At 39.4% G+C, this 70,762-nt stretch overlaps 6 protein-coding genes across 7 annotated transcripts in view; 2 read left to right on the top strand and 4 right to left on the bottom strand.

Moving 5' to 3' along the window:
* The window catches only part of LOC110043119 (monocarboxylate transporter 3-like), a 40,571-nt gene extending 25,096 nt beyond the window's left edge, over positions 1-15,475 (bottom strand). The window contains exon 1 of the mRNA XM_089292284.1: positions 15,280-15,475. Within this exon, the coding sequence (XP_089148410.1) occupies positions 15,280-15,475 (196 nt within the window). The remainder of the gene's footprint in view (positions 1-15,279) is intronic.
* A 12,698-nt stretch (positions 15,476-28,173) lies between these two features.
* LOC110043185 (monocarboxylate transporter 4-like) lies at positions 28,174-35,164 on the bottom strand. Its single transcript, XM_089291373.1, has 4 exons — positions 34,799-35,164; positions 32,611-33,233; positions 30,751-31,120; positions 28,174-28,817 (listed from the first exon to the last, which is right to left on the bottom strand). The coding sequence occupies exons 1-4, from the start codon at positions 34,998-35,000 to the stop codon at positions 28,621-28,623; spliced, it is 1,392 nt and encodes a 463-aa protein (XP_089147499.1). The 5' UTR covers positions 35,001-35,164; the 3' UTR covers positions 28,174-28,620.
* Positions 35,165-35,349: 185 nt separating this feature from the next.
* LOC110043186 (E3 ubiquitin-protein ligase RNF8-like) lies at positions 35,350-48,181 on the top strand. Its single transcript, XM_089291372.1, has 4 exons — positions 35,350-35,702; positions 38,132-39,278; positions 44,176-44,544; positions 46,468-48,181. Exons 1-4 carry the CDS (start codon positions 35,484-35,486, stop codon positions 46,512-46,514), a joined length of 1,782 nt encoding a protein of 593 aa, XP_089147498.1. The 5' UTR covers positions 35,350-35,483; the 3' UTR covers positions 46,515-48,181.
* A 1,517-nt stretch (positions 48,182-49,698) lies between these two features.
* Positions 49,699-57,999, bottom strand: LOC110043187 (coiled-coil domain-containing protein 42 homolog). The gene is made up of 10 exons (XM_020748623.2): positions 57,782-57,999; positions 57,618-57,669; positions 56,587-56,763; positions 54,953-55,110; positions 53,682-53,764; positions 53,016-53,125; positions 52,419-52,478; positions 51,637-51,747; positions 51,056-51,172; positions 49,699-50,412 (listed from the first exon to the last, which is right to left on the bottom strand). Exons 1-10 carry the CDS (start codon positions 57,850-57,852, stop codon positions 50,191-50,193), a joined length of 1,161 nt encoding a protein of 386 aa, XP_020604282.2. The 5' UTR covers positions 57,853-57,999; the 3' UTR covers positions 49,699-50,190.
* A 597-nt stretch (positions 58,000-58,596) lies between these two features.
* Positions 58,597-63,041, bottom strand: LOC149110396 (uncharacterized). Its single transcript, XM_089291546.1, has 3 exons — positions 62,905-63,041; positions 61,038-61,117; positions 58,597-59,788 (listed from the first exon to the last, which is right to left on the bottom strand). Exons 1-3 carry the CDS (start codon positions 63,035-63,037, stop codon positions 59,738-59,740), a joined length of 264 nt encoding a protein of 87 aa, XP_089147672.1. The 5' UTR covers positions 63,038-63,041; the 3' UTR covers positions 58,597-59,737.
* A 70-nt stretch (positions 63,042-63,111) lies between these two features.
* On the top strand, positions 63,112-67,726 carry LOC110043188 (uncharacterized). 2 transcript variants are annotated; one of them, XM_020748624.2, is made up of 4 exons: positions 63,112-63,415; positions 64,280-64,683; positions 65,449-65,614; positions 66,152-67,726. In XM_020748624.2, the coding sequence occupies exons 1-3, from the start codon at positions 63,350-63,352 to the stop codon at positions 65,516-65,518; spliced, it is 540 nt and encodes a 179-aa protein (XP_020604283.1). In that variant the 5' UTR covers positions 63,112-63,349; the 3' UTR covers positions 65,519-65,614; positions 66,152-67,726. The 2 variants fall into 2 exon arrangements, with proteins under 2 accessions (XP_020604283.1, XP_089147670.1); XM_089291544.1 differs by lacking the exon at positions 65,449-65,614.
* Positions 67,727-70,762: the final 3,036 nt, after the last annotated feature.

The raw sequence follows: 70,762 nt of genomic DNA, 5'->3' as shown, positions 1-70,762 counted from the left end.
CACGATTTGTACGTAACAACAAACGCGTTTCTGTTAGCAGGTGTTTTCGAAAACTTTAGAAAGGTATGTATGGAAAAATACGGGCAGCATTCTGCGCATTGTTACAGTTCGCCGGGCTTGAGCTGGAACGCTCTTCTGAAAAAGACGGGCATGGAGCTTGAGCTCTTGGCAGATCAAGAAATGCACCTTTTCATCGAGCGAGGAATCAGAGGAGGCATCTCAATGGTGAGCAAGAGTTATATTTTAGTCTCCCCAATTAGTAGAGCACTTGTGCTCAGCTATTAAGACTGAAACTTAAGTACAGTTGTCATTCATTCATTCATTCATGCAAAGGCGAACAACCCGCTGGTGTAATGATATGACCCGGGCAAACCAATAAATTATACAACTTACTTAGACACGAATAATTTTTACGGCTGGGCTATGAGCTTGCCACTGCCAAAAAGCTGTTTCAAGTGGAAGCGTGTAATGTCCAAAGAAGAAGAAATAATGAAAATGAGAGGAAATTCAAGGAAGTGATGGATACTGTAGGTGGACCTGGAGTACCCTGAAGAACTGCACGAAGAACATAACAGCTACCCACTTGCGCCGGAAAAAAGATCATCGAAAAGGAGTTGGTGTCGGTTTACCAAAAGAGTTTAATGGAAGACTTGAATTTAGACCCGCCGAAAAGCGAGAAGATAGAGCTGACGCTGGAGGACAAAGCAAATTACGTGGTCCACTAGAAGAACTTGCAGTTTTATCTCAAACAAGGGATGTGTTTGAAAAAGGTGCACAGAGCGATCGAGTTTGAACAAGAACGCTTGATGGAGCCATACATTCGGATGAACACTAAATTCAGGAAGAAAGAACAAAGCGATTTCGAGAGTAACTTTTACAAACTGATGAACAATTTCGTGTTCGGCAAAACGATGGAGAACTTGAGAAACCGCGCGTGAGCATGTGAAGATTGTTCGAAGCTGGGAGACAGACAAGATACGTAGTTTGGTGGCTATCCCTTCATCTGCATGACATGAGATATTTGGAAATAACTTGAGAGGCATACCCATGTACAAAAAGCAAGCTCCTCCTGAACAAGCCTGTTTACACAGGTATGACAATTCTCGAGGACAGCAAGATCTTGATGTATGACTTTTCCCATAATTACTTGAAGGGCCGAAGGGCGAGCGTATTTACACAGACACAAACAGCCTTCTCTTAGATATCCAGACGGAAGACGTTACAAAGACATGGTGGAAGACATTGGTTTGTATGACACAAGCAACTATCTAAAAGACAACATGCTTTACAGTGACAGAAATAAAAAGGTTCTGGGCAAGATAAAAGATGAGTGCCAGGGAAGGACGATTAAGGAAGCAGTTGCCATAAGGCCAAAAATGTATTCAGTCTTGGAAGAAAACCAAAAACATAGCAGGAAAGCCAAGGGGGTAAAAACGAATATGGTGGGAAAAGAGGTTAGGCACGAGTACTACAAAGAATCGCTTTTCGCGAGAAATCAATTCTGGCACGAAATGAACATTCTTTGCAGCGAGGACCACGAGATATATGGCATGCATGTGAATAAGGTTTCACTTTCACCCTTTGATACAAAGCGTTGGATAGAGGATGACGGAGTGCACACACTGGCATACGGGCACAAAGATATCAAAGAACGGCATTAGCAGGGGAAAGCTGTGTATTTGGAGGCACAAAGTGCTTAGGCCCGGCATACAAATAATAGACAACAGGCTCATTCGGTTTAGTTAAAGCTCTTTCAAGATGGTAGACTTTCAAAGACCAGATTGGGTCTGTAGCTCTTTTACTCCCACCTTAAAGTTCACCGGGTTGATAGAAGTATCTTACATTAATGAGAGGGGAGGAGCTTTTTTTCTTTCAATACAACAGGTCTGGAATACTTCGTAGAGGGTTTGGAGGTGACAGCCTTGTCTTTGATTGCGACAACTGGTTTTTTTCCGATGAGACTAGTCACCCGGCTCATTGTTAAGAGCGCTAACAACGTCGGGAAGTCTTTTGACCCACGCAGTCGACCGCTGGCCAGAAGTTAGGAGCATTTCCACGGCACACTGATGACCAAAATAGTGCTGGGCGAGCGTGCGGTTGAAACGTTCAACGATAGTTTTATCTCAGTGAATTTCAGTGCGCCCACGGCGAATACATGTTTTGTAGCTTTCCATTTCTTTGGTCACACTTCCCATGAACTCGCAGCCAGGGTCAACTTGCAACATCTGTGGCCAGTTTAAAGGGCTGTGCTTGTAAATCGACTGAAAAGCCTTAGCAACTTCTGCAGAGTCTTTCGAGGTCAGGAGCTCAGCTTCTTTGTAACGGCTGGCCACGTCGACAACAGGAAGCGCGTATTTGTAAACTTTGCAGCCGCTGGGAAGTTTGTCGTTTGGCAGAAAAAGAAGGTCCGCTGGGCGGAAAGTGTAAGGCCACCATACGTCGAATTTTGGGCGACGAACGTAGCGCGGAGCCGGGAGGGAAATCCGCCAAAGAGCTTGTTTGAAGAGCTACTGCTTGGCAGTTTCTTCAGGTACTTTCGCAGCTTCTGCTAATTTTTTGATGGCAGCGATGCCTTTCCAGTAGCCCATGGGACTGTAGTAGACTTTTGTGAACTTGGTGTCCATTATGTTACCCCGCGAAAAGTTCAAAGAAAACCACAAGCTGCATAGCCGAGAGCGAGCGCGCTGCCGCCCACAAAAATCAACTAGCCTTGTTTTTGCTGCTCTCTGGGTTGATAAAAGTCAGAGAATGAGGGTTCTTTGGGGGGGGGGGGGGCGGGGGGGCGGGGAGGGGATCAGTGGCTGATCTGGGTGTGCCTGGTTATAGAGTTTGAACGCGTAATCGGTGTTCGTGAAGTTCTGCTTTTCTTGTTCTTTGATTTCCCTGTTGGTTGCGATCCAATCAAAAAGCTTGGTGCGGTCGCGCGTACATTTGGCCCTAGCGGCATTATATGCTTCAAGGGATTTGTTATGCCGCTTTTTCTCTTTCCAATGCGGCCTTTTCGTCGTCGCCAGACAAATACTTTGCCAGATAGTTTCCGCCGATGAAAGCCGCGTTAGGAACTGTGGCTCCGATCATCATCTGAATACTAACCATCGTGTATAGCAATATGTTTTTAACTGGTTGGAAGTATCTTCTGGTCCTCTAGATACTGTTTCAGCGCGACGCTGCTAGCCATGACAGCTTTGAACTTTGCATAGCGCATGACGTTGCTGCTGGGGTCAGAGGTGAAGTTTTTAAATTAGAAAATTATTTACCGGTGTGTTTTACAATGTCCGTGCCAGAAACCTTTGCCCAACGCACAATGAAAAAATATTAAGCCCCATGAAGGCCGAGCACGCGGTCAAGCGCATCACCTTTGGCCGCACTGAAGCCAACCCCGGCGAGACGCTGCATGTTTCAGTGCCCAAGCGTCCTCGACCGTTTTGCTAACTACACGCAAATACGGGATTGCTTCAACGCAAAACTTCCAACTTCCGATTGCAAAAAATCAATGAGATTTCAACCGCCCTAAACAACGAGGTCCTGTTCGTAGAGCCGTTCACCGTTCGCACAGGGGATTCAGAAAAATACGTCTTCCCAGACCTGACGAAAGTGCGCCCAACATGATGTACAACAATGGGATAGAAAGTAAGGACATTTGGAAGGAGGTCAACGACCATCGATTGGTTGCAAAAAATATAAACGAGCAAAAAAGGTGGTTAACTGGAAAGCTGGCGGCTCTAGTATTCTCTCAGCAGCGTTTTCAAGTGCGAGCTTAGGATCGGCTCTGTCTGTGGTTGGCTTACCGGCCACAATTCCATTAGGTGGTGAAGGTGGCTGTCTCGCTTTCGTTTCGTCAGGTCTGATAATCGCCAGCAGTAAACTTGATTCAAAGATTGAAAAAACATCAGAAAATTGTTACTCTTGCTATCGCAAAACGTGAAACTAATGAACATCTGCTTTCCAAAGCACTAGCTAATAACCAGGTCTCTGACACAGAGTTTCAGTCAATTATGACTGAATTTTCACAGAATAATGTGCTAAAAGAAGCTGTGAGGGCTAAACTGACACGCCAGCCGTCTCGTCCTGATGTTGAATCAAAGGGCTCTATCAGCCCACTCATTCATGCTTTCAGCCATGAAATGATGTAAGTGTTTCTTGTGCACCAATAAGTTTTATATTTTAATGAATACGAGACAGTCATAATGACTATGTCATTATCTAGGGTGAGTTGTTGAAGCTGTGATGGTGAGCTACAGTTACATCAGTTATCTGTTAATGAAGTTGAAAGTGTACAAGCTTGGTTTTCGAAGGAAAGCTTCTTATTTGATGAAGTTAGTTTGCCAAGACAATCCACCTTGTACTCAAAGGAAAAACAGGGTTTATTTGACGTGTGGGATGTACCTCCGTAAAAACAAACGGCGACGACATGGCATTTTCAGATGGCCAGCGGTAACACCCCAACTATATAGAGCATTTCCTATTGGCACCAGTCAACGCGGGAAAGTTGAGATGGCCAAGTGGATAACGAGTTCGCCTTGATATCCAGCGACCGAAGTCAGGCCGAGGTTCGAGCCCTAGTCAGGCTTTCTTCTCGCACCGTTATTTCCGGTTAACATCAGCATAAATTAATCAACATTTAAAATCCGTTTACTCCGATTAAAAATTCTACGCCGATTAAAAAGCCTACGGGGATTAAAAGTCCAGGCAGAGCCCCGGATGAAGGCCAACATCGCTAAAACTCATTCATTGCGCATGCTTTGTTTTAAGAGTCACTCCTCTGATTCCCTCTTATAAGGACGGATTCCTGTTTGGTTTCTTCGCCTTTCGCTTCTCAAGTCGGCTTTTGCTGTCAAGGCATCAATTTCCCCCAGAAGCTTCTTTCTTTTCTTTTCATCTTTGAGGATCTTGTTCTAATCTGACATAACACTCTTCCACTGTTCTACCTTTGTCTCCACTGTGTTAAGTTCCACCACTTCCAACGATTCGAGTATGGAAGTCATGTTAAAGTACATCTTTTGATGCCTCCCCATGAAGGCTTCCATCATTTTGACAGAGTCTTGCAATCTTCTACGAACAACCGCGTACCTTCGTGTTAATTCATCCAAACTTGGCATGATATTTTGACAAAAGACCGTAAACCACAACCAAAACCAACTATTTGCCAACTTTTCTGCCAAGAAAATAATTTCCGGGTTAATTCGTGATTGGTTGGCGAAATCATGTGATATAAACGTGGTTAAATTTGCTCTGTTTTTATTCAGGTTTCCATTGCTGTTTAAAGCTCTATTCACGCAGCCACGCGCGTCTCGTTTTTACGACAGCCCGGCTAAACAACTTCGAATTTGTATATCCACGCTGAGCCGAGATTCCAACCCCACACACATGTATAATGAGGGTTTCTGTTACATTTTGTTAGAGCTTTCATTGCCCCCGCAGGGTTTTGGCCCAGCAAGAGGCCAAAACCCGAGGAGGCACCCTAGCATTCCCCGCGTGTACACATACAAGGAATTTCAAAAAAGTAAGAAATGTGTTGGTAGTTGCCCCCGCAGGGTTTTAGCCCAGAGGCCAAAACTCGAGGAGGCACCCTAGCATTCCCCGGGTGTATACATACAAGGACAAAGAATTTTTGTTGAAAAAGTAAGAAATGCGTTTGTAATAGGGGAAGCATTCTCGATTTGACGAAACTAGGCACGCTCGGTGGTCTCTGGTAATATTTTAGCAAGGGCGCGCGGTGGTGTCGGGTACTTGCAACCACGAGGTCGCGTTTTGTCTGGCAGGTCTTTTTTGTAGGGTGCAGGTTGCAGGTTGCAGGTTGAAATTTATAACTGGAAAACCGCTGGCACTAAAAATAATTAATAACAGGAGTCATAATCGGGGACGGAGACCGTAAGCGCGCGCCATTTCTAGTATTGGGGTTGTCCCCATGATATGGGACAATAATTCTATTTTTAGAACAAATTGCGCCATCGCCTGCGGCACACGCGCGTACATGCTGCGAGGATTTTTGCGGATGTCGCGCGGGGGAAATGGCGTCCGAAATTCCCGATATTTTTTATGTTTTTGGCCCACAACTCAACGCGTTTACGTCTGTTGGAATTTTGCTTAAGTATTTTCGTCGTAAGCTGCTCCAGTTTGAGTGAAGTAAGACAGTGTCGAATTTGGGTATGTTCTGCTTTAAGCTTAGATATATATCGCTGACCAAGTTGTGTTCTGACGGATGCTTCTTTTACATGAGCTGTACATTACTCCACTTTAAATTTCACATATGTTAAAGATTAACAGCTTTTCCATTACACAACAAAAAACTAGCTCGATATATTTAGATATAGCAGAGCTTCAGGACCTCATAGTTTCCTAGCTCCTCTTGCCACACGCTTCCGAGGAATTTGCCAGTCTATCGCGACCGAAAAGTAAAACAAAATAATTGCTAGTTTGAGTTTCGCCTGAATTGTAAGCAACGCTTGATGTTTCCTTAAGGCCCAATAACTTTACGTCCGTAGATACCGCTCAGTTTTATTCGTGTAAAAATCCAGTAAATTCTCTGTTGTCGATGAATGAGAGCGCCCGCCGATGCGTGTTTTGTACAGTCAGTAAACATGACAAATTGTACTTCCGCCGCACTTTCGTGTGAAAGCGTACATCGGACTCAAACAATAACTCTATAGTTTTTAAATATGTTTAAGCTTGATAAATGTTTGAGAACATATTAAAAGCTTAGCTGAAAATATGCCAATAAAGCAGAAATAATCAGCAAAGTTACGATGACGCTTTCTTTAATCAACTTCGAATAACATTTCGATTTTGTTGATCGAGTTATCAAACTCCTTGTCTATTTCCATTTTCGCAGTGTAAAACTTCACTATGCTTATGTTGAAGAAACACACATGATGTTAGTAGCCTTTTTTGCGTTCGTGAAATTTGTTGCAGCATCTCAGCAGAAAAGATAACGAAAGAAATCTTTGTCAAGATTTGCTGACAATTGAAAACAACGACTCGGACTTGAAAGTGCACGAGCCGCACTATGCAAATGAGCTGATTGTACGCGTCAGACTTTCCTTTCAAAAACTTTTGCAAACTCACCAAACAAGCAGAAACAATAAGAAACCATCAAAACAGGTTTTGGATATGATTAACCATTGTCCGAGAAACTCACAAATTAACTCGATACCAGAGTAGAGAGTTTTCTTGCTATATTCTTAAGTCAGAACAAACACAAAAACATATGCGTAAGCTTACAACTAGCGCGAGCAGATCTTATTATTCATTCCCAGCGCGAGATTGAAGTCTTGTTTTCGACCCTGAAAAACCCACCTTTTCCGTTAGCTCAGAGCATAAAACTACATATAAGCGCCCTGGTTCTTAGTCCCTGTCTTATTCCCTGCCATCGCTGTGAAAGATACGCAAGAGAATCTCTCAACTCTCACCATTTGATCATGCAACGTGACAACATCCACACGAGAACCCCCGACATGTGCGTGGATCCGCGCGGATATATGACGTCAGGATCGCGCAATTTGTTCTAAAAATAGAAAAATTGTCCCATATCATAGGAGCGCGCGGATCCCAAGACTTACGGTCTCCGTCCCGGATTATGGCTCCTGTTAATAGCCTATAAACTCGTCAGGGGTTCTTACATAAGGTAGTTCGCCTCTTTCACATAGTGATAACACGCTATTATTAATTTTCAGGCCTTCTTTGGCAATCTTCTAACTTGTTACGCCGTGTACAGAAACCAGAGACTTCGTACGCTTCCCTACATGTTTGTGATCGCACTTGGTGTGAGCGATGTTCTCGTGTCCATCGAAAACACGATCGATCCGCTATAAGTACTTATCGATCGACACGCTGAGACCAGTGAAATCTCTTCAGAGCCATCTGGATGGCCGCTCCGCAGACGTTTCCATCGATTCCAGATTTGGCTCGGGTCTTCCCTTAAGGTCATTCCTCAGATTTGCATTGCGCATCCTTACTGCGCATAATTTATGGCGTCATTAGCGCGGGCTCGTGCACGCGCACATTGAAAACATGACGGATTTGCCTTGATATTGAGCTCTGTCAGTTGAAAAATGGCTGTAGCTCACCAACGAGCACGGGCACCCCAATTTTTTTTCCAGTCATTGTAATCAACTAATCATAAGCTTTGCGTGAGAAAAGACTGATTTAATTTCTATTGCTGAAAATTGAATAAATAAGAAAAATAGCAGATACACTGTGGTCTTTTCTATTTTGCAGTCGGTAACCACGTCAAGAAATTTGGTTCAAATTTTTAATCAAGGATTTAGCTTTCCGTCTGAATCAAACTTAAAACGTTTATTTCTGTCCGACACATTGTACTGACTGTAGTTTAATGCGTGTTCTTATGAGTCCGGGCTCACAAAGATGTTACAATTACTGGGAATGCGTTCTTATGATAAGCATTAAATAATGCCAAAATGGGACATTTTCAATGCCTCATTGCTCCTTAATGAGCGTGGGCATCCCCCTTTTTTATTTCAAAATTGAAGTTATCATACGACAAATATTCAGTGGACAAAGTTTGAACAAAAATCTATTGTCACTTTTATTTCAGAGGAATTACCTTAACAACAGAAGATTACCATCACAAAGGAAGCAAATAAGTAAAGAAATGAACTAATAAAAAATCGATTTCAAAGATCCTGAAAATTGATAAGTTAATAAAGATGGTGAATTTTATGCTCGGTAATGAAATGTGAAGGTGAATTAATCAACATGACACGAGCGTGGGACAAAGAAAAATTCTGAGTCCCCGACAGGAATCGAACCCATGACCTCCCGAACACCGGGCGGGCGCTCTATCCACTGAGCTACGAGAACTCATGGAGAGCAAGGTCATTTCACTGAGTTCATATATGATAGGTGTCCTGCATACTGCTAGGATCAACGCTATCGAATTCATCGTGAGTAGTGATAAGTTAATAAAGACGGTGAATTTTAAGACCATTGATTTTGGGAGAAAAACAACTCGGAAGGTATCGTAACAAATTCTGAAGTATATTAGAAATTCGAGGTCAGTGTGGTTCTTAGGTTCTTATTGCGCATTTAGAATTCTCAATGCGCTTACAATTGCATATGATTAAAAAGAATTAAAATCTAACTACAAGATGTAATTATTAAAATCTATGACTAGGTTAAAACTATTACAAAAAAGAAATATTTTAAGGTTCTTTTTAAAAACGCTATGGTCTCAGACTGTTTGATATAAAAAGGTAGGTCATTCCAAAGTTTCGTAGCGTACAAAGAAAAGGATCTTTGACCGTATGTACTTTTTTTCACGTCCGGAAATTGTAAGAGTGATTGGCCAGATGATCGAAGAGAACGAGCTCGTTTATAGGCGTTAAAAAGAGAAGTTAAGTAGGTTGGTGAAAGACCATTAAGGGCTTTGTAGGTTAACAGTAGGATCTTAAAAACGATGCGTGATTTGACAGGAAGCCAGTGAAGGTCCTTGAGGGCGGGAGTAATATGTTCTTTCCGCTTAGTTCCAGTAATCAGTCGCGCCGCAATGTTCTGAATTCGCTGCAGTTTATCATGCTCAAGCTTAGGGAGGCCGTAAAGTGTACTGTTGCAGTAATCCAGGCGTAAAATGACAAAAGCGTTCACGATACATTTGAGATTGTCATGTGAGAGATACTTTCTCATCCGGCTTATTGATCGTATTACCAGGATAGCCTTCTTACAAATGTCATTAACGCGTTGTTTTAGGCTCAGTTCCTTGTCTAATATGACACCCAAATTGCGTACTTTGTCAGAGAGTTCGATTGTAGTATTGCCAAATGAAAAACAATTAAGAACAGGATGCTGTGCAAAACGGGAAGTAAATTGGATGACCTCTGTTTTACCAGGGTTGCATAAGAGCATGTTTAGAGTGTTCCAATTTATAACATCGTCAATGCAGTTTCGAAGAGTGTCTAGGGCAGGAGAATAATCATTGGGATTTATAGCGATATAAAGTTGAGAGTCGTCAGCATAGAACATGGAGTCAAGTTTTTGTGCAGCTACAGTATCTTGGAGAGGTGCCACGTACAAACTAAACAGAAGAGGTAAAAAAAAAAGCTCGACTTCCGTTCCGTTCCGTTCCGACTTCCGTTCTGCTTTCGAGATACGTTTGCTCGGATATCAAGACAAACGGTTTGTTTCGGAACAGCAGAATAGTTTGACTTATTTTTTGTTTCGCTATTATTTTTTAACCTTTTTTACCCTATAAAGTTCTACTGAGTGAAATTTTTGTAAAAGAAATATTAGTTTCCATCAAGGCAACCAATTTTTTTCAAGAAAGTACTCTTCGCATCCTTTCTAACGAGATATGGTAGACTGCTCTGCTGTAAATGGTATCGTGAAAGTGTTATGCAAAGAATATCATGTGATAGAATGAGTTAAACAGAATGTGTTGGTTTAGTTAACTTAGTTGATTGTTTGGATCATATTCATGGTAAGATGCCTAAGTTACCGGAAGAGTATGAGTGATATAGTTTACAAAAAAAAAAATAAAATTTTTAGTTCATACAAAAATGTTCAATACTTACTGTTTTCAAGCAGCAGAAATAAAAGAAAGCGGGGGCAGATTTAGTGATAACTATAACTAGTTTTACGAAATAGGACTCTCAGTTATGAAATAACTCAAGAAAATTGTCTCATACCTAAGAATATTATTTCGTAAAATTAAAGCTCTCACAAAATGTCGCAGAACCCTCATTATATGTGTGTGTCTTGTTGTTGAATAAAAGGAAGAAGAGAGCCCAATTTTTATATCTCAACCACATTTGCTTTCTATGAGAGCCAATAAAAAAGCTTAAATTAAAATTAGAGTTGTGATAAAAAATCTGTGTAACATAAAGCTCGGCGAAGCTCGCTGAATCATTCATCAGGCGGAAAATCAGTGAGCTTCGTTCTAATTTTCAGCCTTACTTCTTTTAATTTAATGTCGAAATTTAGAATAGCCTCTATTCGCATGGGCTAATAAAGTAAGTTTGGCTAGGGGAAAATTCTAGAAAAGAGGAAAGCCATAAACTAAGAAAAGAAGCGAAAGCGGAGATTGATTATCTTAATAAATTCTGCCGAATGAGAAAAACAACGTTTTGAAGAACAAGCAAGGTCGACAGTAAACGAAACTTTAACAATATTCTGATTATAATACTCGCCTTTATCAAGCCAAAAAAGCTTTTAATTCAACCACCGATCTTTCCTTTAACATTACAGCGGTTAGTAAGCGACGATTTCTACCTCTGAGAACGGAAATGTTGAAATTTCTCACGATTTGTTGCTTCGCCCTCGTTGTGTAAAACATATATTTTGCTGATCGCCGGACACCGGCCTTCTGTGTTGTGAAAAATCGCGGGAAAACCGGACGCGGGATGGCTTGTCCGTGAGAGAATAGTAACATCCATTTTGGAAAGTCTTAAATCAACAAACTGTAAGTCCGCCAATTTGATTTCCTTGTCCGCTTGGAAAGATTTCCGTATAACCCCATACATTTATTATGCATGCAGAATTATTAATTATGTATGCGCTCTATTGTTTTTGAAAACAATAGCAACTCCCTAAGGTATTGAATATATACATTGATAATTACTACTTACTGTATGAATAAAAGATTTGATTGCGCGCTGTGGCGCGCTATCGCGCGTTGTCTTTTCGCCGATTCTCTTCTTCCCCTAGCTCCTCTCTCCCCTCTTTTTCTTCTCCATATTACCCAGGCTCCTTACGGATTTTTTTCCTTTTTTTTCTTGTATCCCATCAGGTCTCGAACCACTTACCTTTCGCACACTTCTCGCTTACCAGTCTCTCTTCTACACCACTATACTACGAGGTTCAGTTGAGAATTACCCGTCCAAAAGTAATTTTTATTTTACTTGACTAGTTCGCATTCCAAAAACTTAACATTACAATTTGCTTATTCATGTGTTCAACGCATGTTGTACGCTGCACGAAAACATGCATCGCATGTGTGGGTCCCTGATGAATAAAGGGGGAGGGGTGATTTCTTTCTTTCTCCCAATCGCTTCTTACAGTCAACCACAGCCTAAACTTCGTAGACCCAGACACGGGCGCGCACACCCAGCGCATTGAAAATACATGATGGGAAGTCAAACGAAGTATGCCTCGTAAAGGAACATCCAAAGATCTCTTCGAAAGCTGCCTACAGGAATGGTTGTGGCGTCAGCACTATGGAGATGATCCTTTTGGAAACATTATCAAGCATATCGCCCACTTATACGAAGTGCGCAAAGATGCGTAAATTGTTCCTCGTACCACTGTATGTACAGTTCGCGATCTGATCGCCACTTCATGGAGGAAAGAAACAAAATACACAGCTTCATCGCATGGGTCTGAATTTTAGGAAGGAAATCAAGGGGAAAAAACGCGGAGAGACGCGGCAGGTAAGCTAAAATTTTATTTCACTTTGTTTACATTTACAAAATTCGTATAATAGTCGCTAACCCGCGCAACAGATTACAGCTAACCGCAAGCAGCCGGTTTTGCTTAGGCCTAAAACAGTATTTTTAAGCTTTTTTAAACTAGCGAACAGGTCTAAATCACTATTATTTTAAGCAGTTTTACGCCTGTGCTCAGTTTAAAAATACGGTAAATGCACCCAAAATTATGATATCTCGTTTCGGTTCTCCAAGAAATCGTTCCGTTTTTGTCTAAAAGTATGCGACACTTAAAAAAAAAATGGTAAAATTTAGAGTTATTCAAATCAGATAAGTCTCAAAGGAGCGCTATTGCTTTCGCTATTGTTTAGTTAAACAAAGAACTGTATGCATAATAAATGTATGGGGTTATACGGAAATCTTGCCGACCAGTTTTCAACTCAAGATAAAGGAGGCTATCCATATTCAAAAAGAACTACCTTGCCTCAATCAGCAATTACACCATGTAAATCTAAAATTATCCTTTTAATTTACACCTTTTCACGTTCTGTTGTTACTATTTGTCTTAATTAGCATTTTTGCCTACTTATTATTCAACTTGCTTTGTAATCATTTATTCAACTGAAGATGACAGAAGTTCTGTCGAAACATATCTTTTAAACTTAAAAAATTGGTCGTTTTCCTTAAAATCTTTACATGTCTACTGCTATCTAGACCTTTTGGAAACTAGCTAATTGGATGAAAAAGCGGACGGCAAGATTTCCGTATAACCCCATACATTTATTATGCATACAGTTCTTTGTTTAACTAAACAATAGCGAAAACAATAGCGCTCCTTTGAGACTTATCTGATTTGAATAACTCTAAATTTTACCATTTTTTTTTTAAGTGTCGCATACTTTTAGACAAAAACGGAACGATTTCTTGGAGAACCGAAACGAGATATCATAATTTTGGGTGCATTTACCGTATTTTTAAACTGAGCACAGGCGTAAAACTGCTTAAAATAATAGTGATTTAGACCTGTTCGCTAGTTTAAAAAAGCTTAAAAATACTGTTTTAGGCCTAAGCAAAACCGGCTGCTTGCGGTTAGCTGTAATCTGTTGCGCGGGTTAGCGACTATTATACGAATTTTGTAAATGTAAACAAAGTGAAATAAAATTTTAGCTTACCTGCCGCGTCTCTCCGCGTTTTTTCCCCTTGATTTCCTTCCTAAAATTCAGACCCATGCGATGAAGCTGTGTATTTTGTTTCTTTCCTCCATGAAGTGGCGATCAGATCGCGAACTGTACATACAGTGGTACGAGGAACAATTTACGCATCTTTGCGCACTTCGTATAAGTGGGCGATATGCTTGATAATGTTTCCAAAAGGATCATCTCCATAGTGCTGACGCCACAACCATTCCTGTAGGCAGCTTTCGAAGAGATCTTTGGATGTTCCTTTACGAGGCATACTTCGTTTGACTTCCCATCATGTATTTTCAATGCGCTGGGTGTGCGCGCCCGTGTCTGGGTCTACGAAGTTTAGGCTGTGGTTGACTGTAAGAAGCGATTGGGAGAAAGAAAGAAATCACCCCTCCCCCTTTATTCATCAGGGACCCACACATGCGATGCATGTTTTCGTGCAGCGTACAACATGCGTTGAACACATGAATAAGCAAATTGTAATGTTAAGTTTTTGGAATGCGAACTAGTCAAGTAAAATAAAAATTACTTTTGGACGGGTAATTCTCAACTGAACCTCGTAGTATAGTGGTGTAGAAGAGAGACTGGTAAGCGAGAAGTGTGCGAAAGGTAAGTGGTTCGAGACCTGATGGGATACAAGAAAAAAAAGGAAAAAAATCCGTAAGGAGCCTGGGTAATATGGAGAAGAAAAAGAGGGGAGAGAGGAGCTAGGGGAAGAAGAGAATCGGCGAAAAGACAACGCGCGATAGCGCGCCACAGCGCGCAATCAAATCTTTTATTCATACAGTAAGTAGTGATTATCAATGTATATATTCAATACCTTAGGGAGTTGCTATTGTTTTCAAAAACAATAGAGCGCATACATAATTAATAATTCTGCATGCATAATAAATGTATGGGGTTATACGGAAATCTTTCCGCTGGTAGTGGCGTGATCTAAAATATGAAAGCAGTCTATTGAACACAATGAGCGACGCCACTACCAGCTTTCAAGTCAAGATAAAGGAGGCTATCCATATTCAAAAAGAACTACCTTGCCTCAATCAGCAATTACACCATGTAAATCTAAAATTATCCTTTTAATTTACACCTTTTCACGTTCTGTTGTTACTATTTGTCTTAATTAGCATTTTTGCCTACTTATTATTCAACTTGCTTTGTAATCATTTATTCAACTGAAGATGACAGAAGTTCTGTCGAAACATGTCTTTTAAACTTAAAAAATTGGTCGTTTTCCTTAAAATTAGCTAGTTATTTTAAGTGTCCCCTATTAGTAGAGGGTTTTTACCCTCGGCTAGACTTCTTTGACACGTTAATAAAGTTTTCATTCATTCATTCATTCATTCATTCATTCATTCATTCATTCATTCATTCATTCATTCATTCATTCATTCATTGATCCACCTCGCCAGGTGTGTTAAATTTAACCCTTAGTATAATCCTGGGATAGTACTAATCGAACTTCGAGGGACAGAATTTAATCGAAGGATAAATTTATTCCGTGGATTAGGACGATTTAAGCGTGGGTTAGGGCTAATTCGCTTTCGAACAACCTGTTCGTTAATTCTTGCCCGTCCCTGATTAAATAATGACGCTCCGCCATACTGACAAAAACTAGTTCCCCTGTGTTCGTTTTAAGCTTATGTTTATAGCCGAATACGTCAAAACATATGTCGAATTATCAATAGACTATATATAGCTATCAACTATAAACTTACCTATACGTTCCCGTGATTCTTGAAAATAGTCCACCAACACTGGAAACAGAACTCCAAAGTTGAGCGAGATGCCGAGCGTTAGACCAAGGGTGAAAGTGGCAGAGAAACAAACCAGCCACGACCAGGCACTGTCAGGATCTCTTCTGCATCTACATTTTGCAGCTACATTCGACGAGAAAGGATTACCGCAAGCCATTCTAAGCAGAGAACAATTTCACGTTGTTGTAGACGCTCTTAGGGTTCGTCAAGCGTTCTGTCTTCTCAACGGACCGGTTAGCCTTGCGGATAGCCTTTGTTTTGAAAGAACAAATCCGCTGTTATCTGCATGTCACTTTACAGAACTTGACACCTGTGTCGTTTGCCAAGTGCTTATAAATGCATCGTTCAATGGCCCATTTCTATTGCAAGATATGTTTTTAAGCTTCTAAGTATTGACCTTCGAGGGCCAAAATAAGAAATTTTCTGTGACATGTTGCTTACTTGCATTCTATATTGTGGCCCCGAGCCCGGCTGTTTGATTAGAACTATTTCGCAAGTACATTATGTTGCTTCTTATCAGGGATATCAGTAACGAACAAGTTTAGATTTCATTGTTTTGTACCGGACATTTGTTTGGCTGGATTTGAAAATGTTGGAATCTATTGTTTCAGTTTTGCCATCTGATTGGTTTTCATTGTCTGGGTGGCCCCGGTTTCAGTAAACGCACCGTAATGATCTTCAATTTATCCTCGTCCGGTTTTTCTTCTGAGACACCGTAGTATTACTTCGAGAAAGCTATATGTAGTGGTCAGCTTCTCTTGGCCAGACAAATAACTTTTATTCATCCAGGTAGACAAACATTTAATGCGCAAAAACTTGAACAGCTCAGAAACATCTGAATCTCTGAATGGTCTGAATGATTCGTTGCAATAAAATAATACGTTCGCTGTAAACTGTGTACAATACTGAAACACGAGCAAAGAGAACTGCGTTAATACTTGGAAGTTATTATATCCTATTCCACAATGTGGTGAAAATTGCGCCTGTGTAACCTCTAGGCTGCGGCAATAACTTTTTTATGTATCGAACACGAACTGAAACCTACACGCGCCCTACCCCCCTCCCCCCCCCCCTCGAAAGACAACGTGGGAGTCTTTCGAAACTTAAACAACAGTCACTAAATACGTGAAAATGAAACCAATGTCGGTTATTTTCAGTGTCTCTTAACTATGTATTAATGTCTTAATACTGTTCCTCGATCTAGTCATATGTCATTGCCGGAGTACAACTCACACCGGTCTCTCTTGTTCCTCAATGCGGCTCAGTGACTTCTCATTCAACAAACAGAGCTTTCGCACATCTCGGCGGTAGACTCCATCCGCCGTTCTAATGACTACTTGACGTACCAATCCTCCATTGTCTTCAATGTCTGCCCAACCAGTGTTTTAGGCCAGCGTGTTCCGATCTGCCATTAGAACCAAATCTCCTACTTCAAAGTTGTGCTGTGGACATAACCTGTTTTGGCGCCGTGTGTTGGCAAAAAGGAGACGAATGCACTTCCATCTTGCTTTGAACTTATCTGATTCTCTAAACTCCTCTGGAGTAGACGAGGGGTTTCTGCGTGACAGAAGGATGTGGTTTGGCGTCAGCGCTTCTAAATCTTGCGGATCACTTGACACAAGTGTAATCAGCCTATCATTCAAAATCGTCTCTTCTTCTACCAGAAATGTCTGCTATGCTTCATCGTTTAAAAGGCGTTCTCCAACTAATGAGTACAAAATTCTTGTGATGAAACGCATGAGTCTTCCCCAAACTCCGCCTTGGTGACTCACCGCTGGTGGGTTGAACTTCCAGTCGATGCCTCTTCGGGTTAAGGTGGTCTTAATATTCTCTTGTTCTCACACTTGCAAAGCTTTGACGACATCTAACTCTGCCCCTCTGAAGTTGGTACTGCTATCACTCTAGATGACCCTTGGAGGACCTCGTCTACTAACGAAGCACAAAACGGCAATGATGAAACTATCCGTAGTGAGGTCTTCGGCCACTTCTATGTGGACTGCTCGGTGCCTTAGGGAAGTGAAGATGCATCCATAACGCTTTGCATTCTTCTTTGATCTGGTGTTGGACCCGGTCTTTACATAAGGGGGTCCAAAATAGTCTAGCCCTAATGCTGCAAATGGAGAACGCGCCTAACTGAAGACGCTCCCTTGACAATCCAGAAGCGTTGTTTAATTTCAGCAAGAACTTGATAGGTTCCCGCGTGTCCAGTCAAATGATGACAACGAAGAACTATCAAACCTGTAACTTTGTGCTCTCCTGGCAGTATCATGGGGTTCTTAGCATCATACTGTAGCTCTGAATGTTTCGATCTTCCTCCAACACGTAATATTCCTTCATCTTCAAATGGTTTAAGTCGAGCAAGTTGAACTGTTATCACTGTCTTATCGGTCTCAACAGGGAACGACTGTGCCTGTGCGGCCTGCACAATCTTCTTCTCTGCCTCAATAACATCGAAGACTGTCAAAGGTGTAGGACTGGACTTCAAGCTTGTCTTTGAATTTCGGTACACTTCAATTTGTGATTGTGGATGTGCGGGTATACGAAAGGCACGAATGAGGCAAGCAACTATTCTTCGTAGCCGGTCCCAGTTTGATTTTTGTCCTTCCACAAGAAATCTGCACCATTCTTCCATTTCTTAAGTTTCCTGGTCTCTGAGGCTTTGATTCCTCGAGAGGCATAGTCTGCTGGATTGAGTTCTGATCGGACATGACGCCACTGACTTGGCTCTGACTCCTGTCGTATAATGGCAACTCGATTGGCGACAAACGTGACAAATCTTCTCTTCTCATTAGCCATATACTTCAGAACTATCATTGGGTCAGTCCAAAAAGTAACACTGTCAATCCTCAGCCTTCCTTCTAGTTCCTTTGTAACGACTTTGCCGATCCGGGTTGCCAAGGTGGCTGCAGCTAATTCCAACTTTGGCACAGTTTTTGCACCGTTCAGGGGCCTCACACGGGATTTACCCATGACAAATCTGCAATGGATGTTTCCTTGATCATTGATGAGACGTAAATACGAGGCTGTCCCATAGCCAAGCTCTTGTGATGCATCAGCAAATTGATGATGCTCAGCTCGTGCGCCTTTACCAAGGTCTTCTGGTTTAAAACATCGAGGAATGGTGAAGCCCTGCAAACTCATAAGGTCTTATCTCCACTTTCTCCAACGAAGACACAGTTTGTCGGGGGGAGTATCATTCCAAGTAAACTTCATTTTGAAGAGTTCCTGGTTAATTGTTTTTCCAGGTAGGAGTAACGGACTGGCAAATCCTAGTGGGTCATACATGGTTGCGATCGAGGACAGCACTCCTTTGCGGTTCTCTGGCTGTTCTCCCTTACCAAACACAAAGTTGATCCTATCACGCTCAACGTCCCAATGGATCCCAGTGCTCTATCCAAAGGCAAGCTATCGGATTTCAAATCTAGATCCTTAATGTGTGGAGCTCGTTCTTTCACTGAGGATGCTGACAACACGTCACGGTGGTTAGAAATCATTTTGGTGAGTTGGAAACCTCCTCTAGCAAACAAATCTCAAAGTTGTGAATTTAGGTTTACGGCACGTTCTGCATCAGCAAATGACTTGAGTAAGCCGTCCACATAGAAATCTTTAAGAAATCCCGACCTCTGCCGAGAAATTTTTCTCGTTGTCCTTAGCTGTCTTTCTAAGGGAATACCTTGCGACTCTTGGCTCCAAAAATATGTACAAACATCTGATAAGTCTTCGGCTCTCTTGATATATCACCGTTAGACTACCACAATTAACACAAAGCTCCACGATCCTCTGGTGCCACGTACACTCGATGGAAAGTTCTCTTTATGTCTGCTGTGACTGCCACCTCATCCACTCCGAATCTAAGGATTACTCCTATTAGGGTGCTAGTATTTTCTGGTCCACGCAATAGCTCCTTATTTAGTGATGTTCCACCACTCTTAGAAGCACAATCAAAAACTACCCTAGGTTCTTCTGGTTTTCTGGAACGGCATACTGGGCGTGGTGAAGAAGATACCATATTGTTTTAAGCTTAACAAGCGCATCATCAGGCACCTGCATTGACGGACCCTTCGGTTCTGTACTTCTCCGCAACACTGCTGTGTTTGGCATGGAAGACAGGATCTCTCTGCATCTACGTCAGTCTCTTTTTGGCTGTTGGTAGGCTGTCAGGGAGGCTGGGAAACTCCTGACGAAATTGGAGTCTAATATGATAGTGCCCATTTACTAGGGTTGCTCACTGATCCATGATTTCCTTGGTTTTGCAGTCTTCAATTGACATGCCTTCCTCTAAAGTTGTGTTTGTGTCGCCAAACTCTATTATACATGCACTCTAACTGTGTATTCAGATTTTCACGCTCAGTATGGGTGACGTTCACGTGGACTCGATCATTTGCAAGTTCATTTGGTTTTATCAAATGGGTTGATAATGTAAATTGGCCACCGTAAAGAGATTCGAAAGCTGACGTTTCGAGCGTTAGCCCTTCGTCGGAGCGAATCGAGGAATTGTGGTTTGTGTGTGGTTTATATACAGAAAGATGGAACTACGCTATTTGTTGGTGCATGGTAACGTAAAAAACAACCATATCCCGGAACGTAATCAGACAAACTTGGTTACTTGCATGAACAACTCTTCCATACGGTTTTCAACTTGAATACGAATAACTTCAAATGATGTAGTGGCCAGCTACTCTTGGCTGGGCAAATAACTTGTATTCATCTAGGTAGACAAACATTTAATTCGCAATAACTTGAAAATCTCAGAAACATCTGAATCTCTGAATGGTCTGAATGATTCGCTGCTATAAAATAATACGTTCGCTGCAAACTGTGTACAATATTGAAACACGAGCAAAAAAAACCTGATTGAATACTAACAAGTTATTTTGCCCTATTTCACAATGGCAAATGCCTGTGTAATCTCTAGGCTGCGGCAATAGTTGCTTTATGTATTGAACACGAACTGAGACCTACACTATACGTTTGTCTAGAGACTTTCTTATATTTCTACCATCAATTTGATCGAACTTATGTCTCGCGCGGCGTCGACAAAATCTGGATCGGACCGGATCGGATCACGGATCGGATCACGGACCGGATCACGGATCGGATCACGGATCGGATCACGGATCGGATCACGGATCGGATCACGGATCGGATCACGGATCGGATCACAGAAAAAAAAACAAAGTTTTAATGAAAAAAAAAATCAAAAACAAAAATCAAACCGTTTATAAGATAATAATAAATAAAAAATAAAAGAGGAAAACTAAAATATGTTAAGTGAAAATAAGAATCCCGAATTTGACACAATGACATGTTAATTACAGAGAATGACAAGAGGTCATTTAAAAAGCGACATAAGCGCCTAATTTACGACGAATTTAAATTGTAATGAACAGGCAGATGTAGTTATATTTGAACGTTAGTTGGCTCGAAGCTTGCGTGAGCCTCCCATTCTCGTTTTTGAAATTGTTATCAGTGGCTAATTCTCGGCTACATTTTCGTGTCAGATGTGAGAGTTACAGTTGGCGTTACGGTTAATGAGAAAACTTACTAACGAAAGCTTAAGGACATGACTTGCTTTGAAGGAGCTACGTCACGATTTGCACATCTTGAAAAAACTAGCCTAGTTTTTCAAGCTCGTCATTTGCAAACCCCGTTAATCGTTGCCATCCTTAACGGTCCTCATTTCGTTTTGATTTGTTCTTGCCTCTTAAGTGTTTTCTATCCTAGAACACGATCATTTTAAGGTTTTATTCTATTTAAAGACAACTCTTTAAGACCCTAAAAATAACTCTAAAAATCGTGACGTAACTCCTAAAATGTTGTTTATTCTCGGGTTGCGTTATCGTTCACACTATCGATGTCATTCCTAGAATTTTTTGTAAAACAGCTATATTTCCTTGAAATACAAATGGTTTGTTTCGTTTTATTCCAGTGTGAAATATCGTATTCCAGACTCACATCTTTTAAAAGTATAGACTTGTCTCAAAAACGGAAATTGTTTGAAATCATCAGGTGTTTAATTTTTTAGTGTTTTTAGTTTTTGTGTTTCTATTCATACGTTCGTCCTATTATTACCATACTGACTCGTTTTATGACAGTTTACCTTTGATGCAAGTGAATACAAGAAATATCATTTATCTGAACTGCGGAGAAAGATATGAAGACATGATTGATCATCGCAATCAAAACCCAACAGCCTGAAAAAAATTCATCTGTGACCAGCTCCCAGTTGGCTTGATATTATAAAAGAATAAAGGAATATCACACCTGAATTAAAGAAAACTTTCTGCTCACAGTAGTCACTCTAGTGCAATTTGCTCAACAAAATTTTGAATTTTTTTCCTTGATCCAGTCCGTGATCCGATCCGTGATCCGATCCGTGATCCGGTCCGGTCCGATCCAGATTTTGTCGACGCCGTGTCTCGCGAGCTGATCGATGTATAGGTTTATTCCTCCTTTGTCCGTTCTGGTACCACATGATTCAAATTTAGCCGTTTACACGCAAGTCTGTTGACTGTTTTGCGTGTTGTATTTGCCATTAGTTCAGAGAAGACCATGGTTTCGACCTCCATGTGGATCTTATCAGTTGCCGGTATTTCTAACATAATTTGTAGTCGCTAGTGCACCTCGTACATACCCGAGAATAAGGAGTTTAAGAAAACCACGACGGCAACGGCAAAGGGGACGTCGCTAAAGAAACGGTTTGATGAGCAACACAATGGCTGTGCACGTGCGTTATAATTCCTGCTGGTTCATTTCTTTGCCGTCCTCTGGAAAACAACAAAGTGAAATGACCAAACATGTTGTCCAGAGAACGTGAGCCACAGTGACTAATTTTTCTATTTACTGGGTTGTCGTAGGCGAACCCAGTTATAAAATGCGAACGGGGCTGTCTCCTGCGTCGAGAAATGGCTAAATTGCGCAATCGCTACCCAGAAGACATTGCGTGTGCGCTTTGTTTCCCTCGCGTCTTTCAAACGATAGAAGAATCTATTCTTGGTCGATCACAGAAGACTGTTTGTGCTGCCAGTTTTTAGAGTGGAAACTTCAGGTTGACTTCACAGTGAAGCAAGTGCATTCAGATGTGAACTTGTTTCGACTGTTATTCAGTACTGTTGGTCGACTGGAAGAGTTTATATTGGAAACCTTTAGAGTAAAACCTTCCGAGTGACTTCAGTTAGTGCTTTTTATCTGAGGCTATTTAGCTACCCAGATGAATTCAAGAAATGTGGAATCGGAAAGGTAAACCGATTATTTCAATCCAATGCCTTATATAAGCAACGATACCTTCCGGAAGAAACTGAAACCAGATAACATGAAGGAAATCATTGGAGCCATGATGCAGGAACACTGGTTTGAAGTGAGATTTTAAATGTTTTTCCTGATAATTTGTCAGTGGCGAGGACAGTGCGAAGAAAGGTACACAGTTGTCTCTTACTGAAGAAAGTTATATTAATAAAGCATCAGGAAAACAATTGAGATCTCGATATGATAAGTTTATTTCTTCTAAATATGTTGCTGTTACCCGGCTTAAGTGCAAAATTTACCGCTGGGGGTAACACTGCGATGGACCAGCATCCCATCCAGAGGGGAAGGAGTAGAAATACTCGTGGTTGCTCCATGCTACAGAAGTAAACCAGATATAAATACAGTTCTGATGGGCTGCTTGACTCGTATGCCGACTCTTTTATGTAAAATCGTTATACCTTGAAATTCCACATTTACAATGGAGGCCGTCATTTAGCCTAAACAACAAGTACATCAATGAGAAAGGTAACTGCTTGAGTTTAACACATCAACATTGACAAAACCTTCAGCTCTTCCTTGATTCTTTCATATTTTTTCTATCCTCTATTTTGCAGAAATTTCAGTGTGTATAACATTATTAAACTGAGTTTAAGATATACCTTGTAATATCTAGGTTTCCATGCTGCATATACAATTCACCATTTCCTTTTTCCAATTCTGAAATATTTACTATCATAAATGCAACCCAGTTACGCTTCCTAAAGCGTCTTGTTTTATTTCAAATGTTTCGCCCTGTCTCAGATACAGTTTCGTGATAATTGTGACACTACCAAACAAAGTAACTGACTTTAGAGTATTGCGAGATTCGTAGGTGAAACGTAAAATCATTTAATTTTTTAATCGACGTTGTCCTCGGCGTCGCGTCCTGATTTCTTAAACCTCCTAATGTTAGACATTTTGCGGCTTGGCGCAAACTTCTTTAGTCGAAGCGTGGGGTCAAAGTCCATCTTTCCACGGATAGCAAGAGAAGCTATGATTGGTTAACCGTCAGCGAACGGAACTGACCGGTCCGTTGAGCAGACGTTCTTGGGGAAGGAACGCGTGAGGAGCCCTAAAAGCGTCTGCGTGGGAGGCTAACGGCGTTAAGCATCACAATACGTTCTCCTAGTTTACACTGTTATTTCACACCATGGATAATCTCTTTACTATCCATGTTCACATATACCGGAAATGAAACTTATCCTATGAAAAATACCGTAATATTTCTCGGTTATTTGGCGCGCTGTGATTGGTCAATTTAACATGCCGTATTCTACTGTAAGACTCGCTAAAATTTAAAGTTGGTTTTGTTGCCAAAATGTTTCGGGAATTATCGCCAAGTGTTCTTAACTTTTATAGCAAGTCAATGCTTAAAACTTTATTTTACTGTAAATTGTGCATAAAGCGTGCTAACGACTTTAAAATTTTTGTAGATTTTTTTTTAAAAATAGATATCGTTATTTCCCAGGGCCACTATGGATACCTCGTTGTTGACCGGGCAACCCTGGTAAACTTACCTTACCTTAATTAATAGTTCACGTGAAAATTTAAACCTCTGCCAGCTCTGTAAACACTGGATATGTTTGTGCGACTTTGTGGATATACCTGTGAATTTGCTGCTAGATTAGTTCTGTGAATCACGACGGAAAAAGAAGACAACAGAATACAAGAACCTTGGGTCCACCTACCTGTAAGAGCTACGCCATTCTTTACCATGTAAACTTAAAATCACAATCACACTAGTTTTTTCTCCATTCCGTGAGAATGAAAAGAAGTGACCCGGTATCATTTATATTAACTTGACATGAAAAAAGCAATCTTGATGACTCTCTTACCTTTATAAACCAGCAACAGACCAGCGACAACGAGTCGACTGCAAATCAGAATCACGGAAGTCGCCATTACAGAGATTACTCTACTGAACTCCCAGCCGACCTGACTGAACTCAGTCTCACTGAACTAGTTGGCAATGCGAGGCGGTCTGCAACGACTGGCACTTTTTGTGTGTATGAATCATCTTACCAACACGACGTAACATGAAGCCAAAAAGCGGATTTTTTTCGATAGCTAGTCGGAAAAGTAAAACGTGAATGCCCCATTTGTGTTCTCTCGTGAGTGAGAAGGCAAGATTTCGTCATCAGCTGGACATTTTATAACGTTTCCTGGTGTAACACAGGAGCATATGCTCGAAGAATGTTACCCATTACCTCAGTGAATTATGGCTCTGTCAGTTCCAAGCCCGCCCAATTCCCGGGAATTAGACAGGCATTTGACATTTTCTTTTCCTAAGGTGGCAAATCAGCTTCACCGTGGGGCAGCTGATCCGCACAAAAATCGGCACACACCTTCTAGTTCCAAAGGACGAAAACGTCGCCAGCCGTGGCTGAAAAAGTACACTTGACTTGTGGACGGTAGAGATGACAATTTCATGTACTCTTAAATCTAGGGAACTAATTCTAAGGCAGCTAGGTCTGAAACAGGGTATTGATTTAAGGGTCAGGTCATAAATAGGGTATGGAAAATCATAGAGTTTAGTCATAACGGAATCCTGAGTCCTAGGGCAGAATTTTCAAAATATTGCACTCTTTCAACAGGCTGGTCTTTAAGACACCGAATGGCCAACCCGTGTCTACTTGCTATTTGTCCCCAAGTGTACGGAACACATGTTCATAGATCTGGGACTCACATTGTTGGGCCTGAGACTCGTAGTTTACTGGTTGTATGGGTCCCAGGACTCACTACAGCCTTTATCTAGATGGATCGATGTTCTCCGCATAGCGATGCTGGAGGCCAGGTGTGAAAGGAGTTTACGGACATGACTTAAAGTTGCAAGAGTGACGGAAAGTAACATTAATTTTAGATGATTTAGCATTGTAGCAAAGAAATAAATCTAAAACGTAAATATTATACAGCAATAGACCCCTTCACGCTCCAAGGGCCATTATGGGTAATCGAGGCAAGACTGCAAAGAAACAAAGCGGCAAACGATACGTTTTTCTTCATATTTCCGTTATGAGTTTAATTTTCGAGAAGAAACTTTAACTGTAAATAGAGAAACCCCTTTTCTACGTTAACTACCGTTTTTGAGTCGATTGAGTTAGGCATTAGCCTGCTTATCAGAGCATCGGAGAAGTTCTTTTTTTGGCTTGAGCGGCTAGGACTTGATCAATTTATTCGGTTTAACCGTAAAAATTTTCCTACGCCCACAACAATCAGTCGATCGGCTCAAACACGCTGTTAAACCTAGATAAGGAACTTTTTCCATCTACAGTACGTTTCGTCTCCGAATGTGTTATCAAAACGGAAATATAAAGAAATGGTACGTTTTACAGCTTTACTTCTTTGTAAATTTGCCCTGATTACCCAACTGGCCCAACACGCCAACCCCCCCCCCCCCCCCCCCTCCGCTTGTACTTTTGACCAACATATTGCCGTGTACTCGTGGATGACCGCTTATGTGAAAAAACATCTTCTGTTAACTGGTATTAAAATCTTGTTATGGTTTGATTGACTGTTATTCATGCGTAATCAATCTTTTTCATATAAAACGTTTTAAAAGCGTATATATTGATTAAAACATGGTCAAATGTAGTGCACACACACATCGATCTCCATAAGGACAAAGACAAACTCGCCAAGACGACGTCAACCTCTTTCCCAGAGTTTCTCATCTTCCCGTCCACGAGAAAACTCATTGAAAGAAGACTTAACCCTATTAGTTTTATAAATAAGCTTATAATAATAATAATAACAATAATAATAATAATAATAATAATAATAATCACTCTATTTAAGTGTCGGTGTATTTAGCACTAATGTGCTAATTGGGGATACTGTAAATAAGTAAACAAATATTTCAAATATGTCTTATGAACGTCGTCTATCGTGCTCCCTATCGCTTCTCGCCTCGATATTCTCGCACGTGGAAGACAAAACTGAATTTTTGGGGGTTGTAGTAGGACCCTGGGGGTACTCCGATATAAATTTGACGGGGTTGCTCGTCGTACAGCCTTAAAAGGTCCTCAACGGCAGCTTTTGCGGTACCTTTTAGGGTATAGAGCCGAAGTTAATACGTAGTTTTAGAATTGGTACCTTTTAGGGGTGGAAGAAATTTCAAGCCACGCCCACAAACATTATCTTGGTTCATCTTAGGGGTTCATTTCGAAATTTCCGACGAGCACCCCCGTAAGAAGGGTACGAGTTGTACGTTCTTTAATCAAGCTAAAACAAAGAAAATCACAACCGTGAAGGAGGTTTGGACACACGGTGTTAATTAGCATAGATTTTGACGATTTTACTTCTCCGTTTACTCCTTAGTTTTGGTTTCGATTGAGAAGATATATCAAAAACTCGACAGTGTTTCATCGGCTATCCAAACACCACGAATCTCGTCAAAAATACTACGTTTCGCGTCGTATTTTCAACTCTCTTCTCGGTGTTTGGATATCCCGGTGAAACAGTCTCTCGCGTTTGATTAGATAACTGCATAAATTCTCGCGCGCTCATTGGCTAATTTTCGTCGTCAATAGGCGGACAGGCATGCAAATTTATAATTTATGCGATGCGTCAAGGAGTGAGAGCATAATCGTAAAAAACAAACTGATGTCAGCTTTTCATACGTCTGTCCTGTTCTTGAGAACGAAATTCATCATAACATTGTCAAAGTAGTCTGCAGATCCACAGCTACTTCGACAATGTTATGACGAAATTCATGATCAATAACAGGTATTGCTGAATAGGTTGTGGTATCGCTGGGTGGGGGGTACTCCCTTATATGGGCTATATAGCTATGTGCAGCCCCAAAGGCTCTGGTTTCCTAGCCGTTTCGGTCAGAAATTGTACGGATTTTGGCCGTGCGTACATGTTGGTCTCAAATAGGGTACGGTTTTTGCACTTGAGTCTTCAATTGGGTATGATTTTTTAGAGAAGCTACTTTTTCATCATTATGGATATTAAAGGCAATTGAAGGGGTGCATGGAATAAAGCCCTAAGTGACTTTTGAGGCAAATTTTGAGGCAGCCAGGATTGAAATACCTTAAGCAGCAATTTTCACAGTTTACTCTGATTTTAGTTGTCTTTAAAGAACTAATAATAATTACTTGTAATTATTACTATTAGTACTATTATTACTACTAGTTCTTTTTGGCCAATAATGAAGACAAGAATAAATTGTTGTACTTGTTGGGGGGTACTTCAAAGTTGGTCAAACCAACCTTTTCCAAAAGTCACTTAGGGCTTTATTCCACTACCCCTGAGCCCCTCACAATGCCTACAACATTAGTTTGAACTACAAGGCGGGTCTGAAACAGGGTATGTATTGATTTAAGGGTCAGGTATTAAAGAGGGTAGGGAAAATTGCAGGTTTTGGTCTTAAATAGAGTCAGGTTTTTCAGAAGTGGGACGCACACCCCCACCTAATTTTTCTGGCAGCAACCCCCCTCGGGGTGTTGTAGCTTGTAGACTGTCCTATTGAGGGCCCCAAGCTCTGATAAAAGCAAAGCAAACAAATAAGGTTTTGAGCAAAATTCCTGAGACATTTTTTCTTGTGCGTTCAGGAAAAAAACCATAAGAGAATGCAAAAATATATTTACTTCACTGTATCACATTATACTCAGTGATAAATAGCTTCTAAAGAAATCAAAATAACCCTCTTTTTGATGACATAGAAAATTAAAATTTTCAGTAATGTCAATGTAGTGAGATCAATTATGTGGTTCTCTGGTGTTTTTCTCACTTTTTTTTGGTTAGTAAATTACGTTTAATAATTGTACTACTCCTTGCTAACCTCAGTTTCAAATGGCATGTAAGCTTTGCTTGCAAGTCTTATAACCTTGGAGTATGAATGAACAAGCAGCCAATTTTATTGTCTTAATGTAATTCAGGCACGGTAAATTTTATGGAAACAAGAATAAATTTGTCTTAAAAATTATGACTGCTTGTCAGAGCCCTCAATTCGTTTGGCAAGCTAAGGCATTTGAACTGCTGATTAAAAGTTTTGAGGCTCCTTTTTAGTGAGATTTACACCTGGGTCTGCCACAGCATTACACCTGTATGGTCATTGTGCATTGTGCTTTCTGAAGAGTCTGACGGTTTGTAATTCTGCGTCTTCTTTTTGTTGCAGATGAGGATTAGAAGCAATGCTGCTGCTGTATATTCTGTTGCAGCAGCCATGATAAAAGATGGAACATATGTATGGAGACGATCTGTTATAAAACCTACGGAAGAAAAAGAAGTCACGATTATTGAGAAGCTTACCTTGTATCTTCACTCGCCTCTGATAACCAACCAGAGATACTTTGAATAAAATACACCAATTTCAATATAGTAAAATTCAGCTTAAAACAATAGACCTCAGTACGAGGCTCCGGGGAATAACTACAGAGTTTGTGGGGTTTATTCCCCAGAGCCTCGTACTGAGGTCTATTGTGTTAGACTGAATTTTAATATATCGAAATTGGTCCATTGTTGAAACCTGCTAGATGATGAACCTCTCAATTAGGAGTCTAGCAAACCATAGGCGATATTTATAGCAAAGAATTGATTAAGAGGAATAAACTGATAGATTTGATAAAATTATCATCTTAAATTAGTATGATCGTAACAATGTATCCTCAACTAACGAGACACCCCAAGGTTCCAGGTAAGTTTTCAAAGCAGGGTGACAACAAGGAATTCCCACTGCTCCCACCAAATATTATTTGTTGGGTCATGTGGCTGACCTTGTAGGTTTTTTCACCTGAGACCTCCCTACTTATCAGGAACACTGTACCCTCTGGATCCCTGTTAGTATCTGCTGGGAAGAAACGTTTGCAATTATTGAGGGCAGTGTCTACTTAATATAAGGTTCACTGTAATAAGAGCTGGGTCTGGATAATTTAACTGGCTAAGCAGTGTGGACATCAGCCACAAAATTAGCAAGACTTATTTCATCTACATGTGCTTTCCTACTGTAGTTGTATGAAACAGTTATGCACTTGTTGGATGTGAGATGGTAAGTCTTACTCTGTGTCAAATGCCTTGGTTATCCACCAAACATTCTCCATGTGTATGTGTGGAGCAACTGTTAGATTTTTAATTTGATAACTTGGATGCAGTCAGTCCATCAATGTTTGGTTCATTATAAAATGCTCTGATTATCCCAAATCAAAGTTAGCTGCTTCTTTAAACTTTCCCACTTGAGTATGAGAATTAAGCTCCATATTCTCTGTATTGGGAATCCGTATTCCATATTCTCCGTATATGGGAATCTCCGTATTCTTTGTGCAGTAAAAACCCACATAAGAACACGCAGGCTGAAATTTGGTCAAAAAAGTACCATATACATAACAACACATTCAGCCTGAAAGATGAAAATTGTTCTTATATAAAAAAACTGGCTGCCAGTTAGATTAGAATAACCTGTTAGGGTTCAATACTAAGTACAGTACTGAGTAGATCAATGTATGTGCTATCCATTAATTGATAACAATGTTGTGCTTGCACATTGATTTCATCTGTTGGTAGTCTATGCAGTATTTAATTTTTAGAAACAATTTTAAGAACACCTTAAGAACATTTTCAGGCTGATTTTGCAGAAAACACCCGATATATAAAAACAAAATCAGCCTAAAACCCCAAAACATGTTCTTTTATGCAGGTTTTTACTGTATTCTCCATATTCTATCCAGTTCATAAATTTTTTAACTTATCTCTTTCACCTGAAATTTCTGACTCTTCATTACTGGCATCTTTTAGCAAAAAACTTAAAGCATATATTATCGGTAACTATTAACTCTGTCAAAAAATAAGGCTTGTCATCAATTACTTTATCTAAATTAGTCATCTGGTGTTTCTTGAGAGACAACCTAAGCTTACAAGCCCCATGGTTTTTATTATGCTCCCTCACTGTAGTTTTGCATCTTAATTGTAATCTTGTATATTAATTTTTGTTATTTATTAATCATTGTACTCTAATTCTATTTTTGTTTGTGTGGCAAATCCAAAAAAAAAAAAAAAAAAAAAGAAATAAAAATAATAAATAAAATCTAATCCGATGATTGAAAGTGGCAAAACTTATCTAAACATCAGTTCACAGACGCACTGCTGAGGATGCTGTAGAAAATGATACAACATTATCTAGTCTGCAGATATTTACAGTGATACTTTTACCTGCCAAAGGAGGGCCAGTGGCAGTTGTTGTTCCATAGAAAAGAGCAGATAAACCAAATCCTGATGCCCTCTTACTTGGCTCCACACAGTAGAGTATGGTAATATTAAAAGTTCCTATTACAAGACCATCTGCTAATCCATAGGAAAAGGCAAATGCAATAAGCTGTCCATAGTGTTTAGCTTGAGAAAGAAAGACTGCAGACGAGCCATCTAGAATGAGACCAACCATAAACACATAGAAGGGATTTACACAACGTATGTTACACAAGAAACCGCTGAGCAATCGGCCAATAAATGTGCTGATACCGATGTAAATGAAAAGCCTTGAAGCTGCATCAGCTGACACCTGGAGGCCTTCTGCAAATTTTACCTGCCGTGCCAAAAAAAATGAGAGAATCAAATTGATATATTGTTAGTAATACCATGATATCTTAGTGGCCGATAGTAGTTAGACACTTAATACTTCTAGAACCTTGTTGTACTTTGGCACGCCCATAGGATAAGTCAAAATACAAATGTACTGCAGTTCTGAGTAATTACAGTTATATTCAGTATCAAAACTGTCTTCATATAAGAAATTTATTTTTCCATCTTTTGTCACTTTTTTTCCTGTTTATCATCATCAGTCCTTCTGGCATGGAACTCAGAAGGCCCAACCCTATCCCTATGGGGTGACATTCATTAGCAGCGCAAGTTAATGCCTTAATAAAAATGCAAATGTGCGAATAGAAAAATGAAAAATGTAACTACATTACAGTCAAAACAATGTGATTTTCACATCTGTATTAATGTGATTCACATTGTACAAGCTTGGTGTGATTGTTGTTTCCTTGACAGACATTTTGAGGTCAGTCAGACGAGTATGGAATGAGATTAACTGTAATTAGGTTATGCCAGCCCTGTGAATTGAGGGGGAATAACAGTGATGGATCCAGGGTGTCTTCATATGAGCCCGGTTGACTGGGATGGCGCGGTTACTGAGATCTTGCCTCATGTTATCACTCCTGTTTTCTTTGCTAATATTTTGATATGTTTATGAACGTATCAGAAGGCAGGCCAGCCCAGTTACCGAGATCATGGTTTTTATAACTGAGAACTCAGCAACGGTGAACCAGGATGAAAATTTTTCCCATATAAACACTCAAGCTCGGGTAACCGGCTGGGTGAACCCTGTTTCAATTCAATAGACAAAATGACTTTGCTTTGGCAATGGATTAGCCAAAATGGCATAATTTTTGCCTCGTACATGTATGTACTTCAGAAGTATGCAAATTAGCTTTATTAGAAAAGACTACGTCACAAGTCAAGAGAGCCAACAGCTACAAGGCTATGATAGGCTAGCTGCGAACAATGCAACTTTATATGACACCATTTTGGTTTTGTGTCTTGAATTTCATCCCAGTTGACCAGGCCGGAATTTCCCATATATCTCAAACAGACAACAAAATTCATCTTGGAAACCTGCAAGCCAGTCCGGTTATTAGGCTCATATGAAGAGGCCCCTGAGACTTCTTAATAACATGGGGACCCCTTCTTTTAGTCAGGATTTGAAAAGTAGGCATCTAAAATGTGCTATAGGGCTAGGGCTGCTCAAATGAACAATTCATAAGGCACCATATGAAAAATGAAACAATTCTGTTTAAAATGTGGTTGTCCACAAGACACTTGGACACCCATCTGGCTAAAAGCCTGGACCCCTTGGAAAGTGTTTTCCAAAAGTGGGGTTCGAAATTTTGTTATTTTTATTATAAGCGCTTTGCCAAAAAGAAGAGGCCCAAGTACCCTGGGCCCATCCCAGGCTAGATCCGCCACTGGATAATGCTAGTGTGAACAGCTTACATCTACATAGCAGAATCTTACCAAGTGCAACCTTGGAACATGATGTCCTAACAAGGCCAACGCAAATGAAAGGGTTAAAATGACAAACACCTTCTCCTTAAACACAGAGAAGTCTATCCACTTGTTTGCTTTTTCTGTAGTTCCTTCTTCCGGCTCATCTTGACTTTCTAATTCTTTTTCTTCTCCATTGTGGGCTTGGTTTTTCCCTTTCTTAGAATTTGTTACAGTGGGATCAAACGTCAAGCACAAAACACAAACAACTGCAATGATCCCAGCAGTTATGCGGTAAGTCTTTCTCCAATCAAAGGAGTCCAGCAAGGATTGTAGGATTGGCGCAACAATAAAAACACCCAGTCCCGTTCCAGACGCTAAAATGCCAGTTGCTATAAAACGGTTCTTTTCAAAGTACTGTGATATTATGATATAGGATGAAACAAAAAGGCAGCTGTTACCAAACCCAAACAAAACACTGTAAGTTAGATACATGATGTAGATACTTGAAGCAAGAGATGAGAGTAAGAGGCCACTGACACACGATAATCCACCTGTAATTGCAGTTAAGCGGGAACCAAGTCGATTCACCAACGCACTGGTCAAAGGGCCAAGGGCAAATGTCAATGCTATTCCAACTGACCCAACCCAGGCTGTGGAAGATATAAAGAAAATAGCATAACTGTCATTTGACACACTTCAAATAATAAATCTACAAACTTAACACTAACATGAGACATTCAGTGTGAAAAGCTTATTAAGGATGTGTCAGTCAGTCATCTGATGCAGATTGTATTCTAATGTATTGTAGAGACATTGCCTTATGTTATTCTGCACGTGCCCTAGCCTGTGTTATTTTGATCACCAGTTTGATTTCAGCCAATCAGATGCTTTGTATGATTTATTTGATTTTGTAACAATTTAAGCACAAGGACTGTCTGTATTTTGGGGGCCTGCATTGTGTGCAACACTGGGCGAATAAATCACTTAAAGCTGTTTCTTTGTTGCATGTTATTACACATCGATTTCGCTACATGTATCCTCACACATTACAACTAGTCATGGTTCTTAAGAATTAAAACCTATGCTATGACAGACACGAAAAACCACTAAAAAAACCCACCCTTTTAAATCAAGATAGGGCAAAAAAAAAAAGAAAACATGTGGAAATGTACTCCTCACCTAATGTAGCAGTACAAGACCTCCAGGAAAAGTTATTCTACAATCCCTTCTTTAGGTTGTTTTTAAAATCAAAAAACATAAAATATCACAAGACTGATGAACATAGAATGACCTGAGTATATGTAAATCTCCTGTCAAAAACCTTTAAATTATAGTCCCTAAGGATCCTGTGATGTGCCATGAACTTCTCCATCATGCATAATTTCAGAAAACTAATTTCCAACTCAGAAATCACATTTATTAAGACTTAGCGCCCTTGGTCATTCAATTTGTTTTCAAAAAAAAAACAAAAAATTAAACATGCTCTAGTATCCTCTGATCTGCACGTAAGGAAAGAGAATTCTCATAGCTCAGCTGGTAGAGCATCGCACTGGTATCGCGGAGGTCACGGGTTCGAATCCCGTTGAAGCCCTGATTTTTTCAGGCTTCTTCTTTCCAATTGCTTAAATTGGAATATTAACTGCGATGATCATTCTTCACTCTCATAATTACTACCACATCATCTTTGTAATACTGAATTTCTTTTTGAAGTTAGTACGCTGTTAAACAGGGTGGCAAATCCAGGAGCTCAAAAAGGGTGGAGTAGGGTAGAAATGGGGGAGGGGGGAGGGGGGAGGGATGAAATAAAAGTGAGCCTTTTTTTCAGCTGCCACTGACTGCGTTAGCTGGGGTGGGGTTTGGGGGGTTTCTAATTTGTTATTCAGGCTAACCTGAGTATTATTTCAGGCTAACCAGAGTGCTATTTCAGACTAACCGGAGTGACTTGTGACCTGAGGCCTGGAACCTGTATTTTTTGCCTGCCCCAATTTTTTGCTCTATTGGCAAAAATGTTGCAATAAATTTACTTTCGATTTTTCGAACCTCAATAATGTTTCGAATCGATTTCCGTCGGTGAATCATTAATGACATTTGGCTTTCTTGTGCAATCTCTGAATGGAACACCAACGTTTTCTTGACTTTTCTATGGCGCAATGAGCAATACCAGAAAATCGACCAGAGAACTTGGCCATAAGAAGACCTAACAACATCAACCCACCTGTTCGTTCCCGTGTTTCTTGAAAATAGTCCATCAGTACGGGAAACAGGACTCCAAAGTTGAGCGAGACGCCAAACGACAGAACAATCAAGGACGTGGCACAGAAACAAACTAGCCATGACCAGGGACTGTCAAGTTCTTTCCTGCAAATGCTGCCGCATTGAGGTGAATTTGCCGAGAAAAGTCCAAAGCATTTCATCATTCTTGTTCTAAAGTTCCAACGAGAGAGATCAAAGAATTTGATCAGCCTTTATCTGTAAAATCCGTTTTACTCAACTACAACATAAACTGGTAGACTGACTGGACGAAATGTAGCAAGACTGGTAAACCTTGGTAAACCTGCTGAACTGCCGCTGTACTGTGTTACGCGCGTGACAATCTAGGATTTTTTCCTAATTGCATGTAAAATGATGTGAGGGAGGGATAGCTAGAGACGAGATGGTTTACCTTTTCTGTACTTTAAAGAGCATCTACCCTCTTATAATCCTGCCACTTTCTTATTCCTTTTCGTTTTGATCACGACCTTTTAAATTTTTATTTATTTATTTTTTTTAATAAACTTCACTTGAAGTAGCCACCCCTAGTTGCCGAATAACTTATTTCCTCTCTACCCTCCCCCTAAAATACCCTTGTTGTTCATGCATGCGGACATGCGCACTGTTACGTCATCTGGTAAACACTGCAAATGGCGCACCTTCGGAAAACGGTTCCAGTTTGCGGGAAGAACGATTCCTTTTGTCCAAACAGCATCCTACTTTTGCCTGACAGACCAACTACCTTTGGAAGAATAATATCTCCCGATACAAATGTCCGGTTATTGTCGAAAGCGACGCCTTTGATGATTTCTCGTAGACATGCCACGGTTTCTCTTTCGGCGGGCAAATGGACGATAACCGACCATGAGGTACAATAAATAGCTAGGCTTTATTTTTATCCGGGACGTTGATAACGCTTTGATATTTTTATTTAAAAACGTTGCTCAGTGTGGTTTTTTTTCATGTGGTTTGTATTTGGGTTTTATTCGGGGTGCTCAACCGAAATTTCTAAGCTTACATGCACTGTGTTTGCAGTGGTCAAGCGAGAGAGCTTTTCGCGTTTGTTGTTGTTTTTTTTCGTTGATGAATAATCAATGAGTTTGGATGGTTCGCAGCTGGTTGGATAACACACAAAAGACCACCTTAAATCATGGTTATTAAAATCTGACTTCAAAACAAAGGTTTCTTACGTAGTTTAGATTGCGCTTTAAACAGCTGGCTCGAAAGCACTCTTGATAATATAAGCTCTGCGCAGTGAACAAATATAGACTCCTTTATTTCTTCGTGTTCCTTCTTGTGTAGCTGATATCTTGTAAGAATGCGTACGTTCAAAATAGATTTGTTTGCAAAGAAAGTATATATATTTTTTGTTTTTAAACTGTATTTCAGATTTAAGCTTATATAGATGTATTTATTTAAGGGGAAAACTTTTTGAGTTGAGTTTTTGAGTTGGGCTTTTAAGTCTTGCTTTAATGATATTTGTTACTCGTTCCCATTAATAAATTAAAAGCTTGTTACTTATGTTCCTTTCAGTACACTGGTGGAAAATGTGATATGGTATAGATCCTGCCACAAAAGTTATAAATTGCCCGCTTGGTCGAATCATAGATTTCTATGATAAATTGATTATCTGCTTGATCTAAACGGAATACTGTATTTCTCAATAATTACATGTATAGTTGCATTGATCTTCTGCCAAAAATTTTAATCCTAGCCATGCCACATAATTTTAAATTCCAAATCACTCTTGATTCTCATCTCCAATATTTTTGGTGAAGAAGGTGCATATTTTGCGTAATGAGTATTTTGAAGTTACCATAGTAAGGTATCTCAGTGTATGAAATTGAAATATACTTTTGGTCAAATTCTAAATTCAATTTTTATTGTGGCTCATGAGTGCATTCTTTTCATGTGATTAGTGAATCATTACAGTGATCCATCTAGAAAAAGGCAGCAGTGAGTCTAGGGACTCACACAGCCAAAAACCTGTGAGTCCCACACACAGGAGTGTGAGTCCCACACTCATCATTATATGAGTTGTACCTTTGAATAACACATTCAATTAATAAAATGAGCTTTGTATTTTATTAGTTACTTTTTTTTTTTACTTTGGAGGGCCATCTTGTGTTCGAGGAGACCAGCATGCCAATTTAGAGTGGTGTTTGAAATCTTCTTTACTCATTCCGTTCGATTTCCTAGCCTCTGAGCAGACTGTACAATACATATAATTTCCATTTTTCTTGTAGACCAGCCATGCATATGTTTTGGGCCACGGCTCAAAAAATCTTCGTTCCTTAGATTTTGCAGATTTTGCTTGGGCTGATTCTTCATTGTCTTCATTCGCTTTTGCATCATCCTTCTCTATTGCAGTTGCTGCTTCTTGTTCTTGATGTTTACTCGCTTCGGGCGGTTTTGCAAATGAGAGCTTTTGTTGCCCCTCCAGGGGCTTAAGTTTTTTCTTCGGTTGCATATAATTGGAATAACAATGTCTGCCCTACAAAAGCAAGCAGGAAGAGACAGAAAGCATGTGTATGGAATTGGAAACCATACACTTCTGTAACATACTGCTGATCATGAAAATTGAGCCTGCAATGACCAGAACGTAATGGCGTTCGCTTTACGATCATCCGCTGCTTACTTTGATACGTATTTTGAAATTTTTCATAAATAGAGAAGAAAAGTCATCAAGTCATGATCAAAATAGAGAGAAGGTAATTTTTTTGCGTCCAATTGAACGCATCTGGGACTAAATTTGGGCATCTTAAGAGTTTGAGACACGGGACGTGCAGGCAGATGGATCACTGCATTATCAGAGTGTAATGCTGACTTGAAACATAGACCTTTTAGTACTTTGGCATAAATTTGGCATTTGCATGAATAAGGCAAATGGGAGTCATTTTGCTAGGACATTTGTACAGTATTAGTATAGGCAAGAATATAAATGCGTGTGCAATTAAGGATTTAAATTATGAGTGATATTTAAAAATTCTCTTAAATTATTTCACTAGCCTTTAGGCGAGCACAATTTGAAAGAATTTTCAAATATCACAAGTAGTGTAAATCCTTAATTGCTCGAGCTTTCAAACGATTACTCATTTATTAAATGACAGAAAATTGCGAACATGCGCATGAAATAATTTGCAATGTAGTGCAAATTAAAATTAACGATAAATTGGGCTGCTCTCAGGTAATCACAATGAAGTAATTTACTCAGTTATATAACAACATATAAGACATCATCTCGGTGTTTTTTTTGTGCAAAGCAATACTTTTGCATTTTTTTAAATTTTTGTTTCAGAGTCTAAATGGAGTCTTCATAAATGGCAACAGAATTCAGCCCAATACCCGTCATGTTCTGGAATTTGGTGACAAAGTTGCTTTTGGTGTTGGGATAGACTCTAGTCCACCAGAGTTTGAATATGAGTTTGAACCTGTAGGAAAAGGTTGTAAAAGACGTGCAGATACATCTCTGTCAAGAAGCAAAGGAAATTCTGTTAAACATAGAAAGATTGTGGCAGAAAGTGGCAGCTATGTACAGGTAACTTCCCCATTAAGTGCAGACCATCCTGCTGTACATGAAGTGATCAGCATGGCCGAGGAAAAGATTAAGAAATTGAAATTATCTTTAGAGGAAAAGGAGAAATGTCATGCAGATGTGGTCCTGCAATTGGAACAAACAGAGAAAGAGTTGCAAGCCAAGCTGCTGGATCAGAAGGCTACCTTAGAACAGGAAAAAGAAGAGCTTGAAAGTGCACTTAAAACTCTGTTCGCAGAAAAGTTAGTAGAGAAGGAAGAACAGTTGAATCAGGAATTAAAAAGCCAAAAGGAAAGTTTGATTGCGGAAAAGGAGCAGGTTGAAGTACAGCTGCAAGAGGAATTGAATAGAAAGCTAGAAGAAAAAGACAAAGAGCTAGAAAATCAGTTGACTCGGCAGAAGCAAGTGCTGGAGCAAGTGATTGCTGAAAAGGAGGCTCAGCAGAATATGCTGCATATGGAATTAGAAAACTACAAAGCCTCCCAAGCTCGAATGCAAGACTTGGAAGCCAATGAAAGAAGGATGGAATCGACTTTACAGGAGCTACGGCAGATTGTGGAGTCCAAAAACGAAGAGCTTCTTAAACAGCAAGAAGAGACAAAGAGAGTCGAGGAGGCCACAAGGAAAACAGTCATAGAGCAGATGGAGGATGAGTTTACTTGCATCATATGCCAAGACCTTTTTATTAATTCTACTACTTTACCATGTGCCCATTCCTTCTGTGAGTACTGCTTGAAATCCTGGCTTCAGAAGAAGAGCAACTGTCCAATCTGTCGTCAACCCATAATGGGAAGGCCCGTCAGGTCCCTTGTTCTTGATAACGCCATTGCCAAAATGGTGGAATCTATGGATGAGGAGACCAAGACAAGACGGCAGACAGTCAGCCAGGAAAGGGAAGAGTTGAAAAGAGGTAATATGGTACAAAATGCAGTGATCATCATTGATGGCTAAATGAGGCAGTGTTGCTGTTCAAACCCCCTATCTACGACTATTCCACCTTGTCTTTTGACTAGGTGACTAGGTGTAACTAAGATCTGTGCCAATATATGAGAGAAAAGTAATGGTGTGTTCCTGATGTGAAAATGATGGCTTACCCAGTAAAGTGATTTCTCTTTGCATGGCTCATGTACCTTCAAATCTAAGACCATTGTTAGTCCAAAGTAGTCTTGTAATGTACGCGAAGAACAAAGAGATTGAGAAGTCTCCTCTACAATTGAATTTACAGTGTCAGAATATGCAGAAATAGAGAGTCACCGTAACTTACAGATTAAAGTACAACAAGAACTGCAAAGTCTATCAGTGGCAAATTTCTGCGGTACGGAAGTTTACCGGATTACAATCCTATAAAAATACCTGCCAAAAACAGAGTACTATGTAACAAGTTTGTTGAAGACAGATTGAATTACGAGTATCAATTTCAAGCTCTTACTCACCAATTTCTTCAATATGCAAATATTACTTCTAGTCTCGGTGATGCAGTCCGAACCCGTTTGAAAGAGAGTAATTGGTGATGTGCATATCTATTTTGCCGTTTATTGTGATAATGTGATTACAACTATCTGAGATAGACGAAGGAGACAAATATTCTACAGTGGTTTTATCCCGTACTGTCCGTCCGAGATGTAGCTGAAGATTCGATTCAAGGCCAAAAGTATTTACGCCGAAACCGTGACCATTGAATTAAGTTTCTGTAGTCGGTAAGTAAGGCATGATAGACGTCCAGACTTAAGGGTTGGTAACACACCATAGGATTCACTGCATTTGTTCCTTTAGTCATGTCAGCATGTGCATTCATTTACAAAATATGTTCTGTTTCTAACCCTTTCACCATATTCACCACACAGACTATTTTAAAATGGACATCATTGGGAGCAAGTTAGTACAGTTTTATAGTAGTTATTTTTGATAAAAGTTAACTAGTGTGCGTGATCAAGTCATACAATACTTGTAAGTCAAGACGTGTATGACAACAGAGAATTTTACAAATCAAGGTTGTGCTGAACAGTTTGTGCACTACAAATGATGCAAAATTGCTCAATCAGTAACATCAAAATTGCTCTTTTGGAAATGTGTGCAATATGTCATGGCTTGTTTTAGATCTGACAGCTTTTCTACGCTATGTGTATTTCAACAGATGTCTTGTAGAGAACTATGAAGGTATAGGGACCTACCTATTTTCAATGGGTTAGTTTGCTAACCAAACCATGCAGAATGTTGGAGAATAAGAAGCACAAAATACAAAATGGATCAGTTTCAATTTTTTCCACCATCTTGAATGTTCATTGTTTTGTTAATGGAATTCTCTTGCTATTAATCTGGTAGAAAAATAGTGTAAGAAACATGTTTGTTGTAAACAAACTATTAAATTCAGTGGCTACAAATCTCTGCTATTTTGGGTTTTGAAACACTGGCACACCACTATTTTGGATTAGGTGAGGTTACATGGTGACACAGTGAAGGAACTGTTGTTTTCTGATCATAATACTGGTAGCCTTTCGACATCGTATTGTTCCAAAGGCTGCAAGTGGTGCAATAAAATCCCAATAAATGGCTGATATTGGTATCCAGTGGTGAAATGTTTTTTTTTTAAAATTTTATTTCAATAAATTTTCAGTTTTGGCGATATTGCCAATAATTTAATTGCAATTTGTTCCAATCAACAGGAGAGGTCTCCTTTAATGGTGGCCTACTGGTTTTAGGAAATGATTTCATGACATTTACAAGAGGAAAAGGACTCGGCTTTTTTAATTCTTACATTGGCAAAGAAAACAATCTGTTTTTTTAAAGGTTCGGTCAATTTTTTAGTAGGAATAAAAACATACAGCCAATTTTACTTTCAGTATGTACTTATTAATTAATGTATGAAATGTTGAGCACAGTGCAATGTAGGTCAAGCAAAGTAGGTAGTTCGTGGTGTGAGACCTGTGCAGAATGTCCTGAAGCCAAAAGTAGCCGCGCTAACCCTATAGTACAACTGTTGTGAACACTAATTTATACCAGGATTACTAACTTTTTGTAAATCTATCCCTGTAACTAACCATAACCTGTTAGGGCTTTAATAGTGTACCAACCAGGAAAGCAATACAGTGGAACCCAGTTAATCGGTCACCAACGGGCCAGAAAATCTGGTATTAACAGGGTGGCCATATTAAAGGGGTTCTTTAAATAAGAAAATGGCTGACTAAGCTTTTGTTCGGTCCAGAATAAAGTGTCTGTAATATTTAGTTGGCTGTATGAATGAGATTTTTCCAGTGCATTGTGTTGTGTCTTCTTTGGTTGCTGCAGCCCTATTGAATTGTGGTGAAAGGGTTAAATATCTGTCATTTGCAAGGGTTATCAACATTAATTTTAATTTCTCCATAAAACATCAGTACATTGTCAAGCAGACAAGTCATGAGATTAAAGAAAATCATCAACTAGGGGTGCCTTCTTTATGTACTTGTACTGCCAAATTCTCAGGGCTGGATTACAGGGGATGTGCCAGTCAAAAGAAAGTTTCAATCTTGCATATTTAGTCTCAAAGGTTTACTCTATGAAAGTACTGTTAAGAAATTTGGAGAATGTTATTTTATAAAAGAACTAGGACTGGAATGACTTGTGTTCAGACAACGTTTTGTCCATTTTCATAAATGCAGTGAAAAAAATGAACAAGCAAAAAGGAAAAATAGAAACTTAACAAATCCCTGCAACATTTGTTTAGACCAACCTCTGGTATTTATAGTAAAAATAATAGGCTTTGAAAATGTGTAATATCTTTTAACAATTTAGGTATTTTTCAAATAGTTAATAAAATAAATTCAACCTTTAAGGAACATATGTCAGTGTTGTTTTTGGGATTGTAACAACAAAAAATGTCAGTGTTAGTTTTGCAAGTATGGGTAAGACTTGGTGACCTACATTGCGGCCAGGATGTTGTTCTGTAAATATGGTTGGTCAGGTCCTACTACTTTGAAGTATATCCATCATTTAGAGAGGTGTACTAAATGTGGAATGTTAATTTACTGGTAGTAAATATTTAAGGTTTAAAACTCAACTGTTTGTGTTAATTGCTTCTGGGCTACTCCATTGCCCGAGTAATTCACTTTTGCACAAACCTTGATTATGTTTCAAAGAATATGAATAAAATCTTGCTTTGGATTTAGATATCTTTGTAAACTACAGTAGTATACTAACTATACTGTTAGTGTCTGGAGCCTTGCAGTTTTGAATGCCTTGATATGCAATTATTGAGTACACTGGGAATAGTTGTAGCTGCTGTGTTGGTTATACAATTATAAACAATTATTGGATGAGGTTTTTGTGATATCCAGAATAATCAAGGTCGAGGTAGGGGTTATAGGCTTTGGCTGATAACCCTTACCAAGACCTTGATTATTCTGGATATCAGAAAAACTCTAAATGTTTTTGCTTCTTCACTAATGGCAATAAACACAAAGCGTGCAAACTTGACATGATTACCCTTAGAAATCATGCATCGCGGTAATACATGACATGATTACCCATGACTTTGAGTGCCTTTGACATGATAATTGTATAATCTGCAGCTAGATGACGTCACAGCTGCTGATTTCGAAAATTCACTGTACACTTTTGGCCAATCAGAAAAGAGATAGTGAGTTCAATGTATAATAATAATGCTACAGACCAGGAAAAAGTTTGTCGTAGCTCTATGGAATGAGGACATTATTGGTAGGGAGGGTTGGGGAGTAGAGTCTAGTTCCTGTTACCTCAGTTTAAATTTTGCTCCCTCCTGATAGGGTACCACTTATCAATGTTTGTTCTTGTGTAGTCAGCACTACTATAAAAAAAGTAGTACAGTTTGAATTGTCTTGATTTTTCCCAGCAAGGGCTATTTAAATATTAGTTTTGATCATGGTTCTTTTTTTCTGGCTTTCTACTTTTACTGATGAAGAAACAATAGGAAAAGAAATAAAACAAACTACTAACTAAAAATAAAGTTTACTCGGCGATTAATGGTCTGATAAGTTGCTTTCATTCACGAAGTCTCACATTTTAAGTATGATGTTAAAGGTTAATTCCTTGGACTGTTGGCAGATATTACATTAGATAAGACACCCAAATTTTAAGCTTTTGTTCCCCCATGTTCTGTCCCTTTCCCTGGCTCTCCTTCCATTGACTATTAAAATTAAGTATTCTATAACTACAGTGTGTCGGTCATCATCTGGACTTCATTAAGTTTTGTCTCCTTATGGGAACAATTTTGACCTTGCCTAAACAGTTCTGTTATAAGAAGAAAAAGAAACTGGAATTATTTAACACTGTATTCACTTGTGCAGTTGTCGTTACCCCTGTCTGATGGTGAAAACAAAACTAGTGTAGCTTAAATGGACCTTGAGAGAAACTTGAATTCACTAGATGGAACCAGTTTGCTTGGGTAATAAATATTTAGCTCGTTATGATGCAAATTTTCTTTTTTGTGTCTGCTTGCAATGTACTGAAACAAAGTTGCACTTACATAGAAGAACACAATACTGCATACAACCACTGATTTTAGTTACAGCTACATGACTTCAGTTTTCATTTGAATAGAGTTGTCAGTGTTGTAACTTTATGTTTGTGACTGTTAGTTACTTGTTAATGTTATGCCCTGCCCGCCTTCCCACTCGGCCATTCATTGGGAAGGAGTTGGGCATAAATTATTGTTGTTGCATTTGAGGTCCATATTTCAACTAAACTTGTGACAGTTTGTTGTGGCATCACTTTGGTACTCCAAAACGTTTTTGAAATCATGAAAAGACCTTCAAGAATATGCTTTTGCCTAACTTTCCCATTGATTTACTGTTCAGCTGCTTCTGGAGTTACACCTGGTTCACAGGACTATCCAATCACCGTGAATGATGGTGAACAAGGCAACCACAGTCAGGGTAACATGGTTACAGCAGCAACAACACAAAACACAGCTCGGCATGCAAGAGCTAGGGCACCTTATGTCCGAGGAATTCAAATTCAAGAGCAACGCCCTGCTGCCCATCAGAGAAACTACTATCACAGGAATTACGTCAACAGGTATTATGGTAACCATGGTAACCATAGTGGTGGTGGTGGTGGTGGATATCGTTATGGTGGTGATTATGAGAGGCAACCATATCAGGAAAATTATATGCATGGTCCACCAGCAACATTCCATCCAGGTTATGGCCATTGCCATTTGTGTGGTAAGTATTATTGACCATTTAGCCTTGTAGGGCACGGTGGCCTCATGGTTAGATGTAATTTGTGATAATCGGTATTGACATAAATTAATATTTTGCCAACACGGAACAGAGAACTGGGTGGGAGAGTAGTATGTAAAGGCTCATGGGTAGTACATTTATAAAAGAGACGGTTGAGAAACTTGTGACATTCTACGGTCAGCCTTGCCACTAGCACTTTCCCATAAGGTTTATTTTTATTGTGTGATTAGCGTCATGATTTGTTTTTTCATTTTGTTTATAGATCAATCTTTAAACCCCAAAGGTAGTGCCACTGCATTTGGTTGGGGGTACACAGTCCCTATTTTTCCAAACGAGGCTTTTGGGGTTTACGTGTCTGGCTTTGGCGCATGTAGGACCTTACTTGATGTATCACTTGTCCGCTTTGTTGTAAGCTTATTGTCGCAAATAAAACATATCCTGGGCCTGGCTGACCAATGTGCCCATGCCTCAACCTCAGAGTGTCTTCGGTTGTGTAGTGAAGGCAAAATTGCACTTGTCTCTGGGTCGAGGGGTCTGGGTTTGAACCCTGACTGGGTGAACCCTGACCGGGGACATTGTGTCGTGTTCTTGGGGAACACACTTTACTTTCGCAGTGCCTCTCCACCCAGGTGTACAAATGAATACTGGCAAATTTAATGCTGGACTAGCATCCCAACCAGGGGAGAGTAGAAATATTCCGAGTTGCTTCATGATAGAGAGACCTGAATAAGCTTCAACCTGATGGGCCATTTGGCTCGTATTTACATGTATACTTAATCTTTACCCAACCTTGATCTCCTATAAGACAGATTTTGCCCAGAGTTCAAGCAATAAGTGCAAAAATTATTTAGTGAATATACTAAAAATCTGGTCAAGGCATGGTTGCATTTTGAGTACTATTTGGCACATCTTAATTTAAGTCATTTCTCTTTAGTTAGTAGCCACACAATTACATTCCTAAGCATTCCCCAGAAAATGTATGTCAAACCCCATAAGAATGCTTTAAGGGTGTGTTGTTTTGAACCGACATGAAATGTCCCTTTAATTAAAATATGGATAACTTCAAATTCAATTTTCTCTTTTGAGGTCAGCTTGAGAGCTGAAGTCTCAATAGGTTCCGGTTAGTCGTGTGCAAAATGTTACCATGGTATGAGATTTTTTGGTAACTTATTTTTGCCTTTATTGCTTGAATCTTCAGCATAAACCTTCCTAACTTTTATTCATTACTTATAGTGCACAATTCTGTTCAGATATCTTGAAGGCTCTTATGAGAAAGATGATCAGAAATGCTGAGACACTATGACAGAAAATACTACAAGTGATGTAAATTCATCTTAAATAGAATCACATCAGTGCCTATGTGGCACTCTGAGGGTTTCAGAGATTCTTTGCTGTTCACCCTAGTGGACAGCCACTTGCTTGCATGGGCCTCCTCCCAACTCTTCCATTCCAGCTCCATTTCTTTCCTTTTCCACCCTTTCTTCAGCGAATTGATCTTGGTCTTGCAACACTTGTCGCACCCATTGGAGGCTAGGTCAATATTTTTTTAGGATCGTTAGCAGGTTACATCATTAAAAAAGAAAAAACCATTCCAATGCCGATGCCTCTTCTTTACTTTGTCACTGAGTGAGGGACATCCAGACCTCCTATATAGCTGTGATGTTATTTGCTTAATAACAAAAAATATTGTGAAACATCAAAGCTGTACCAAAGCGATTACAAAACTATTCTTAGAAGTATACCTTGTCCTAATCATTTCTGGCGGCAATTTTCCCACAAATACCAGACTACTGATCCTTAAGTCTCGCGCTTGTAAATCATTATAATTTGTATATGCTCGTTGTTGTTAAAACAGTTAATCTGATAATGTGCGTTAAATAATGGGGTTTAATATTTTATCTACAGGGATGAGAGGTCACTGGGCAAGGGGATGTCCTCTAAATAATCATTAGAATTGGAATGCTGGGCAAGTAGTGGCTGTGGGCCACGAGCAGTGCAGCTGCATAAGATGATGTGGAGCTAAATGCGTTAAATGTGTATCACATCGTTCTGATGCTTACACTGAAAGATTGAAATGTATTGTTAGCTGGTTTGTTGCTGTCAAAGGTCAATAAAGCTTGTTAAATATTAATTTATTATTCCCAAACATTGAAAGAAGCAGACACAGAAATTTATTTGCTATAATCTGATAAGAATATGCATATTACTACAATTTAAAGAGATACATAAGGGAGTTTGTAGGAACTGACAGAATTAAAAAAAACTAAGCCATGGTCTTAAATTTAATCATATGGTAACACTATTTTTCATACAAGACTGAACTGTTGTATGGCATAAAGAATCACTTGACACCAAGGTTATTCAGTGAAAAAAGTATCAAATCGTGGTAATCCAGAGATGCCTACTGGAAGCATGGTTAGGTACAGTAATTTATACAGGGCTGAGAGGAGCAATTATGAAAGTGCTACACTTTCTTGATAAGCACAGTATTAGTGTGGTGAGGTGGAAAGGTGTTCAACCTGTTTGTTTCCCTAACCCCCTTTTAGAGACCACGCCCTTTAAAGGAGGGTAGACAGGTATACATCACTAGTCTTGTGGGAAACTATTGTTAAGGGTGGATGAGGTTTTGCCCTAAGGTAACAAATTATGTTAAAGAAAGATCACATCATGGCATTATTAAGGCAGGTATATTATTTCATGTAAGTACAATGACGTATCAGTTGTGATAATTGATTTCTAGTTGAGGAATGATTCAATTAAGGATAAGTATCGGATATTTTGCTGTTACCGGCGTATTTTGTCTTGTTTCTAACTTGCTGTGAGTCGACAGTAACTGCCAGAAAGTTTGATTTCTGATCTCATTAAGTAATTATGATATTTTTGGCTGGTTGCTTATTAGGTCATGCTATTTTGGCAGTTAAGGTATGCCAAGTTGGCAAGTCTAAACAACCAAATGACTACGTGATTAAATCTTTGTTGAACGGGGCACGACAATTAAGTTGTCTACGAGTCGTCTAAAGCGATTAATCTCCTAAGGTTCAACGGACACGAGGACTTTCCATTTACAAGGTGCTAGTAAATTATGTTGGCACATTTCATCTCGTCCGTTCGAAACTACCTGCTGAGAAATTTGGTATTTTCCGTGAAAATATGCCGTAGTGGTTTAAAACAGCGAAGTTTAAAACAACAGATTCCATTTACCACTCGTGACTCACTATATATGTCTAAGATATGGGTTGTTGACATGCATGATAACCCTTACGAATCCATCGTTCATCAGGTGACAGGCCGCGATTTTTTTAAGAAAAATGAACAAAAGTGAATTCTGTGCCCCAGAGGGCCACATTATCCGGTATGAATGAATTTTTTCCTACAGAATTGTTTTCGAGGATTTCTATCCCATTTGACTGCTCTTTCAAACCGGAATTCCAATACCAGTTTAATTGCCAAAGTAGCATGACCAAGTTACTTCTTAAGTATTAAACTTGACAAGAGGATTACAAAACTTGAAATACGGCACTGAATATCACTGAGATCGGATTGTGACAAACGCTACATTTAACTTATTTCTCTGTAAATATTTGTAACGTTGGGATAAAATTAAAACTTGAGGATTTAAGTGTTCTTGGTCATTTTACCTCTTTTCGGTATGTCTCACAAGAGGAAGATTTCATTGCAAATTCTACGTATTGTGTTTCAGAGGTGAGCAAGCGCTCTGAGTAAGCGCTCACTTGAAGTTTACGAACCTGCGATCAAGTGTTCCTTTTTGCGGCGAACTTGTGATCGCACGTTGGAAGTTTACGGAATCTATCCGGTCCGTGAACTTGGGATTTTTCAGTCTTGCAATAAATCTCTAGTTTATTAAGCAAGCTTGCTGGGGACTGTTCTTCGTGAATATCGGACCTTGGTAGCGGTCTTTTTGTAGACCTCGACGCGCTCGGTCGGTTTATTGTCCAGAAATCAGGCCGACAATCTCCTGGTACGGCCCTTGCACTTGGTTAATAAACACGGATATATATTTTAAGAGTGTTGAGGTATTTTGGCGAGTTCATAGCGCAAGTCAAAACACTAATGAAGATTGACGAGTGAACACGTACAGCGATAATATACATCAAAATGATTAATGAAAGATTTATCATGCAACGCTTTTCTTTCCCGAAAACCAAACTTTGACTGTGTTTTACGTTGCGTTGCGTTGCTCGAACTCAGGAGAACCACGAGGACTTCAATTAATTTCGTGAAGTACAAATATAAGAAATACCAAACTTTTTCCGTGTTTCTAACTATTCGAGTTATAAAAAACACGAGTTGAAAGTCGGTAAAATCGAGTAATGCTGCGCGAACACGAACTGTAGGCGATTGTTTTTTATCTTTTTCTGCCAAATTCCCCTCCGAAGTTTGCTAAACTGATAGCTCTTGAAAAAATCATCTAACAAGGTATTATCTAACTCCAACTGGAAACCGGGAAAGGACCCATTTATTTCTGCTGTCAGAATGAACTCTGTGGGTTGGAGCTGTGGTAAAGTGGTTTGAACCAATCACAATGCGCCCAAAAAACTGCTGATTCTGGTCATGTGGTCGCACTGGTGGTTCAAATTGTAGCCTCCCTTTCTTAACTCTCCTAAATGCTATACACAGCCGATATACTACTAACGGCGAGAGGGCAGCGGCAGGAAGACTCGTTCTGGTGGTTTAAGAGCATTTTCCAGATATTTCTGCTACAGTATTTAGGTTAAACTCAAGACCACTAGAAAATCACCGAGGTCTTTAACAGTAAAACTTTACGTCTTTTACAATAATGTATTTATGAGGAATTCTTGTATTAAGCTTGATATTAGACTTGCCACAAGTCGACCTCATGAATTTCAGGGTAGAATATGTCAGGCCGCGAAGCGGCCGTTTTAAGGTCGTGAAGCGGCCGAGCGAGCGAATAATAAACAAGACGAAGGACTTTTCAGAAAGTCTAGCTTGATATACCAGAGCTTGTGTGTGTCAGCTGTACAGCATCAGCAAGACCTGTTTCAAACGCCGTCAGTGCTATCGCTACGAACACGGCGTATAAAACGGGCTTTTAAAAGTTTTGGGAAGAAAATGGATGGTAGGTTGAAAGAGAAAGAGAGAAGCCAACGACACCAGTTATCAATAGAAAATAATTTATTTTTCAATAAACAATATTTTATATATACACATTAAATATAGTTTTGACTTTCCTCCAAAAAGCTTGGTATTTCAATGTACTAACTTTACAAACACCATCCTATGTACAAAAGCAGGTACAAAAATGTTTGCCATAAAAGGTCTAAAAAAGTCTTCGAAAAAAGGAATTGAAAAAAGATCATTGTAGATTGTGACAACAAAAGGTATTTTAAGATTACCCAATACAGCTACCCAGCTGCCAATAATTCGTTTCACAAGAGTATCAAGAAATCTCGGTTAAAAAACCTCGTACTGCAGGGCGGGCGCGTTGGAAGAGCAGTTCCAGGGATTTGCAGACCTTCCCTACCCTCTCCACCCTAGCATACTTTCTCTTCGAACAACCATCTGTAACCTTGTTTAATTCTCAGCAACGAGTAACGCCCTCAGAAGGAGAATTGTTTACATTATAATGCTTCTAAGCTTTGACTCCTGCTACGACTGCTTAACATCGGCGGCGAATCTCAGAGCCATTTGCACATTTTTCAGTCCTCTGGAAGGACTGGACTTGAACGGCGAGTCTAAGAATGCATGCCGGGATATTCTGGACTCTTTCTTGAGGATGCTTAGGGGACTGGGTTGCAGTCCTTCAGAGGCCGCAGCTGATTCTGGGAGTCTGGCTATTTTGACGATGTCAGTGTGCTCTAAAATGTGTTCCTGCCAAGTAAAAGAAGATGAATTCAAGATGTTACTTTGCTTCTTGCCAAGAGACTAAGATAATGGTCTCTTGTTCATGGTCGTTACTTTAATTCGGGTCTAATACCAATACGCAAGTAGCATTTAATATTCTGGAATTTCAAACCCCGTGTTTGGAGGGAAACAAATACCGTGGTAGTCATGGAAATTGGAAACGGGAGAACATTTGCTTATCCTTCAAGAAAGTAAAATACATGTACAGTTCAACTCCTATTAAACCGGCCACCCTCGGGGAAATAAATAGTGGCCACTTATAGGGGGCTGGCCGCTTAATAGAAGTCAAAACAATAGAAAATTGATAACCGGTCGCCTAAAAGAGGTGGCCGTTTTATAGGTGGCCGGTTATAGGGGTTCGACTGCATTAAAAAACAACAGGCCGAGTTACAACATGGGGCGTATATAAAAAAAAAAATTCAACGTACATGTAGCATTACCAATTATGTAAACTCATTTTCTTTCCCAATTCGCGTTTTCCAAAAAAAAAAAGAAAAAACAAAAACTTTACTTTCATTCCTATACTACCCAGTGAAACAGGCATTGCGGGATTTTCAGCACACGCAAGGACGTCAGTTCATATTTTCCAACAGAAACAGTTCACACCAACCTGAATCACTTTCAGCTTGGAATCAACGTCAAGTTTTTCTACAGGTGTCCCCCGGAGCCGCTGGCATTTTTCTGCGATGTTGTCGATTGCTAGTCTGATGCAGCCAAGCATTTCACTCTGTGACGAAACAAAAAGTAAAACATGCAAGCTACACAAGATGGGCTTGTATTACAGTACTTTAATATTTGTTAGGCTTCAGAAATAGATTTGTAAGTACAGTCAGAAAACATCCGAAATAAGTTTCTCTCTCGTCGTCTTTCCTTCCTTGAATTTCAGACCGTCCCTTCTCGCGAGCACGCGACCAGATGGAGAAGGCGGGAGAAGGCTGAAATTCAGGCCACGCCGTTTTGTTCCGGGGTTAGCCTGCGTAGCAGGCGTAGAACGGGGAAGAGGGAGGAGGGAGAGGGAGCAGAGATGGAAGGAGTGGGGACTGGTCTTCCCTACTCTCTCTCAATTTACCTCTGCAACACAGGCTATTCTGAGGACCTACAACGTGAAACTACTAACAAACAAGAAATCACTGACGTACTTTTATGACAACACTTAGCCAAGATTTCATTGGTTTGATCGATTAGTCTCACCTGCTGTCTGTAAATGCCTTTGCTATTGATTAAGAACTGGTCAATTTTCTCTTTCCATTGCACGGTCTCCTCCAGTTTTTCCTGAAGTGCTGCCAGTTCACTGTTCATCAACTGGAAAAAGAAAGTCAGTCATTGAAAAACAGTCACTCCACGGACCTGCAGAACGTAATCGGGTGACGTTTAATACTGAGGGGTACTCTTTCACTTGACCTCTAGTTAGATTTTGGTCTGAAAACAGGTACAATTTTATGGAATCACAGTGCCACCTTGTCAATTCCTCTAAACTGAAGGGCCACCAAAACTTACAATTGGCCTGTGTTAACGAAAGGGAGGAATTAAAGGCGGGGTTCTAATGTATTTTTGGACCTAATCTTAAGACGTAAAAGAGAGAATGGTCACAAAGTAAGGTCTTTATACGTTCCTCTAGCGTTATTTTGTCTGGGCGAGCGTAGTTCTGAAAAGAACTGTTGTTAGAGGCTGACTGTTTGACACCTTGAGCGGAAGTCATCGTCAGAGTCACAATCGATGGTCCAGTGTTATAAATCTGGTCCGTAGAAACGGATTGGTCAGTTTCGTCGTGATGGTATTGGCTCTGAGACTTACAGAAAGTTTCAATCGATCTATTTTTAGTTAATTCTTGAGTCGTTCTGTTTGAATGTCATTCGTCGGTTTTGTTATAAATGCTGCAAATAAGTTGTTTGTACTGTGCCGGTAACCCGAGTCGGGGGCGGGTACTCGCTTATATGGGCTATATAGGTAAAACGGACTGTACAATCACTCACCAGCAAGTTTTGAGTATGTTCTTGATTCAAGTCCTGTAGCCTCTGTTGCTCACTTTCAACCTGACAAGATTTCAACAAAACTAAAAGTTCAGTTCCTCTGAGTGGATGTTTGAAAGTTACACAAGATGCTGATATTGATGGCAAACATTTTAATTTAATTCCTGACTAGTGATAAATGAAACAATACGATATTCACTTCGGCAGCAAGGTAAGGAATTTTAATAATTATTGAGAAGTCTTTCTAATTACAAGCTCTTAGAATACATGTAGCTGTTTGATCCTTCCTGAACCAAATGTTCTCAGCATGAGCTTGGGCTGCCTGTAGAGCACTCTGAAAGTTATGACATCAGCTACCACTGTGTATCCATGCAGTAAACCACAGGCCTTCCAACCAGAGAGTTCCTTTAATTTTGCAATTGCAATTCACATCAAGGATGAAGCAGATTTCTTTAGTGATGACTATTCACTATTTCTAACTAAGGTCAGCTAATTAATGAGCAATCCACTTTTAGCTACTTTTGTCCTCATTAGTTGTGGCAGAAATCGAGCCTACCCCTGACTGCATAAATAAACTTATCAAAAACGGTTGCCACCCACCTGATCTGATGTATCTCCTAACATCTGTACGAGTGATTGATTTGTTGCACTCAATGTTCTAAACCTCATCATGATTCCCATTAACATGGAGTCATTTGCTTCAAGATAGTCTAGTGGATGAAAATAGATTCAAACAGAGCCAGATTAATAACAATAATTGATGACAAAATCAAATCTAGTTTTAACTTACTGTTTTAGCTGATTAAATATATTGTTACACCCTGTAATATCTTGGGGTTCTTTCCATTATGCCAGACTGACTGGTCAGTGACCTGTGGGACTTATAACCAGGGAAAAATGGAACAACATTTCCCACCAACTTAGCCAACCAAGAGAAATGGCTCTTACCATTTTCTATCCCTTCTCCACTCTCCCATATACCTGCAAGTGAAAATCTACCGAAGAGAAGTAGGGTGACAAACTGACCAGTCCAACTAGTCTGAGCCATCATTTAAAGTGGACCACCTCCAGAGGTGGTCTTTAATTCCTCTAGGTCAGACTGACCTGAAAGAGACCTTTCCATTTAAGTTATTACTGAAATTTTCTGATTTTTTGGCATAATGGAATTAGCATCCTTGATCATCATCATAACAAATGATGCCAGATAACAATATTAAATGTGATTTCATGTAGCAAAACTATCAAAAAATAAATCTGTGAATGTACCTTCTGGTAACTGATCAAGAACTTTCATCAGGAATTTTTCATAAACTGAATGTTTTGCCAGCTTTGCCTGCAGAGCCCCATTTCTAGTAATAAAATTACAAGCAAACAAGTCACCATACACATAATAAAATTATTGTGCTTCACATATAAACTTCAAACATCCAGTTACATAGTCTAAGTAACATGAATGTATAGCAGCATTTTCACATGATGTCACAGCAGCCATATTGGCCAATGATTGATGTTCCAAAACCATGGAATTGTATCCTTGTTGGTGTATCAACGAAACCAATCCTGTGGGAGTCAAACTCTAATTTTCTTATGTAGAGTACACTTTCTTTTGCTCCAATAAATTGGCATGGTTGCTGGCCATCAGTGTCAGAGTGAAAACGCTTTGTTATGACCACTCAGCACAAAGTGCAAAAATAATACCTCTGATTCATGATATAACCCAAGGACATGATTGTGGTGTTTCCTTCTAATAGTCACAGAGGTTTACAAACTACACTGTACTTTTGGGTAACTGGATGTTTGGAGTAAGTTAAAAGTATCATAAAGGCTAATGTCGCTTGACACTCGGCCGACACCTCAACCCTAACTCTTCTAACCCTAACTCTTCTGAGTTATGTTAACTCAAGTAACTGTTGTAAATAATTGTCTTAATTTAGTTTATTATCAGGAGATAAACTAGAAAGGGATAACCTCTTTTATCTCCTTTTCACTTTACGATGGATTTGTGAATAAACAGTTATTATTATTATTATTATTATTATTATTATTATTATTACAATTAAACTTGTCTGATAATACTTGGAGTTTTAACCAAAATACCCTGTTATCAATATCTGACACTTCTGCACAATCCAAGAAATTAAATTGAATATGTTATGTTAACTCAAGAAACCATCAATCAGTTTGTTACTGGATGGAACAGGGACTGCAAATAAATTACAGACTGTACATGTATTAAGACCAGAAGATGAGTCACTGGGTCTGCAATGCATACATAAAGTAGTTTGTTCAACTTAAGCGCCAGCAGTTTACAAATGAAGGGGTGCCTGGAAAAAGGCCCAAGGTGACTTCTGATAAATTTTCTAGATTCTCCTTCCAGAATGCCCAAGACCCAAGGAGAGTTTGACAATGCATCAACAGTCACCTAGGATCACTTAGAGCCTTATTCTGCACACCCCTTCATGCTAAAACCTACATGTATGGAAAAAGTTCTCAAAACATATTACAGTGTTGCTGTTTTCTACTCTGGAAGTACACACCTTGCTTTAAGCTGCTCTAATTCTGTGGATAAAATGTCAAGTTCTCTGTTTTTCTGGGTTTTAAGCTTCAATTCTGTCTGGTACTTCTGAATTGCTCTCCTCCTTTTAGCATCATTCTCTTCTATAAACTTCTCAAACTTGCCAACTCGTTCACGAATCTATGGATTGAAACAGTTCAATGGCAAATATAAATAAACAGCAGCAGGATGTACATGTAGTATGAAACCTGGAGACAAGATAACATAGAAAATATTAAAAGGAATGAGTTTTTGATGGCTGAAGGAGAAAAGACCAAAGTCTGGGGGGAGGCCGAACTACTTTGTGAAAAGGTCAGGGATGCTCACTGGAAAATTTGAATCAAATATCTGAAGAACACTTTAATCTGGGTGTGGCTCGAGCTATATTTGACCCCTCAAAGATAGCCGTAAAAACAGACATATTAACAGTGTTTCTTTTAATTATTATTATATCTGCATGTACAACCCTGAAAGATATCTAGACGACTAAAAATAATGACATTTCGTCCTGAACACCCTAAGGGAGACCAAAATCCTTGATTATTAACCCATTGACTCCTGTGACAGCCGTTAAACTGGCCGTCACGAGCCTTCAGGCCTTTCTTCCACTTCTGACGTCATCACATTTGACCAAAATTGGCATCATCTATGGTTAACTTCTGCAGGAGGAAAAGATCTTTCCAATGATAACCAGATCAGAGTGCCCAATGGAGCCTGAGATATGTACAAAAATGCTCAAAAAGTTGAGTGAAAAACTCAGAGCAAAATTTCCTGCCATGCACTACACATGGCTACTCCATGGCAAAAAATTGCCTGTCACAATGATGCTTTCTCAGAATGTTTTAAACTGGAAAGCAAATTAAGCCCAGTAGAAGGTCAATCACTGCAGCAAAAAGAAAAGAAAAGGAGAAAAAGGAAAGGTGAAAAAAAAAAAAAATCGAAAAGCCTAAAGATTGATGTTTGATTTCTTCGCACACCCGATCAAAAATGTCGTAAAACCCAATGCTAGTGGAAAGAAAGGAATGCTGTTATGTTGCAAATGCCTTTTTGAGTAGATTGGAGTTAATTTGGCCCATATCCAGCCTGAAAATCTCCAAAATGTCCAAAAAATGCGTTTCTGGCAAAAAGCTCCAGGAGTCAATGGGTTGAGATGGCAAATGCCCTTAACGTACTGGAATCAGGAGGGAAAAAAAAAGTATCAATCTTGTTCTCAGGACCTCTCTTATAACACCACTAGGTTTTAGAGTTTCTCTTTTAAGTAAGCCTCAAACTGGAGTGAGTCATTAGTGTAGCTGCAATAATGGTCTTTGATTCCTGTGGGATAATACAGGCACTGGATGCATGGAATGTTACTCCACTCTGTTAGCCCCAAAATAACTTACATGTATATACCTGTACCTTACGGGTAAAATATTATTTTTCTAGAAGAGTAAGATTGCCCACGACTTCACTTCACATGAAATATCTGACTCCTGATGCATAACTGCCTCAACACCCCAAGAGAGATGTATTGGATAATTCAGTGGAAAATTTTATTTGTGTTTGCAGTATCCTGCCATGATTCAGAGGTGGGATATAATATTCTGATCTGTTGTGCCCCATGATCTAGTATTTTACCTGAGTTTGTTTCTTTTTAAGCTCCTCCTCCTTAGCCTTGCAAGCTGCCATGCGTTCTGCAAACTGACGCCTTTTGATATCCAAGTCTTCTTGTACCTTTTCCACTTCAACCTGTTTCTTGAGGAGTAGAGTGGACTGCACTGTGTTGAGACCGGTGTCAAGTAGTTTGCTTGCTGACTACATATTATGTCAAGGAAAAATATCATGAACGTTACTAAGAATTTTGATACTGTAAGGCAAAATATTATTGATCAGTGTGAAAACTCAATTTTAGGTTTGGCATGTGGACATATTCCCAACCTCCTTTGGAATTTTTTTTAAGGGAAAGGGTAAACAATATACAATAATAAATAATTTAAAATATTTTTACAAGGTAGCTGCCTCTTCAGTTATTTTTGGCCGTTTAATGTCAAAGTGGGCCCTCTTGTTAAAAAAAAAATCATCAACAACAACAGTAACTTGATTATAAAAATGTAAGGAAAGCAAAAAAGTTTGGGCGCTAGGGCATATGGGCAAAAGGTAAAAATTCTGTTGAGAGATTTATGGAAAAGGTGATAAAAGAATAAAAAGATCGCAAAACACGCGCCAAACTGTGTTTGTGATTTTATCAATAGGACTGTCACGCGAACCCGTTTGAAGAGTTGACATTTTTGGACTTCCAGATTTCCTGATTCAAAATATGAAAACCTGGCGAGCGCGTAAAGAAAAGTAACTAACGAGTTAAGTTAAAACAACAATGAACAATGTAAATAACAATTTGACAGAGAACCCTATTAAAAAACACCGACGTTGATTCGATTGTCTTGAACTCATCGATTGCAGTCGACAAGTAACTGCACTTCCAGTCGAGTCCTGATCAAGATTATCTCAAGCACAAAAATCTTCCGGATTCCCACATATCGGAGGTTTCAAAAAAGACTGTTTACAGAGAACGATAGATCTGACCGCCAGCGCTCAATTAAAACTGCGCGCGGAACAAACTGTTGACAACCATATTTTGTTTCCAATCGGAATGAAATGGTTATGAGTACCTCTTCCACGATGGGAAATTTGCGGACGTTGCTGTCATCTTCATCGTCGTCTCTGCAGAAAGAATAAAAACCGCAACATCAAAAGTTTAGAAGATCAGGGGTAATCTCGCTTCCACTAAATAATGCACGACACCCAAAGCTGAAAAGTGAAACACGGAGCTAACCTCAACTGGGTTACAAAGACGTTCTTCTTCTGCGGCTCCAGCTCAAGTCTATATGCCCCGTCCATAGCCATAGTCGCCGAAAAAATACTTCTTTGCGGTGTCGAAAGGATGAGGTGCTCTGCTACCCAACAACGAGGAGGAAATACTTCACATAAACCCAGCTGTGCTAACGTTCCACGATGTTCCCTTCTAGAATCCGATGCGCCGTTACCATAGTAACGAGACTTCGTAATTGAGTCTTCTTCAAACTATAAACTTGTAATGGACTACAGGACAATCGGGACGGGAAATACCCACATTCTGTTTTAAAATGATCAAATTCCAAACCACACTTTTGGAGAAGTCTTTCAAAAAATCACTGAATCGTTTTTTTTTTTTCCTGGAATAATCTTGACAGGAACTGATAATTATAATATTGGGTCTGGAAAAGTGATTTTGAGAAAAAAAATTATAATAGTTTTTAAAAAACCCTAGGGTATTAATTTTTAACAGTTGGAAAGAAGAATCTGGAAGAAGTCAATTCTTTTGAGTACCAAAAGTGAAAAGCAGGCTTTTTTGATGACATTTAAATCCTTGAAATTATAGTCTCCGAAGAAACAATTTAGTTGAACCCTCTAACTCTCATGGGAAATGAAAATTTTTCAAAAATAGCGAGAGTTTGAAATAGCCCATAATAAATGACTGAAGGGTAAATCCTGAGGAAATGGTTCTGAGTTCGAAATAATGGAGAATTCAAAATAACTGAGTTTGAATTAGAGAGGTCCAACTGTATCTGAAAAAATGTGTATCATTTCATAAAGAAACAAACTATTCACTATGATTGACACCTTTTTAATTATATATTGCACCAGTTTTGTTCCAAGTTGAGAGGCACATTAATTCTTTCTGGTAATTCTCCTTGTTAGCCTGACCAAGTGAAAAACAAGTTCAAGCTTGCACTTAGGAGATTTATGATTCGGGTTGCAGCCACACAACTTTGAATCTACTGTGAAATAGTTTTTCTTTATTTCATATTATCAAATACAATAATATAGGAAACTGGCTTGAAAATTATGTACTGAACAAAACCTTGTTTTGGAAACAATGACATTAAATAAAATTCATTATTTATTTGTTGGCCGAAAATTTGTTACACCTGCATGTAATGCATGCATGTTACAAAATATCTGTTATTTTACATGTAGATTTTAATCTGAAGTGAGAGTTACTCCTGGATATGTAAAATAACGGTCTGAATATGCACCTACTGGTAAAAATAGAAAAATTATGATGAAATCGAATAAGGCTAGGCTTCAATGAAACTAAAATTTTAAAAAAGTTGATATCTTAGCCGCTAACTGTACAAAAGGAAGCTTCAGTCTTCAGTTGTAGATTAGAGTGCAGGGGTTTCATTAAGAGTTGGAAACCAGACAAAAAGACCACCTGTGAACACAACTTTGACTGTATTATTATTTTTTTTCAACATATCACAGAACTTTTTTCTGTAACAAAATATATGAGTTACTATCTTTTACTCTGATGAAGTAAACATTTGCCCTCCCTGCTCATTAGTCTGTGAACACTATCAGATTTCTGGCTTTTCTTTCAATCTGCAGTGAAACAAAAGCCAGAAATCTGTTTGTGTTCACAAGCGTCCTGCTCAGAGACTTAAGTTTATGAAATCTGTGAGAGAGTTCCAATCAAATTATATAATCACTTAAATTAAAAGACATTTCTGTCATTTTTGAGATGTCACTTCTCAAGGTCAATCATGGATTTGCAGGACCACTTAGATAAGAGCACAAAAACAGGCCACAATATTCAAATCGCAGCTCCTGAGGTTATCAAGGCTTCAGTCTGTTCTTGGCATAGTGGATTGTAGCTTAGTGATAAGATGCATCCTGTTATTGTGTCTTCTGTATTCAACTTGACTTGTGAATAGAGTTGCCATGTTTTTTACTGTGGCTTCCATCAAGGCTACTGATCCTCATCTTCTTTAAATGGATCTTTTGTTTTCTTTGTTAGGAACTAATTAATAAACAAAATCACACTCATTAAGCAAATAGTAATTAACAATAAAAGTTACTGTTTAAAGTTGAGCAAAATGTCATGATATGTCAGTGTCATGATGACCTCAGTCACCAAGTCTGGTATCATAATTATCTGAATCACTCTCTGACAGCTACCATTTTTTACACAAGCATGGTTACAATTACACTCGAGCAGAATATTATTTGTAGCGAAACATATTTAAACAGTATTACGTATGAGAAGACCATTATTTGTAGACAGTTATTTGCAGGTTACATGGTGGGTTCATGGCCAATGAAAAGGAAGAAAAATCTGTATTGAATGATAATGGTAAATATCAACATGCAGACAGACTAGTTTTTTTTACATATGGATGGTACATCTACATATGGATGGTACAATGGCCTAATAGCTAGGGCATGGAACACAAGATCCAGAGTCTAGCAATCCTAATCAGTGGCGGATCTAGGGGAGGGGCGCAGGGGTTCTGGCCCCCTCTTATTTTGGGTGAAAAAAGAAAATCGTGGAAGGAAGAAAAGACGGCAGGGCAAGCAAACCCTCCTCCCCCCTTAACTCAAGGTCTGGATCCACCACTGCTTATGTGAATGCTGGCCAGGGTCATTGTGTAGTGTTCTTTGGTGTGATGCTTTACTATCAGAGTCTCTCCCGGTACCCAGAAGTATAAATAGGACTGGTATAATTTGCCAATTTCTGTTCAATTAAGCAATCTCAATGAAGGCTAGACTAGTGTCCCATCCAGGGAGATAATAAGCAATACTCCTAGTCAACAGAGCTTTTACAATTATGTTCAAGCTGTTTTTTTTTCTCTGTTCCACGGCTTGGAAAAGACTTGAAGTCCAGCTTGGCTTTCGACAAGTCGCTCTCAAATGCTGCTTGCCCTATGCAAGTCGTGACAACAACCAACAACAACCATTTATTTGTACTCACAATTTATAAAATAATTACAATAAACATTAAATTAGTATAGAGTATTGCCTTCCCAAAATAACCATAAGGGCTAAAAAGAATGGGCAGTAGGTTACATTTGCCCCCAGTCGTAGGTTACATTTTTTATTTAGTTGGGACTTGCCCGGACCCTCACCCATCAGCAAGTGGGAATAAAAAGTTGCTTGCCCATCGGGAAAATCAACTATTCTCGGATGACCAGATGGCAATTTTTTTCAAGTTTTACTGTTCATTGCAATTAAATACTTTTTGATAAAATTAAAAATGCATATCAACTTACTGGACTTTGTGCTATTGCTCTGAGGTACTCTTCTAGTTTTATTACTATTGGTCCCTTCTTATATAACTCTTCCTTAGTTGCTGCAAAAGAAAAATATTCTATTATAACACACCATCAGAGGTTTCATCAAGGGCTGGGTGCCAGACAAAAATTAACTGGCTGTGAACAAGGGACGGACAAGGGTGGAGTCACCAGATAAAGGTACAGGAAGCAGGAGGGCAGGGTACTTGATGCAGAGGTTCTGACCCCCCTATCCGCCTCACTATACAATGACCTTCTGTAGGCAATTAAATGGTACTGATTTTGTGCTTCAAATTGCAGGAAAATTCATCCCTGAAAGTCTAGGATTTCAAAATTTTCACAGGGGGAAATGCCCCCAGAGCCTTCTATTTTTTCTGCCTGGTTATCAAACACGGCTGCCTGCCTGCTGCCAGACTTCCACGCTCCTAGCTACCTTTCAAAGAAGGAGAAAAAAAAAACAAAAAAACAGTAGACTCTCCTATTGTTACCCCCCAATCTACAAGCAATGTGTGGGGATGTCTTGGTAAAGTTCTCAGCCTCAGACTTGAAAAATTGCATAACATTGGGCTGCTCACATAATAATTGGATCTGACTGGAGTGCTGGATCTTCTCAGTTTCTTCGTGACCTTTACTGGCCAAGTTTAGGTGACAGACATAATATTTACCAGTTTAAGATGATGGATGACATATAAAACTATGAAGTGGAACTGTTATGTTACAATTTAATTGCCATGTCACTTTTTTGTTACTTAGTCAGTTAGTCACTCAGTTTCCCAGTAAATTCCTTACGACAGCGATATCACATTTGAATTGTTGAAGCTTAACCTTATTGTAACAAAATTTTCAAATACAGTGTGGGGCCCAGTTCTCGGCCGGGCCCAGTTCTCGGCCACTTTTTGTTCAATGTTTATTTTTCGCGCCACAAATGAATCTGAATAAAAAGCACTTGTTTCTAAAGGTAGCTTGATTCCTTTTCTTCTGTTCTGTCCAGTTTTGTTTTGTCCTGCCGAGTTTTTCTGTGAGCACGTCGAGGTGACACGCAGGTAGGTGAATTTGGTTTCCCCGTAAACATGTTTGTTTACGGCTTCTCGAATTACATGGTTTATTTCAAGTTTATATTTTGTCCGTCTAGAAAGCCCAAATGAGCCAATTCTTGGCTTAAAGGGTGTAGAGTGATAAAACTATCTGTTCAATATAAACTTTTCCTGGCCTGTTTAATTCTTTGACCTAAATTCACTCCTCAATATTTCCTTACTACTTTTGCGTATTTGCCTATTCTCGGCCACCCTGCTCGCCTTCAACACTAAAAGCGCTCATAGTTTTGTGTGGAGTATTCGTGTCAAGTCAGTTGTAAAAATAAAGCTGTAATGGGGTGGCATGTTGAAAACTATGAGCTCTGACTTAACCCCGTTTTAAATACCCAACTCTTTCTTAGCCTCGCTTGACTGCACTTAAGAGAAAAACTAGGTGTGCAAAAAGCTTCCATTTCTAACATGAAACAAAGCTCTTTAGGGATAATTTGTGATCGAAATATCAAAACACAAGCCTTACAAGTGATTTAACAACAAAAAATGGTAATAAAGCGTTGTTTATTCTGAGGAATCGCCCGCACTCTTTTGTGGCCGAGAACTGGACCTGCTGGCTGATAACTGGGCCCACGAACGAAGCCTCCATTTTCGTTATTACTCGGGAGAAAACAGCGTTGAGCAGTCGATAGCTCTACATGTGTAAACTGAATGCTGAAACTAGTTGTGCATGAAATTTTAAGTCCTTAGGGCTATTCCAAGGTAAGAAATACAAGTTTACGTTTTTTGTGGCCGAGAACTGGGCCCCATACTGTACTCACGTGTAACTCGTTCTCCTTTCCAATTTTTGTACTGTAAGTATACCTGAGCACAAGTCATCGCTCCCATCACAGAATAAAGAAGATAGTTGTTGTATTTATCCGCGAAAATCCGCCACCGCATCCAAGGATTCATTGTTATAAATTTGTGATCGCAAATTAAAACTTCAGCACGTTGGCAGAGCCGCCATTACTTTTCTATATGACAACGCTGACCGAAATAAGGCGCAGAAACGCTTCTCATCCGCGAGCCTAATCCCTCGCTGAGAAACTGAACAAAGATGGCGGGCCTATATTACACGCGAAGGGATATGTTATGGTGCAACGTTTCCTTACATCCTTGAATTGTTAATGTCTTCATGATAGGAAGAAAGAATTAAGGATAGTTCCAGTGATTTTTAGAGCTTTTCTCTTGGACGTAAGCCTATGCTGAATAAGAATTTAAAACATGTCGGAGGCGAGCGAACCCAAGGAAAAGCAAGCCAGATTGGTACGACACGAGGAAAGCGATCAGGTTTGTGCTTGATGAATGTTTGTTGTACTTTGCAGCAATTAATTGATTAGATCCTTTCACCTTCCTATTCGGGGCTTAGTGAAGTATGTCAAAATGTTTTAAGTATTTTAGGCTGTGTTCTTATACTACATTGTACATGTACGTTGGTACCAAACATGTGAATGTACATGTAAGCTTAACTCGGTTAGTCCCCAGTCAAATATTGGGCTAGACACCTAGGCATGGACACACTCTAGCGACAGATGCAGACCTGCATACATTGGGGGAGGGGCGGGGTTGAGGAAGGGTGAAGTAAGGAGGTGGGGTCTTGGAGTAAACAAATAGAGGTCTGGAGTGGATTAGTCAGGCCCACAACAGCTCTCACTTTTTCAAAGAAGAGTTACGGGCTAGCAATCCCCAAGCTTCTTGCCAAAGGGGTTTTATAGGTGCACATGCTATTACACGAACGATAGTTTTGGCAAATCTGTTCAAAAATATTTTTTAGTGTTTCTTTGTGTTGTACTAGAGGAAATACTATCATTAATTCCTCCTTGGAATAAGAATTCAAGAAAATTGGCCTGACTAGTCACCAAGCACTGGAATTAATTTTTAACCTGGCTAGTCTCGGGCGATCTTGTACCCAAGGTCTTTCTTTTTCCTGTCCCTGGTTGCAGGACCTTTAGGGAATAAGGTTATTTTCCTTCCTCTGCTACTGAACTCAAAAGTTATTCACGGGATGCTGTAGCTTTAGACATAAGTAGCCTGCACTCAACTTTGTGCAAGAGCCCACATATTTTAAACATTTTACTACTACCATGACTCAAGAGTGTCGTAACTAGAGCTCACTGAAAGTATTTGACTAACTGAAAGTACTTGGCTGTGCAGGAAAATTTGTCACACCAGCTCAAGCAACTAAAAACTGTGCTGTCAAGAATCTTAGCAGAAGCCCAGAAAAATGCTGAAGAATCAATTGAAGACTTTGTTGCAGACAAAGTGCAGAAAATGGGAGCAATGATAGGTCATTACTTCAGTACATTTCAAGCACTGAATGTCACGTCAAGAAAAGGTGTGGATGAAGCAGTTGCAAAGATGTATCATTCTCAAGAAATCCAGGATGCAGCTGAGGAACTCTGTGAGGCTGAAGATGAATGGGACTCTTTCCTAAAAGAAACAGATGCCAAGATTCATTTATTCAAGATGAATCCTTCATGCAGTGACAAGGTAGAAGATCTTGTTGTGGGCTCACATGGCCCGTGTGAGCTCAAAGTCACTGATGTTTGCTCAGAGAGGTTGGTAGGGAGGATACAGAAATGTTTTTCAAATTTTGATATATAATTATTGGAATAAACTATTCATAGTAAGTTACCATTTTTGGAACTTGTCAAGTATGGAATTTTTATAGCATCCTGAGTCGAAGAATATTTTTGGCTGTTAAAGAATGCAGATTAATAAAGCATAGCCATTGTCTAAACCAATCAGAGTTAAGTAATTTTTCATTGCATGAGATTACTGTAAATAATTACCACTACCCTTCAGGCCTTGTGGGCAGCACGGCCACCTATGGTTGCTGTGCTGGAATCCAGAGGGAGGAGTTCTGTTTCAAGCCCTACCAGGTATATAAATGCTGGGAGATAACCCCACAATGGTCTAGCATCCCATCCAAGCAGGCTTTAAAAAAACACTTGAATTCTAGCTTGCCCTTTGGACAAGCAATTCTAGAGGTAAGAATTTTTCTTGCCCTGGACAAGTCTTAGTATCCCTTTTTTTTATTTAGTTGGCAGACGACTTGCCTGACCCCTTGCCCATCAGTCAAGTGAGAATGAAAAGCTACTTACCCAGCAGGAAAATTTACTTGTCCCAGATGACTGGACAGCACTTTTTTCTAGTCCTGCCCAGGGAAAATAGAATATATTCCTTGTCTCCCTGATGGGCCACTAGGTTTAAATATAGACATAACCTTAACTCAGAGAAATGGAAAATGGAAAAAAAAAAAAAAAAAAAAATTATCAACTCTTTGTTTCTTGTCAATAAATTTGTCCATTTCTTGTTGTTAGAGAATTCTCCATTCAAGACTTGTTAACTTCATCATCCACAATTCTGATACTTTTGCGTCACTTTGCTTGACTACCATGACGTGACCATGTGGCCCAGGTTCAGTCACGCAAGGCAGAATTTGAGGCTCTGAATGGAAAAGTCATAGTAGTAAGCTTTGGAAATGTGGTGAGCAGATTTTAAGTGTATTTTACTAAGTTGTAAGTCTTATAACTCCCTAGTCCTAGAATTTTTACCAACAGTCGCTGAATTTTGTTGAAAATCCTTGGAATGAATACTTGAGACTACAGTGGGAGTTTATAGCCAACATTATGTCTCCTACTCCAGATATAGTACTATGCTCTGCCAAAATAGGCCATATGTGTATTCCCAGTATTGGACTGGAACTAGCTTGCAACTGAGGCTAATGCGGGAAGTCTTCAAATGCAAATGACATTAATCTCTTTTTAATGTTATTCCCTGCATGAACCTCCATTGCAAGCTAGTTCCAGTCCTATACCAGGAATGTGAATATGGTCTAGCTATGATTCCAGTGTAATCCAACAGACCCTGCTAAATGTTCCAAGAATTTTCTCTGAATTTCTTTCCCAAGACAGAGACATAGACATAGTCTTGTTTTCTTAAAATTGATTGAGCCCATGATGAACACTTTGTATTATCATACTAAGCTGAAAAAAACATTCTTGTTTATTTCTGATATATTAGGAAGGAGCACAAAAATGGCTTCAAGACACCAACTGTGAATTCAGGATGTTTGTTGACCCTGGACGCCAGCTGTACAATGCACTTGGCTTAAGACGATCTGTAGCAAAAGTGTGGAGTATCTCTTCCCTTGTGTACTACGCAGAGCAGAAGCGTGCTGGCCGGAAACTTGTGGCGATGTTTGAAGAAGATGACCTGACACAGATGGGTGGAGACTTCATTTTTGACAAAGATGGGACATTAGCACTAGTTTATCGCAGCAAGGTTTCAACAGACAGGCCCTCAGTGGATGACCTCTTGAAGTGTGTCAAGGATGTTAAGACAATGAAAAATGAGAAGGTTATTTAATTAAGGAACACTGTCAGTTAAGCAGAATATTGAAGAATGCAAAGGCAACTAGAGCAGGGCAACCAATCAAGAAAATCTCTTGCCAGAGTATCAGGCCTTGCTACTGATATTCAGGCTAGAAAACCTCCCATGCAGATGTTTGTCACACAATCTTTCCTCTGCCACAAACGTTTCTGATGGAGGAAAGATGGCATGACCACCCTGAAGAACATCTGTGTAGGAGGCTAGGCAACCAACAATCATGGTTTGATTCTGTATGTAAACAGGAAATTCTGTTAAAAATGAAGGATGCAGAAAAACTCTGTGATATAACAATTTACTAAGGTAGACAAATAGCAAAGAAGTAATAAGTAATAACAAATTATAATCAAAGCAAGATGGTTAAGATTGGGGAAAATTGAGACGATCTGTGAAACATCTAGGATGAATAATCAAGATTCACCATCTTTGACAACAGCTCCTTTAAAGAAGACTATCATCACAGGCATGTACAGTTCATTCACTATAAAGAAGCAAATGATGATGGCTTTGACTGAAACACTTGATAAAGTCACTGCTTGAAGAAATGGCTTCATATATGTATTTGGGTTGATATGCCTGTAGAAACTGGTCTCTCTTTGCTCTGGTTATAGGACTGGAGATAAATAAGTTACAAATGAGAGAATGAAGCATATTTTTGGATTTTATTTTATTGAATTAATAAAGGAATTCTTTTCATACTAAGTAATCCTTGCATCAATAGTTAAAGGGACTGTGCTGCAGTAATACGCATGTGCAGCCCTGATTGACAGATAAGATTTGAAAATTAGACGGAGTTAACGAATCTTTATTGTTTTATTGGCTTGCGTTTTAAGCTACAGATAGAAGCGTGTGGAGTCATGTACATGAAAAAACAAACAAATAAACAAACAAACAAACAAAAAACCCAAAATTTAATGGCACGTGAAAGAGCATAATTTATTTGCTTCGTTTACAATACAAGAAATTCCAGTTTCATTCGTGAAAATGTCATGAAGTAAGTATTCTTTTTTTACAACTTGTAACTTCCATTTATTTTAATCAACCCTTCACGGCAGCGTTTCTTAACAGTTTTTTGAATTTGCTTCACAGGTCTACTCACAAGGCAACTTTTGTACTGAACTCAGTAACAATTTTAAACATTTGTATGTAACGTAGGTCGTGGTTACAGCGAGTGAAAAATGATAGCATTAAATTTTAATTAACGCGTCACATGACGTCCGTGTGTTGTTCCTTGACAGTTAAGATCATAGTTTAGATCATATCAGGCTTTTCAAAAGTAAGTGGGAGGGAGGAGAGAAAGGAAGGAAAGAAGAAAGAAAAGCTTCACACATAAGGCCCCCTCACAGCATGACACGCGTCTCGAAAAAGTAAACCAGTAAAATCTCATCAGGTCTTGCAAATGTGATGCCAAAGATAAACGACTTTTCAAAGCGGATAGCGTCTGATTGCTGGGCTCTTCAAAGTTTCGTGAGAGTCGTTACTAAAATTTGCGCACAAAATACCGCTCTTGTCAGTGCTGAGGTACCGCTGTTTTATAAGACCATCGCTCTTCTCCCAGTCCCCTCTCCCCACACCTTTTACAGGCCTAACACCCGGGCTATTTAGTTCACCGTTACCCTGAAATGTCCTGGATATTTTTGTCCTAGTAACAAAGCAGACCGGCTAATATACGATACGATGGAGTTCTAAGAAAATACTCAGTTCCATTAAATGACATTTAGTTGTTTGGATTCACGATGTTTCAAATCTTAGAAGATCTACATGCAACCTTGAAAAGCAGGGCTCGAGGGTATCAAAAAATCATCTCAATGAATTTGAAGTAGACCAGAAGAAAAGCAATCAGTTTAAACGTTTGATGGACTTAAGAAAGTCAGCCAGTTCCTTTTTTGCCCTTCCAGCCGGGGCCTGTTCACAGGCTAACGGGCGAAAATTCAAAACCTGAAGGATAAAAACAGCTTCTCAGATACACTGCATTGCATGGAGCTTTACGAGTTTATACAGAGACGAGATTCTTAGCAGTATGATACCCAAACCTTGGCCTGTATGTATAAAACGTCATTGTATTTTTTGCCAAAATTTCAATTTCAAAGAATTTCTTGGAATTTTCCCTTTGAGTAGTTCCGACATAATTCAGCAGATTTCTTTCCCATCTGGCTGGCTTTGCTGATATGATTTCCTTGTTCCTTCCTCCCCATTCGTGGAAATATTTTCTTTAGATTTCTGTTATTTGAAGACAGAACAAAAGTGAGGTCAATGAGCGGGGAGGGGTGTGATAAATCACATTGAGGGGTAACCCTCCCCTAATCCGGACCTCACCAGTGATACTGATTGTTTCAACTATTTATAATGATCATGGCTAGCGACTTGTCCATTATAGGCCAAACTTAAACCAACTTTAAACACTACTTCCTTTCACGCATGCGCTCTTTGAATTGGGTTTTAAGAAAGACCTAAAATATTTTTCAGGCTTCATTTGACGCGAAAAATCGTGACTATATTTTTGTGGCCAATTTTTCTACAAAGTGGACAAGGAAGCAGGGTACGTGATTGTCGGTTGTCATTCAAAAATAAATCGCTCACTATAATTTCACGGAAATAAAAACAGAATTATTGCTTTCCCTTCCTCTTCACTTTTAAACGCAGAGTAATTTAGTCATAGTTTCAACTTCCGTTTTTCTGTTGCAACTAAAAATGCTTCCAAATCTACCAGAGCTGTCTTTTTACAACAATGCGACAGAACGCCATACTGAAAATGAAATTAGGGGATTCCCCGATTTCGGAGAACAAATGCAATATTTGCATATTTGAGTTTCCAATAACAAATCTCTTGCGAAACATTAGCTTTGCTGACTGGAATCCGCTCTTTCTCTTTTGAAAATTTTTAACGACCAGAATCTTGGAAAACAACCGATCCTTTGCTCTAAAAGAGCGTTCTTTTCGTACAAAATTAAATATGACGAAACCAACACGATCACCTCGCTATGTTTTCATACTAGACGAGAAGTAGATTTTATATTAGGTAAACATAAGCACTAAAACATGAGGTGCAAACGCAAGTCATTTTCGCTTTGTCGAAATAGTTCTTTCATTTTCGCGTTGAAAAAACTCTCATCAGGTCTTGCAAGTGTTATACCAAAGATGAATGATGTTGCAAAGCGGATAGCGTCTTATGGGCTCTTCAAAGTTTGTGAGAGTCGTTCCTAAAAGTTGCGCACAAAACAATGGTCTTGCGTTGCTGCGGTACGAACGGTACGTAGCGCTGTTTTGTAAGACCACCGCTTCTCTCCCCTCCCCGTCTTCCCTTCCCCTTCCCCCTCTCCTTTTGAAGGCCTAATACTCGGGTCATTTAGTTCACCGTTACCCTGAAATGTCCAGGATATTTTTGTTTAAATCAAAAAGTCACCTTTTTACTTGCGCGTGAAAATTCAAAAACTGAACCAAAAACAGCTTCTCAGATACACTCCACGGCTTCATTAGATTTTTGTATTATTTTCCATTAGCTATCCAAAGTCTCAGTGATTTTCTTCGATTTTCCCTTTGAGTAGTTCTGATGAGACTTTGTGTCTACTTTCGCTGAATCGTTTAGCAGATTCGTTTACCAACTGTCTATTTTTTTAACATAAGATTTCCGTCTTCCTTTCCTTCTAACTCATGCAAAGATATTATTTAGATTTCTAGTATTTGAAGACAAAAAGGAAAATGAGGTCAATGAGCGTGGAGGGGTGTGACGGATCACATTGAGGGGTAACCCTCCACTAATCCGGACCTCGACTACGTTTAGGATTGCTTGAACTATTTATAATGATCATAGCTAGAGACGTGACCATTATGGGCCAAACTAAAATCAACTTTGAAAGCTACTTCCTTGTACGCATGCGCTCTTTGAATTGGAATTGAAGACAGACACACTTCTTTGTTTAACAGGAAACCAAGCTGGCTGCAAGTTACAATATATTTGTCAGGTTTCAGCTTCGTTTGACGCGAAGTCGGTGTTGAATCAGTGATAATTTTTTTGTGGCCAGTTTCTCTACATAGCGGACGAGGAAGTAGGCCGATATACATACGGATGATTGGTCATTCAAATATAAATCGCTCTCTATTATCTTATGGAAATATAGACAAAGAAGACACAACTGTTTCCTTTCCTCTTCTCTTTCAAACGCAGAGTAATTCAGTCATATTTTCAACTTATATTTTCCTATCGAAACTAAGAATGCTGCCAAATTAGCCAGAGCTATAGTTTTT

The sequence above is a fragment of the Orbicella faveolata genome, unplaced genomic scaffold, assembly GCF_042242905.1.
Source record: "Orbicella faveolata isolate gen_17 unplaced genomic scaffold, um_ofav_v1 contig_24, whole genome shotgun sequence".
In the NCBI taxonomy this organism is placed as follows: domain Eukaryota; kingdom Metazoa; phylum Cnidaria; class Anthozoa; order Scleractinia; family Merulinidae; genus Orbicella; species Orbicella faveolata.
Note: the sequence above shows the minus strand (reverse complement) of the source record. Positions and strands in the feature narration are given on the sequence as shown.

Coding starts and splice junctions, on each gene's coding strand:
- LOC110043187 (XM_020748623.2), bottom strand. CDS start 57,852: ATGGCTATGGACGGGGCATATAGACTTGAGCTGGAGCCGCAGAAGAAG. Junction 56,764..57,617: donor AATTTCCCATCGTGGAAGAG/GTACTCATAACC, acceptor CATAATATGTAG/TCAGCAAGCAAACTACTTGA. Junction 52,479..53,015: donor TAGGAGATACATCAGATCAG/GTGGGTGGCAAC, acceptor AAATCTTGTCAG/GTTGAAAGTGAGCAACAGAG.
- LOC149110396 (XM_089291546.1), bottom strand. CDS start 63,037: ATGAATCCTTGGATGCGGTGGCGGATTTTCGCGGATAAATACAACAAC. Junction 61,118..62,904: donor GAAAGGAGAACGAGTTACAC/GTGAGTACAGTA, acceptor TTTCTTTTGCAG/CAACTAAGGAAGAGTTATAT. Junction 59,789..61,037: donor GAGCAATAGCACAAAGTCCA/GTAAGTTGATAT, acceptor TTTATTAATTAG/TTCCTAACAAAGAAAACAAA.
- LOC110043185 (XM_089291373.1), bottom strand. CDS start 35,000: ATGATGAAATGCTTTGGACTTTTCTCGGCAAATTCACCTCAATGCGGC. Junction 33,234..34,798: donor AGAAACACGGGAACGAACAG/GTGGGTTGATGT, acceptor TATCTTCCACAG/CCTGGGTTGGGTCAGTTGGA. Junction 31,121..32,610: donor ATGTTCCAAGGTTGCACTTG/GTAAGATTCTGC, acceptor TTGGCACGGCAG/GTAAAATTTGCAGAAGGCCT.
- LOC110043188 (XM_089291544.1), top strand. CDS start 63,350: ATGTCGGAGGCGAGCGAACCCAAGGAAAAGCAAGCCAGATTGGTACGA. Junction 63,416..64,279: donor GACACGAGGAAAGCGATCAG/GTTTGTGCTTGA, acceptor TTGGCTGTGCAG/GAAAATTTGTCACACCAGCT. Junction 64,684..66,151: donor ACTGATGTTTGCTCAGAGAG/GTTGGTAGGGAG, acceptor CTGATATATTAG/GAAGGAGCACAAAAATGGCT.
- LOC110043186 (XM_089291372.1), top strand. CDS start 35,484: ATGGCGCACCTTCGGAAAACGGTTCCAGTTTGCGGGAAGAACGATTCC. Junction 39,279..44,175: donor AAGGGAAGAGTTGAAAAGAG/GTAATATGGTAC, acceptor TTTACTGTTCAG/CTGCTTCTGGAGTTACACCT. Junction 44,545..46,467: donor TGGCCATTGCCATTTGTGTG/GTAAGTATTATT, acceptor TTTTATCTACAG/GGATGAGAGGTCACTGGGCA.